This window comes from Tarenaya hassleriana, unplaced genomic scaffold (genome assembly GCF_000463585.1).
Source record: "Tarenaya hassleriana unplaced genomic scaffold, ASM46358v1 Cleome8, whole genome shotgun sequence".
NCBI classification, from domain to species: Eukaryota; Viridiplantae; Streptophyta; class Magnoliopsida; order Brassicales; family Cleomaceae; genus Tarenaya; species Tarenaya hassleriana.
In genome coordinates, this window is record NW_010970490.1 from 2,200,842 (window position 1) to 2,266,078 (window position 65,237).

The window sequence follows — 65,237 nt, forward strand, 5'->3', positions numbered from 1 at the left end:
CATGGGCACGTGGCTTCTTGTGTCCTTTGAGGATCTTGCTGAACCACTTGGCCGATTTCTTGGGGTACCTCTTCTGCCCGTCTTTGTAGTCCACGTAGACCAGCCCGAACCGGACAGTGTACCCATCTCCCCATTCGAAGTTGTCTAGCAACGACCACGCGAAGAATCCCTTCACATTTGCCCCCACCCTATACGGTTTTTTTTTTCCCGACAACGTTACAAAATACGTATATGTATTATGTTATATATAATATTTCGTTGTTATACGTTGAAAAGATAACAACTTACTTGATAGCTTCATGGACCATCTTAAGGTGGTGAGCGTAGTAATCGATCCTCTCGTTATCCTTGAGGAACACTTTTCCAGTGCTAGCCTCATCGACTCCTGCATCGCCAAAGCGTGGATTTATCGTATCTATATATATACACGTTCTAATACTCGAATATTAAGCTGTAAAAAGCGTGGAGTTACCGTTTTCGGTAATGTAAATGACGGGGTCCTTGAACTTGTACTTGGTGTAGAGGAGGAGATCACGAAGGCCCTTGGGGTAAATCAAGAGCCAGTCCGATGCAGCCTGTGATGAAAACCACTCAAAATATTAATGATTAGGAGTTTGGACCATTACCCAATTCATTTGGACAGAATTTGATTTACCTTTGGGCCAATCGGCACTCCGTTTCGTTCACCTACACGCAGACCAAAACACAGTTGAATCCATGGACTAGAAATGTCTTTATATACATATATATATATATATATCAAGAAGATTGTCATGAAAGGGACCTGTGACTTGGACACAAGGATCAGTGAACAAGGTGACGTTTTGGGTGGTGCAAGGAACGTCTTTGGCGTAGGAGGACGAGTAGTAGTTGATACCGATGAAATCGAACGATCCTTTGAGCGTTTTGGACTGCTCGGCCGTGAACACGGGAAGGCGGCCTCCTTTGACGTGGCTCACCATCTCCTCCGGATATTTCCCCGAGACGAGTGGCTCCAAGAAATAGTCCAATGTGAAGGCCATTGCCCTTCCTGCCGCCACCCTATCCGCGTGTGAGTTCGTGTAAGGTATGTTAAAACCCGCGTTCAAGGCTATCCCGACCTGACCCTTTTGGCTCGCCTGTCCGAACAAAGTTCACATCGTTATCAGAACTCACATCGGATCAAATCGAATTCTATTAGATATATTGCTAGAGCTAATACTTTATATAGATATATACACACACACGGAAGTATGGTACATCCTCATAACCCACAACTCCTAGATTATCAGATTCTGATATCATGACTCTAATATTGTCTATATATGTCTTTAATAAATTCATGTTTCTTGGGTGACAAGTTACCTGGTATTTCTCTCTGTAGACCTTGACGGCTGCTGCGTGGGCGAGGAGGAGGTTGTGGCCGACGATGTAAGGCTCGGTGGCTCCATCGCCTCCGAGGCATTTAGGGTTTGTGAACTTGGAACATCTTCCGGGTGCCATAACACCTGTCACATAACCTTGCTGCACGACCGTCAGTGGCTCCCTCACACGGCTCCAGTGCTTCACTCTGTCTCCGAACGTCTTGAACAGCAGCTCGGCATAGTCCTTGTAATCGTTCCTGTTTCATTACAAAACACGTTTTATCTCATTTTGTCTTGTTGTCCCGTTTCTTCTATACGATTTCATGAATATAGTGTGGTATTATATATGGTTTTCCAGGACTTACACAATTTGGGCACTGCGGAAACCGCCGTAAGCGTCTTCGAGGGCTTGTGGAGTGTCCCAGTGGAAGATCGTTACGAAAGGCTTAATTCCTAATTACATAGCACAAGAATAGTTCAATCCAAACTAATTGATTCATCTTGAAACTATAGTGAAAATATTGAGAATATGTATATAATGGTTGGCCAATTGGAACCGTCGTCTAATTCTCTAAATAACGACTAACCTTTTGACAAAAGTGCATTGATCAAGTTGTTGTAGTAGTCTAAACCAGCCTGGTTGATCCCTCCCTTCAGAGTCCCACCTATGTGAAAAAGGAGAAATGTATACAATCGATTTTCGGCCAAATACCGTATCCATATATGAATGGTTCAAGGAGGAAATTGTCCTTACGAGGCAAGATTCTGGACCACGAGATGGAGAATCTGTAGGCGCCGAAGCCGATGTTGTGCAACAAGGCAACATCTTGCTGTAACAAACGATGGAGATTGATTTAGCATTGGAACACCTAATATAACCTTGTTAGAGAATGTGTTGAATTACCTTGTAGAAGTGGTAAGAGTTGTCTGCCACAGACCCATTGCCGCGGTCCTTTATCTTTTCTGTAACAATGAATAAAAACATTTTGTAATGAACATTGAATAACAATAATAATATCCTATATATATATATATATATGAAGTAAAGTGTGTTAATACATGTTGTTCAAAGTGGTTGGGATTTTACGCTTATGACACTACCAATCCAAATCTAAACCATAACTCTATAAAACCCTTGAATTTGTTCATCTACCTCTCTTTATGAACAAAAGTAGCAGCAAGTAACACTTTGGATCTAAACCCACTTACTTAGAGATCCTGCCTTAATCGGCACAGAGAGAGAGAGAGAGAGTATGAACAAAGCTCTTTGTATCGATTAGCATAAGCTTCTGATAAGTTGGAATAGAGATTAAGACAAACCAGGATGTTTCTCAGAGAAGGTGTCCCAAATACTTGGTCCTCTACCATCTTCATGAGCAGCACCTTCACACTGCAAAACCAAAATCCCATCTTGAGAAGTGGATGCTCAAGATACACATACATATACACATACATACATATACATCATGAAACTGCAGAAGAAAACAGGAAGAAGTAGGAATTCGTTACTAGGTATATATTGATGGAGAACCCAGAAAGAAAGGATTGAAGAAAGGGACCTGGTAAGCAGCAGTTGCAGCCCCGAAGATGAAATCTTTAGGGAATTGAGCTCTCCTCACGGTAGGCCTCGACGACTTCTTGGCAAAAGCTCCATTGCAAACCAACGCGATCGCAAGCAATACGACGAGCCCTACCCTTTTCATTCTCTCTCTCTCTCTAGAAAAAAAAACAAAACTTTGGGATTTGACGTTGATTGATGAAACGGGAGGGGGGGTCGGCTCGATTTATAGCGAAACCGAGATGTCTGAATTTGGTAAATATCTTTAAATAGATATCGAAAGGTGGGAGCTCAATCCGAGGAATAGAGAAAAACTGCTGCGAGTTTTCGAATTGTCTTAAAATTAGTCAAAGAGACGATTCGAAATCCTATCTTTTGATTTTTTTTTTAAAAGAGGCGAATTTCTACCTAACGTTAACGTAATATTCTTTTTTATTTTTCAAAAATAAGATTTTGAACTAAAGCTGAGATTCGCCTCGTCTTTTGCGGGCTTGGACGTTGTAACGTTCAAAAGCGAGAGAGATCCTTTCTCCTCCATGCACGATTCAGCTTCTCCTTTTGAATTTGAATCAGTACTACCTTTTTTTTTTGAATTCGAACGTATATTTAAAGAAAATTTAAACGAATTAAAGCAAACCCAAATTATAAAATTCAATATATAACATAAAAAAATCCATGGATATAATTTTTTCAAATAAAAAAAATCGGGAATTCGTATACTAGTAAAGTATGGGTTTTTACTGTACTATTCCATGTTTGGAAAATATGCTGTTCAAATACCCAATATTTCTAACCTAACGCTGGAAATGAAGAAACTAAGTCCATGTTTGGTTTGAGGTTATCTTTTGGGTTTTCGAATCCCTTTTTGGAATTAGGTTAATGAATTGAGATTCTTTTTTGGAATTTTTATGACTGTTGTTATCCCCTTTTACGACGACTCAAAAGTACGTGGGCCGTAACTGAATATGGGCCTATTAGTATTTCTCAAGGCCCATAATGGCCCTTCCCACATGGGAGGGGACTCAGGCCCATCAATTTTTAAATAAGCAAACACTTAAAACATGAAATTAAATTAAAAATGTTATATACCATAATTATATATATGAACCCGTAAGCCGATTTGAATAAACCCAAAACTTCGCCGTAAAACTGCGTTTTGAGTCGCATCGCTGTTTGCGCCTCTGTTCTTCTACTCATGGCGTTGTGCTTCGGAAAATTTGCAATTAGGTGAAATCACTCCCCTGGTGAAGATTCAATATCTTCGACGGAGGAAGGAGCTGAAACGCCGTCGTATCGGATCGCTGAATTCGAAACTCGGAGACAAGGCTCAACGGAACCGAGTGTTCCGGTCAAATCAAATCCACGTCGAATTGTGCCTGATGATCCCTTCTCTTTCTATCTTTCGAGCTCGTCTCCAGCGTAGTTATCGGAAGGCTCGTAAGCGGTGGGATGTACTACGAATCGTATGACAGCAGCGGCGAGTTCCTCGAGCAGTTCTCTGCTCTCTCTCTCGCTCGCAGAAATTAGGGTTTTTCTCTGTCGTAGTTTTTGTGGGTCGATGTGAAGTCTCATTTTTTTTTAATTCACATTTTGGGCGATTTGTAAACTGATGGATTTAGGGTCTTCGAGTTGTGGATTTTATTGCAAGCAAAGCATCACGTTTCCTCTCTAATATAATTTTGCAATGTCATAAAAATATTTTGTATATGCATAAAGTATAATGCCAATATGGAAGATCAAATTCACCAAATGGGCACTTAGTGGATTTGGTTCGTCCTTAATTCTGCTTCGTAACAGGTAACTGACTTCTTCTATGCTTATGTTCTCTTCAGGAGAGAGGAAGTCTAATGACAGAAATCGTCCAAAACCATCCGAGCCAAACGAACCGAACCTCAAACGATCCGAGCCGACTCGTTTGACACCCTATTTTTAAGGGAATCGAGACATGGGAATGGGCAAAGAACCCGACCGGAGGAAAAACAGGCCAGATGAGGTCATTAAACCCCTGAACTATGATTGTGACACCTAATTCAGTAATTTCTTAAAATCAAGAAAGAATACTGATTCGGAAAGCCAACACTCCTACAAATTCTATCACTCCTCCAAAAGCAGACCACATGAACTGATACTGTTACATAAAATATACAACACAATCCCTAAACCATTTCCAAAAGTCACCTTCTTTTTCTTTTTTTGGGCTGTTTGCCTGAAGATTCCGCGACCTCTGCCGCCTTCTTCTGTTGTCTCCCTCTGCTTCGTTTCAATGGAGTGTTATCTTCTTCGACCTTCTTTTTACCGGCATTGTTGCTCCTCAGTTCTCTCTGTCGCGTTTTGGTATCTTTATCTTTCTTACCGTTATCACTGCTCTTTTTCTGACCTTTCGACCTGTTTCCTCCTTTCTTTGGAGAGTTCGCTGGAGAGTTCTTTATTCTCTTCAAGAAATCTGCTACACTCTTCTTCTTATCGGCTTTAGCAGTCTCCTGCTTTTTATCGGTTGGTGAGTTCGTTTTGGAACCCATCTGCTTCTTGTTGGTCTTGGTACTCGTAGCGAGAGCAGGAACCCCTTTGTTGGTTCTCCTCCTCGAGCTTCTTACACTGGCGACAATCTTGTCGTCTGCCGAAGCCTGGTCTGATGTCTTCTCCTCTTTTAGGATAAAACTGGAAGAAGGGGAAGAAGGCTTAGCTGAAAGCAATCTCCTTTTCTTGCAGGGGACCAGAGGGTCTGAAGGTTTCTGCCTCGTGAGCGACGAGTCTGATGTTTCAGGGTCTTGTTTGGCAGTCAGTTTTCCGAATTCCTGGTTGATTTTGGTGGAGACGAGGGTTCTGAGTTGGTGGGCGGCGATGGATTCGGGGGAAGAGTTAGGGAAGAAGATGATGGCGTTGGTGAAGAGAAGATGGAGGTCTCTGTAGAAGGAGATGATGGAGGAAGCGTAGTATCCTTTTTCCAGCTTTTCCTGTATTGTCTCCATGTCCAAATGCTCTCTAACCAGCCTCTTGTATTCCTCCGTCCCCTGAAAGATGGCAAAAAAAAAAAAAAAAAATAAAACTCGGCCCAAATAAGCCTAGATGTAGCCGGCCCAATGACTCGATTAAAAAAAGTCAAAAGGTGGCAGAAAAATTCAAAATCAAAAAGCTAATCACCGCCACGTGTCACTGATATGTGCCCATCAGCGACCATGATAGAAATGGGAGGTTTGGGGCAATTGCCCAATTATTATTATTATTATTATTACCCAGTATCAGAAGCAATAAATTTCTCTGCATGTGTGCGTGTGGACAAGAACCCACGTTAGGTCCATCCATAAAACTATATCTACCCGCGACAACGTTTCAGTGACCAACACCAATATTTCTACGTAACGATCCAAAATTTTTTATAATTCGGGACATTACTAAATTCAGTATAATTTTTTAGATATAAATTTAAATTTATTAGGAGGTATGTAGTAATTTTATCTAGAATTTTATGATTAAATTTGATATATTTTATTTTAGAAACGGGAGTACGTGACCCATTGTTAGCATGCTGGGTCATGCATATTTACAATATTGTATTAAAATACATAATTTAGGGAAGAAAAATTGGGAGTGGCACCGACTAACTCCACCATAAATGGATCATTTCATTGGTCGTTCTTGATTTTCTTTAATGGATTACCAAGAACCAAGAGCAACGTATGTCTACCCTTTCCATTCACAATCATATACTTATTCTTATTTATGATTTGTTGTTTAATGCTGTAAATTAAGGATTGTTATCGATATAGTATAGACATCGAATATATATATATATATTTGCATGTTTTATCGTTGTGAATTTTAAGAGTGATGAACTCGTTAAAAGTTTTCATAAGATGCGTATATTAAAATTCAAGGAAAATATTGCGTACCTGGATTCGAAGCCGGCGCTCGAACAAGGATCCACGTGGATGGGCACGAATCATTTCAAGGAATAAAATCAACGGCTCTGATTCACCCGCGACCGTTCTCATCTCTCCGCCGCCGCCCTGACCTTCCTTGCCGCTCCTCTTCCACGTTCTCCCGAATCCTGCCGACGTCCCCGACTCGCCCGAGTGGCTTACTTCCGATCCGTCCTCCGCCGCCGCCTTACAAACCTGATCGGGATCCGGATTCCCCGAGTCTTCGCGTGCACGACTCGTTTCGTCTCCGTCTCCGGCGAGTTTCCCGCCGGAAGCTGTCGAGTTGGACTCGTTGATGGACCCGTTCTCCCGGTCAGACTCCTTCTCCTCCGCCATAACCGTGTTCGGTCTAGCCGGTTCAGTTACATCGTTCTCTGATCTCTCCCCCTTCGAGTCGTCGTCCAGATCTGGTTTCTGGCATCCGACGCTCCTGTCTCTCTCCTCCTCTAATTTCTTAACTTTCGACTCAAGTGACCTAAAAAAACAACCACGAACGAATTAAAAAAAAAACTCAGATCCATCCAAAAACGACGGATAAAGAGAGAGAATCCGTACAGTATCGAGACATCATATCGCTGAAGATCTCGCCGTAGCTCCGCCACGCGAAGGCCCCGGAGCTGATTGAGCCAGGGGATGTTATCGGCTTTGTCATCTCCGTCCTCCGTCTCGTTGTCCCCTACCCCGTCGTCCTCGAACCGGCGCTTGAGATCTCGGTACTTGTGCTTGCAATTCTGGGCGGTGGTGAGAAAACGGGGGAGAGAGCTCCGGGACTGGACTTCCATGGCGACGGAGTCCCAGTCATGGAAGCCGTGCCGCTTCACGGCGCATGCCAGCAACAGCTCCTCCCACGTGCTCCATGATTGGCTATGCTTCCTCTGATCAATGTTATCGTCTCCGGTATGATTATCCCTGCAACTGTAATTGATGATGTTATTATCGTCCTCGTCGTTCATGCCGTTGGGTGTTGCCTCTGCTGCGTTCATCATCCCTCCATACTCTCTTGTTCAAATGGAGAGCCCTCGCATAACCCAAACAAAACGCTCGCGGTTTAGTGATTGCCTTTTCTTCCTTTGTAAAAAAAAAGAGAATAATAATTATCGTCTTCCTCCGCTCTCGTCTGTGTTTTGGCCATTTTATATTATACGAATTGGTTACTCGCATCTTTTAATTAAAAATAATTTTATATTCATAGATTCACGTATATGATTTCTGGATGCGCCAAAAAAAAAAAAAAATGGATGTAATGATACTCGGAAGGAAACGAGCCCAACCCAAGACGCTTCGTCCAACCGTCTGCGTGTGAGGCGGTGTGGGTGATATTTACAGAAATACCCCTATACCAGATCCCTACAGGTCCATGGGCCTTTTAATTAATAATACATAGGCCCATTATGAGCGTGGCCCGTTTCGGACAATGGTCAATCGAACCGGTGACTAATACATTACACCCATACCGAGTTTCGGTTTATACCGGTTTGGATGCAGATTCAAACCGTATTCACTCGTAAAATATGTCTAATGTTCCGCAGATATATAGGAACAATGGAATACGGCAACAACACAAGACATCTGTGACAGTAAAATGAAGTAACCTAGAACATGAAGTTCTTCTCTGTAGCAATAGCATGTCAGTAAAGATGTACATTACACCAACTTGGACATACTATGGTCGACAATTAATCAGCAGGCGACAGATTTTAGCAACTTTGTTCACAATCATCTCAACCTTCTCCTTCTGGACCTTGTCCGAGGTCCATCGTCAACCTCTGGAGTTTCTGTTCTCCTCCTCGAAGATGGAACTGAAGCATCTGCGTGTGCAGTCTGGTTTCGCATCTCCCTCAGGGCATCAGATACTACAAACTCTGCGGGTAATGCGACGGGAAACGAGACCAGAGATATTGCCCGAGAAGTCGTATCAAAGATACGGATGTTTGGTTCGGCAGAACCCGCGATCCGGGCTGAGTTTCTATCAGCAATGCGAGAAGATCTCCGACGGTTTCTTCTCATGTTACTTGTGTCCATATAACTACCAAGAGTACCGATTGGCTGCTCCAGGTAATCAACTGAAAAATCCAAGAAAGAAGAAAACTGTGGCGTCGAAGGAGGCAACAACCTCAAAGGTCCGAGGGGTTGGTTTTGCCAATTCCCATTTACTATCGTATTGTTCATTCCGATATCATAACCTCGAGGCAGTGTTTGCTGTTCTATTGCATCAATAGCCCTTCTCATTTGTTGGATCGTTTCATGTGTGGGAAGAAACGGGATTGCCCGATTACTGACATTCTGGCGGACACTTTCAACCCTCTTGGCAGATGGCCTTGGAGGGACCAATATACCACAGTCCTCTGGCTCTGACTTGGGCTTATTACCATCACAGTCATCTCCATTGCCATATATCGGAGTAACCTCATCGTCGGTCACTTCTCCATCACAGACGGGACATTCCTTTACATTCAAATACGAGCAAGGCAACTGATAGAAGCATGACCAGCAAAACAAGTGCCCACAACAAGTCAATATCGGATCCGCAGCTCTCTCTAGACATATGTTGCAGTCGAAGTACGTACCAGCGACAGCAGTTGTTTTCTCCATGCCTAATGCCTTGGCTATCAAATAAGTATGATAGGTCTTGCTAACCATTCTGTTTTCGATCCTTGAACGCTCATTTATATATCCAGTAGTGGCCTCCGGATGTTCATCAGTGACCAATCCTGGAGTTTCTCTTACTAATGGTCTCGACAGTTCCCGTTCCCTGATTCTTGAAACTATGGACTCAAGCTGCCTCAGACGCTCTATCGGGATCCGGATTCCCCGAGTCTTCGCGTGCACGACTCGTTTCGTCTCCGTCTCCGGCGAGTTTCCCGCCGGAAGCTGTCGAGTTGGACTCGTTGATGGACCCGTTCTCCCGGTCAGACTCCTTCTCCTCCGCCATAACCGTGTTCGGTCTAGCCGGTTCAGTTACATCGTTCTCTGATCTCTCCCCCTTCGAGTCGTCGTCCAGATCTGGTTTCTGGCATCCGACGCTCCTGTCTCTCTCCTCCTCTAATTTCTTAACTTTCGACTCAAGTGACCTAAAAAAACAACCACGAACGAATTAAAAAAAAAACTCAGATCCATCCAAAAACGACGGATAAAGAGAGAGAATCCGTACAGTATCGAGACATCATATCGCTGAAGATCTCGCCGTAGCTCCGCCACGCGAAGGCCCCGGAGCTGATTGAGCCAGGGGATGTTATCGGCTTTGTCATCTCCGTCCTCCGTCTCGTTGTCCCCTACCCCGTCGTCCTCGAACCGGCGCTTGAGATCTCGGTACTTGTGCTTGCAATTCTGGGCGGTGGTGAGAAAACGGGGGAGAGAGCTCCGGGACTGGACTTCCATGGCGACGGAGTCCCAGTCATGGAAGCCGTGCCGCTTCACGGCGCATGCCAGCAACAGCTCCTCCCACGTGCTCCATGATTGGCTATGCTTCCTCTGATCAATGTTATCGTCTCCGGTATGATTATCCCTGCAACTGTAATTGATGATATCGTATTTGACACTTGTCGATTTGGTGCTGCGTCAGCACAACACCATTAATGATTATATAAAATATATCTATTTTTTTTTTTGCGTAAATACCATAAACTCTTATTGGTGCCCAAAAACAAGTAATATTTTTTTTGCCGTATAACAACTTTCAGCGGATGCTAACGTGACATTTATTGAAGGATCTGAATATAGAAACTGTATATTTGATATCTGCAAATCTGTAATTGATTTATTTTGTTTCCTTAGATTACGCTAGGTCTGTTTTGATGCTTTTGTATAAAGCTCTGTACGAACCATTGAGTAAAGCAGCAGAAATTCATTCCCAGACCTTTGAATTCTTTTGTTTATATCATGGTATCAGAGCCCTGAACAAATAAAAGAACAGAAATCCATTTTTTTCATGACGAACAACGTCTCTCCATCGAACCCCGACATGACTGCTCCCTCGACAACAACCCCGACAATGGCCCAGCAAACCCCAGCCACCGAAACTCTGTTTCCTCCGAGGCGAACGATTTCGCCTTATGATCTGACTCCGAGCGATAACCCAGGTTTGGTGCTCTCTCAACCTCTACTTCGAGGAGAAAACTATGACGAATGGTCTGTGAATATCAGACAAGCGTTGAAATCCAGAAAGAAATTTGGATTCGTCGATGGGACGATTCCAAAACCGATCGACACATCCCCTGATTTTGATGACTGGGACACAAACAACGCACTGATTGCATCCTGGATCAAGAACACGCTGGAGCCGCATCTGAGATCCGATGTTGTCCATCGCGAACTTGCTCAGGATCTGTGGGATTACCTGAAACGAAGGTTTGGCTGGTCCAACGCTCCTCGTCTCCTCAAGATCAGAGGTGACATCGCAAACTGTCGCCAGCAAGGGATGATATGACCCATTGAAAACGCTCGCGGGTTGGCTCACCAACTAATCTATATTTTTTTCTAGTCGGATTCACAATATTTGAAAAAAAAAATCAGATCAAACGAATCGATCCGTCACGAGATAGACTCGTGGTAAGCCAATTCGTCACGAGTCGGCTAGATCGCGTTATTTTTTAACTTTTAATATTTTTATATATTTTAAAATATTTTTATATACAAATTATATTTTTATTATATATTTAGTTTGTTTTTGTTTAAAATTTTAATTTTTTATTATATTTTAAATATTTTTAAATATTAAAATTATTTTTAAATATTTTTTAATATTAAAATTTATATATTTAACTCGCGGACCGACTTGTTTGATTCGCGGGTTAAGACGATATGAATATTTTTGACTCGCTAAAAAACGAGTTGGGTTGGATTTTTCAGATCGGAACGAGTCGGACTGGACTGGGCCGGGTCAGTCCATTTTACAACCCTAATCATATAAAAAATACCTTCTATTTACTATTTTGACTTCAACACAAATCCTCTTCTAATTGATGATCATGCATGTGACCCGAAATATAGTGTGGTCGCATCTTGTGTTTATTGATCATAACGTTAAATTTATGGTGATCACACTAATTTATTATGTTCATATCTTATATATCTCACTAATCGTTTGATTAAAACATTTGGGGGTGGCCATAGCCGTTGCGTCCTGGAGAGAGAGAGAGAGAGAGAGAGAGAGAGAGAGAGCGTCGAGGTGCCGTTAAAGACAGCAGAATTTCCATCTGTAAATAAATCGTAATACATATGAAAAAAATGCTAAAAATTCGACGAAATATTTTTTTAATTTTTTTTATTAAAAGCTAGAATTTCATTGGTGAAACATAATAAAATATTAAAACTCTTAAATTCAAACGATAGAAAAGAAAACTCTTCTCGTATTTGACACTTGTCGATTTGGTGCTGCGTCAGCACAACACCATTAATGATTATATAAAATATATCTATTTTTTTTTGCGTAAATACCATAAACTCTTATTGGTGCCCAAAAACAAGTAATATTTTTTTTTTTGCCGTATAACAACTTTCAGCGGATGCTAACGTGACATTATATCATATCTAGGGTGTAAAACGCTCGCGGGTTGGCTCACCAACTAATCTATATTTTTTTCCAGTCGGATTCAAAATATTTGAAAAAAAAAATCAGATCAAACGAATCGATCCGTCACGAGATAGACTCGTGATAAGCCAATTCGTCACGAGTCGGGCTAGATCGCGTTATTTTTTAACTTTTAATATTTTTATATATTTTAAAATATTTTTATATACAAATTATATTTTTATTATATATTTAGTTTGTTTTTGTTTAAAATTTTAATTTTTTATTATATTTTAAATATTTTTAAATATTAAAATTATTTTTAAATATTTTTTAATATTAAAATTTATATATTTAACTCGCGGACCGACTTGTTTGATTCGCGGGTTAAGACGATATGAATATTTTTGACTCGCTAAAAAACGAGTTGGGTTGGATTTTTCAGATCGGAACGAGTCGGACTGGACTGGGCCGGGTCAGTCCATTTTACAACCCTAATCATATAAAAAATACCTTCTATTTACTATTTTGACTTCAACACAAATCCTCTTCTAATTGATGATCATGCATGTGACCCGAAATATAGTGTGGTCGCATCTTGTGTTTATTGATCATAACGTTAAATTTATGGTGATCACACTAATTTATTATGTTCATATCTTATATATCTCACTAATCGTTTGATTAAAACATTATAAATTTAACGTTAAGATCAATGAGATCAACATTTGACCATATTATATTTCGGATCATATGGGTTATAAGGTTACATGTGAAAAAAATGTATGTGTTGAAGTTAAAATAAAAAAGGGAGTATATTTTTTTATAATGCACCTGCTACCGTACACCACTTTTAATACATTCTTCAAATTTGGCACATTTCAAATAATACAAAACTATGACATTATTTTTTATCCTTTCCAGATTTCAATGGGTCATATCATTTTGTTGTTATTTTTTTTAAAAAAAAGCATAGTCATTGATCCATTCCACTCGCGTAGTAATCGATTATGAAATATCTGTAATCATACTTTTTCAAAATAATTTTATTATTATTATTATTATTATTATATTATTTGGAGTTGCTCTTGTTTTTCTTTCGGATAAGGAAATGATTTACGTTTGCATCCCTACAATGTGTTCAAGTGTATAATAATGATTAATATAATAAGATGAAATGATTCGATAGAGTAAATTATATTCGTTAAAAAGAATAACATAAAAATCTTATTAATTTCGGCAACCTTGTTCGTTGGTAACAGTTAGAGTCTACATTTTGCATGCAATCCGTAGGCTAACTTTAACAAAAGGTTTCCCGGGGAAGAAAGCGTCCAAGCACTCGTCAGCGTTACCAAGAACGGCTCGGCAACACTCTCTCGACATGTCCTTGAGTTTGAAAGATCTGACGGCTTGTTCGCACCCCGGAATCGGCCTAATTTCATCCCAACATTTCAGCTGGTTCGGTAATACCCTATTGTCCGAGGCCGCAGATTTCGCCTCGACATTGTTCGCTAATACACATTCCAACACTAGCAAAACTGTAACAACTGTGAATACCGTGATCGCCTTGTTCATCATCATTTAATATTTTTTTTCGTTTCTTTTATTTTTTTTTTTGTAAATATATTGTTTCTAAACTTTAAAACTTATATAAATATATATAGACATGCATGTACAATTGTACCAATTTTTAATTGCTCCAAAATCTTACCTTTCGTATGTTTTGAGTAAGAAATATACATAGTATCAAGATATATGAATAATAATATAGAAGATCGTCATAGGAGATTTGAGAAGATTATAATAATATTACGTAATAGTTAGATTTGAGAAATATACATAGTATCAAATCTAACTATTTACGTAATATTATTATAATTTTTCAAATCTTCTTTGACGATCTTTTTCTTTTGATACATTGCTCTTTTAAGGTATGTTAATGTCATTATTGGAAAGATTCTATAATTTTATATATTTAATCTTAATTTGTTGACAATCTTAACTAGGTGCATATCCTCACCCAATATTACGAGAGATATATCGTATGGTAGTCTTATAAAGGAAAATTGTTAGAGTCCAACTTGTAGGTAGGGGTGGGCACGGATACTTGACATTCGTGGGTCTTCGGGTACCCAATTTTACGGATAGTCGAAACACAGGTATACTCGTTAAGTAGCGAAGACGAAGACGGGTGTGATGAAGCCGAAAATGAGAATCGCGGGTTCGGATTTAGATTTTTTGAATGGTGACGAGTTATTGTACCAAGAAATTACCACAAAGCTCAGTAACATACACAAGAGAATATTCACGCATCAACGCCACACATACTTGCAAGTTGCAATATACGACTTGTTTTGGATAGGTGAACAGAGTACCTGTTTAGCCAAACCATGGAGTGGCCCAGCTAAACCATTTAATGCAGCTGCAAATGAAAGATATAAACATACATATATATATTTTTTATCAAATATATATATACAAATATAATATATATATATATTAAGTTTGTATTTTAAAATTTTAAATATACAAATATATATACATATACCTATATACCTATATACATACATACATATATATATTTTTTATCAAATATATATATATATATATATTTGTATATATATTAAGAAGATTTGAGAAGATTATAATAATATTACGTAATAGTTAGATTTGATAATATAGAAGATCGTCATAGGAGATTTGAGAAGATTATAATAATATTACGTAATAGTTAGATTTGAGAAATATACATATATATATAGTATCAAATCTAACTATTTACGTAATATTATTATAATTTTTCAAATCTTCTTTGACGATCTTTTGAAATGTTTTCATATCTCTTTTGATACATTGCTCTTTTAAGGTATGTTAATGTCATTATTGGAAAGATTCTATAATTTTATATATTTAATCTTAATTTGTTGACAATCTTAGCTAGGTGCATATCCTCACCCAATAGAGATATATCGTATGTAGTCTTATAAAGGAAAATTGTTAGAGTCCAACTTGTAGGTAGGGGTGGGCACGGGTACTTGACATTCGCGGGTCTTCGGATACCCAGTTTTACGGATAGTCGAAACACGGGTATACTCGTTAAGTAACGAAGACGAAGACGGGTGTGATGAAGCCGAAAATGAGAATCCCGGGTTCGGATTTGGGTTTTTTGAATGGTGACAGGTTATCTGCGGGTACCCGGAGATTAATACAATGACATTTATATCCTTTGTCATTTTAATGTATTTACAATAATACTTAAATATAATATCAACTAAAATTACCTAAATACCATTAAAGTCAACAAAAATCAATGAGTTTTTTAAAGAGTTTGGCAGGTTTGGGTACCCTTGGGTTTAGAGTTTCGCGACGGGTATCCGAATCGCGGGTACCCGGACTTCACGAAAACGAAAACGAGATAATTATTTTCTAAAAACCGTGAAGACGAAAACGAGGTCGGGTACCTCTAAAAATCAGGGTATCCGATCCATATTCATCCCTATTTGTAGGGATAGGCACATGCGGATATCCACGATTTTTAGAGTATTCGATCTCGATCTCGATCTCGTTCTTTGGATGAAATTTTGTTGCAACAAAGAATGTTTATGTTTGTGTTTATGTATATGTGTAGTGTATGTGTATGTAAATGTGTATGTGTGATTATGTGATGTGTGTGAATGTGTGAATATGTGTATGAATATGTTGTGTGTGTAATGTATGTGTATGTGTGTGTTTATGTATGTGTATATATATGTATATATGTGTGTAAATTTATGTGTATAATAAATATATGTATATATGTTTATGTATAATATATATATTAAAGACGGAAATATTATATGAGAACAATCTTATTGGCACCGAATATTAAATAAAAAGAGGAGTGAAGTAGTTGATTCTACAACATTTTGCATGTAACCTGTAGGGTAAGCTTGATGAGAGGCTTTCCGGGGAAGAAAGCACCGAAGCACTCCGAGTGCTGCACTCGTCACCAAGACCAAGAACGGCTCGGCAACACTCTTCCGACATGTCCCTGAGTTTAAAAAAAAAATAGGATGACATTAAAAAATAAGAACATTTTTAAAATGCAAATATAGGCATGTGTAAGTAAATGGAAAAACTGAATATATATATATATATATATATATAGAGAGAGAGAGAGAGAGAGAGATGCGGGTGCGTGTATATAAACAAATAAATGAAAACCAATAAAATTTAACTTAAGATAACTAATAAACAGTTAAATTGGAAAAGAGAAAAAAAAAACGTCTATTTGTGAATCAATATATTAAAGAAGAGTAATATATATGTTTGTGTGTGAGATTCTTGTTATTAGGCGACAAATGTCATCGTTTTGATGACATGATAATTAAATGGAAATATTTTTTTTTAAAAAGAAAATATAGGTAGATTTAAATGGAAAAGAATAACTATATATAAACAAATAAAGGAACCCCAATAATTTTTTTTTTTATTTAAAATAACTATTGTACAGGTAAATTGGGAAAGAGAAGAATGTTTATCTATTTGTAAATCAACATATTATTATTAAAGAAGAGTAATATATACATACGTATATTATAAAGTCTAGTGTTGGCATTTTTCATACGTTTGATAAAATAAAGTAAATCTCTACAATGCTCTCAACTGATCAATATAATTTTTTTTTTTAGAAATTTGTGTTGTATTTAATTTAAAAATGTAAAATTTAGAGAATATCACAGAAAAACTAAATTGCATTTTGGAATTGAAAAGATATATATATGTAGAAAAAAAGGATGAAGTAATTAAAGAGTTCAAAACCAATAGCCATTGTCACAAGAAAAAACACTGAACATGTTTTATTACTGTGTGTTGCAATTTATTCAGAGCAGAAAACTGACGCTCCAATACGAATTCACAAATAGTTTACATGAAAAAAAAAAGAAAAAAGATAGATCGACCTTTCTGTCGAAGTGTTAAACGCTATCCGAAGGACGGGGAAGAAGAAGAAACTCGAGCCAGCCAGGGCTTTAACCTGAACCAATCACGCAGTGTATTAAGCAGATGCAGCTTTCTTGCAGTACTTTTCAAGCCAATCCATCGTCACGCTCTTCGGCCTCTCGAGTGCCAACCCTAGAGCCCGGTCCCATATCAACTGAACCAAAGTTTTTACATGGCAGATGCTTGTGAGTCAGTTCTAAATTAAACATGGATGAACATGGTAAGAATGCGTATATATATATATATGTGTGTGTGTGTATATATATACCTGTGAGCAGATCCCAAGGCTTCTCGAGACACCAAACAGCACAGTGTAATACCTGTCATCCGAGTTTATGCGAAGAGATAGAATACAAATGCACAAATATCTGACTCTGATAATGCACAAATGAGAAGCAGCTTCGTTCTTTACCTTGCTTCAGTTAGGCCATCCAGGGTAATCTTATAAAGAAAAATTGTTAATATGCAACTTGTAGATTCTTGTTATTAGGCGACAAATGTCATCGTTTTGATGACATGATAATTAAATGGAAATATTTTTTTAAAAAGAAAATATAGGTAGATTTAAATGGAAAAGAATAACTATATATAAACAAATAAAAGGAACCCCAATAAATTTTTTTTATTTAAAATAACTATTGTACAGGTAAATTGGGAAAGAGAAGAATGTTTATCTATTTGTAAATCAACATATTATTATTAAAGAAGAGTAATATATACATACGTATATTATAAAGTTTATTGTTGGCATTTTTCACACGTTTGATAAAATAAAGTAAATCTCTACAATGCTCTCAACTGATCAATATAATTTTTTTTAAAAAATTTGTGTTGTATTTAATTTAAAAATGTAAAATTTAGAGAATATCACAGAAAAACTAAATTGCATTTTGGAATTGAAAAGATATATATATGTAGAAAAAAAGGATGAAGTAATTAAAGAGTTCAAAACCAAGATAGGAGGCGCTTCATGTGTTTACCTTGCCACTGTTCAATGTTTTCCAGACATAGTCTTTCAACTGTTCTTTGGTAATATTTTCTCCACATTCCTCGACAACTGACTTGATCCAAAGCAAAACTTCCTGCAATCGAACCAGAGGGTAGAAGAATATTCATGCACAAAAAACAATGACTCACTTGTACCAAGTAATTACCTCAAAGCTCACTAACATACACAAGAGAATATTCACGCATCATCGCCACACATACTTGCAAGTTGCAATATACGATTTGTTTTGGATAGGTGAACAGAGTACCTGATTAGCCAAACCATGGAGTGGCCCAGCTAAACCATTTAATGCAGCTGCAAATGAAAGATACGGATCTGAAAGTGCGCTCCCGACCTGGAGACATACGTATTATTAGCAAGAAAATTGGACAATCAGAAAGGTCAAAGCACAGGGACCAAAAAGTTGCATGAAATATGAATGCACAAAGAACTGCAGATGGAAGCGTCACATCAAGAAAACCATAAATTCACAGTTGGTAGGTAACAAGAACATGTAGACATACCAGGTGACCAGTGTGTGCACTAACATATATATATATACCTGTGAGCAGATTCCAAAGCTTCTCGAGACACCAAACAGCACAGTGTAGTACCTGTCATCCGAGTTTATGCGAAGAGATGTAGCAGCAGAAGAATACAAATACACAAATACCTGACTCTGATAATGCACAAATGAGAAGCAGCTTCGTTCTTTACCTTGCTTCAGTTAGGCCATAATAGTTCAGCAGTACACCACTGTGTGCATCAACGTTTGGCCACGGGTTCTTGACCTATATCAGGATAGGGGGAGAAGTTCTATATAAGCCAGCATCCTTCCATAGTTCCATATATACAATCAAAGACCGTGCTGAATGAGAAGAGACCCAAAAAAATACCTTGCCAAGCTCGGTTAGGACAGGAGGCACCACCTCATACAACTTTGAAACCTATTGATTCGTAAGCTTTATTATTAACCCATTTCAGAACATTAAGAACATAGCAGAAGAGGATGACTAGGAGTACCAGCTGGAAGAGCGGGTCATCGGGTAAATTGACACATATATCTTGGGTCAGTCTTACGAAGAACACCATGGCCAAATCCCGGAACAACCTGCAGAACAAGAAGACCCCCACCATTAACAGCTTGGTAAACTATTATTGTAAGAGTCACAAGATGAACCAGGAATCATGGATGGCAAAAGCTAAAAGATGATCCAAAACCGGCTACAAAGCTGTCAGATGAAGCTAGGAGGTGCTTCATGTGTTTACCTTGCCACCGTTCAATGTTTTCCAGACATAGTCTTTCAACTGTTCTTTGGTAATATTTTCTCCACATTCCTCGACAACTGACTTGATCCAAAGCAAAACTTCCTGCAATCGAACCAGAGGGTAGAAGAATATTCATGCACAAAAAACAATGACTCACTTGTACCAAGAAATTACCCCAAAGCTCACTAACATACACAAGAGAATATTCACGCATCGTCGCCACACATACTTGCAAGTTGCAATATACGATTTGTTTTGGATAGGTGAACAGAGTACCTGATTAGCCAAACCATGGAGTGGCCCAGCTAAACCATTTAATGCAGCTGCAAATGAAAGATACGGATCTGAAAGTGCGCTCCCGACCTGGAGACATACGTATTATTAGCAAGAAAATTGGACAATCAGAAAGGTCAAAGCACAGGGACCAAAAAGTTGCATGAAATATGAATGCACAAAGAACTGCAGATGGAAGCGTCACATCAAGAAAACCATAAATTCACAGTTGGTAGGTAACAAGAACATGTAGACATACCAGGTGACCAGTGTGTGCACTAACATTTCCACCTTCATGATCACTAGAACAAAAACCAGTAGAAAAAACCATGATCATGTTACTGTCACAAAAGTTGCTAAAATTTTAAAAAAATAGAAAAAGAAAAACTACTCTATAGGTTTGACAAACATCTATGAAAACAAATAAAATCAACAGAAACCTGTGGATAGTGACATAAAGCCTCATAAGTTCTTTCATCTGGGGGTCATCAAATCCCAACATGTGCGAGAAATTTGCACCATAATCCAATGAATCATCTGAGGAAATGGTATTGCCCCCTTTATACATCCTGCCATAGTGGGTGAAAAGGTAAAGCAATGACATCGGAAGAAGTAAACTGAGCCATAAAGCAAATGTCCACAAGCTACAAGGCACATGAAGACAAAGTCACAAGGATTCACCCTTCACTAACCTCCGATAAACATAGGAAGCTACAACAGGAACACGGGCAATCAGATTGAGGCAGTCTTCGTAAGTTGGCTCCCAGTACCTGTAAGACAAACATGTTTGTTACACTGCCAGCTAACATAATACAACATAAAGAAAAAACTAGAAAATGTGACAGCAAAATTTACTTTGACTTGTGAATTCCCTTCTCATATGCCTTCTGAAACTCACTTTGAACCTGGATGAAAACCCAGGATAACCATCACGCCGCACAAAGATGGAGATTAACTACTTAAAATCACGGAAATAAATTGGACAAGAAAAACAAGCTGATAACAAATCAAGTTCGGAGGACCATCCACCTGGAGGGCCATGACACCACTAGCAAATTGAGTCATTGGATGAGCCGTGGAAGGCAGAGCATCAATCGCCTTGTAGACAAAATCTGCGATAGAAATCATATATTAAACCAGTTTTTCGTTTCAGTTTAACAACTTTCCCAGAAATAGCTATATACTGTTTTTTTTTTCAATTAGCCAAAAAAAAGACTTTGCATCGTCTACATTGAATTTAGCCAGACCAAAAAGGTGAACTATAGACCTGGGACAGTGGCTCGGTGAGCCAAATCTTTAGACACCGCATCAACTTGCTCTTTGCTAGGTACCTGTCTCAGGAGTAGGGAGAGAGGAGATTATAAGATAAATAAGGGAATTAACTCATATGGAAATCTCCGACATCTGCGTACAAATTGTAAAGACTGCCCACCTTTCCAGTTAAAAGAAGCCATAGAAGACCCTCAGGCAAAGGCTCTCCCCCAGGCTGTGCAGCAGGTAATACTTTCTGGCATTCAGGAATCGACAAGCCCCTAAAGCGTATTCCCTGAGATAAAAATGAGAAACTTTGTAATATTCTAAAGCTAAGATACGACCGGACACGACTAATATCTACAGCATAAATATGTACCTCTTCTGGATCAAGCAACGAGGTTTCCCAGAGTAATCCAGTCATCCCTCTCATCCCACCAATTACCTTAAAAAAGGTCAGACACCAAGACATGATATGATTTACTTATTCAAGTGAAAAAGCACTGATGACCAAAAAGAACAAAAAATTTCTCTCTGTACCATGTCGCATATCACATCAAAACATCATCATATTCATTCCCGATGGCTTCACGCCATAGTGTTAGCCGTGAACCCTGGTCACATCTCATGACCAGGAGCGCCTCACACGCTCGTCACATCGCTATAAGACAAATGCGACTATATTCATGTCAAGGTCACAAATATGATAACCAGAAAGATAACATCTTTGACTTAGATCCTGTCCGCATCACACATAGGCAAGACTATCACAGAGCGCAAACCAATCTAAAAGGGTTCCAACAGCTAGAAACGATGTCTGTAATAGCTTTCCATTAAGTCTTAGCTAACCTGCTGTTCCGGGATTAACTCTTGCAGCTGTGACTTGAGGTCCTGCAGTGCCACCATTTAAAGAAAATGAACAAATAAACCTGAGAGCATAGTCCCATAAGCAAAGCTAAAAGAACATGGACAAATTAAATGCTCTCTCAAGATTCAAGAAAGCTTCCATTTTGAAAAGATGGCTTTCGCTTATTAATATTTTTCCATTCGGTATCCGGCTCTAGCTCGAGAGAAAAGGCTGAAAACTTCATAGTCACACACATCTACGCACGCAAATCGAAAAGTTGTAGACATTGACCTAAAAAGATCATTACCATTTCGGAAGAGCTCTGCATTTGGAGCCATCTGACGGAATTGCTAAGCGAAGATTGCTGCCCCTGTTATGTAAGATCCGATCATCAGTCGATTAACGTCAAACAGAGTGACAAAAGCAAAGGAATAAAACCCGTTCGCGAAAATTTCGAATCAGGGGAAAGAATCACTCACGACACGAGACCGGAGCCTCGAGAGCGCCGATGCACTTCGAAAGAACACCATTCTCCAAATTCAAGCGGGTTACCTATCAGAATTCCACCCCAAAAAAAAAAACATTTCCTCTAAACAACGGCGATCCATGGAAAAGACGAACAATCGACCAACACCAAATCAGAGAAAGCAAAAGGACCGTGTATTCTATGCGAATAAAGTTCATCGCTAAACCGTATAACTCAGGTGAACACAAATTCGATCTCGGAACCCAATTCACGGAATATATTTTCAGATTTCAGCGGAAACGGAGAAACAAGAACTCCGAAATCCCAAAAGGGAAACAAAAACAAAAAAACAAGAAGAAAAAGATGGAACAAGAAGGTACCGAGAGATTGTGGACGTTGATGGAGAGAGGAAGAGTGACGTTGCGCGTGATAATATACAGTGATCTAATAAAGAACGGCGACGCGAACGAAATGGAGAAAACAAATGCAATTACTTGCAGCAGGAGGTGCTTCTGTCGTTTAAGTAAATTCCACTTATGTCCTCTACATTTAGCTTTATTTCGTAATTGCCCTTCCTGTGCCCTGGCAAGGCATCGGTTCTTTCTTCTTAACCAGACTAAACCGGAAATAATTATTTTCTTTTGGTATGGCTTGGTTTTGTACGTATTATATTATTTTCTTTTGTACGATTACAGAGGTTTGGTCCAACTTAAGCAGCCGCACCCTTTCAAAATCACAAAAAAGTCAAATAGATCGAACTTTTATAACATTTATTGAATAAAAGTGGCATAATATTAAAAGCAAACGGCTTTTTGGCCCTTGGGAACATTTTCACCCCATCGTACACGTTGCAGAGTAAATGAGGTTAAAAATATTTACTGCCGGAGTAGTAACGACATTAGTTTAGTTTTATTATGAATAGTAATATAAACCGGTCTGTATAATTACGTATACATTAGACCCATATTTCGTTATTGTTACCGAAGAAATACAATGCATAATATAAACCAATTTGTTTTTTTTTTTGCATCGTACACGTTGCAGAGTAAATGAGGCTAAAAAAATTACTGCCGGAGTAGTAACGACATTAGTTTAGTTTTATTATGAATAGTAATATAAACCTGTCTGTATAATTACGTATACATTAGACCCAGATTTCGTTATTGTTACCGAAGAAATACAATGCATAATATAAACCAATTTGTTTTTTTTTTTGTGAAATGTAAATATCATATTGCACTCTTTCTATTTGTTTTAAATGGAAATCTCATACGAAACAATTTGTTACTGCACTCTTTCTAGTATACAAACTTTCATGCCGGAAAAAAAAAATCAATCACAAAATACATTATGAACGGAAACATTCATTAGTACATGGTTTCAACCCAAATTCGAGTCACTATTTGGGGAGAGACATTCACATGAATTTTTCCGATCTTTTTATAGATAACTGGATCAAAGATTCGATAAATTTTCGAATTATATAAAAAAATTAGTATATCAAATTCAAGATTGGATACTTCAACTGATAAGAAAGGGAGAAAAGTTCATTCTCAATCTAGGTTCGAGTCTTTATTTGAGGAGATCCATTCACATGGATTTCTCCACTCCTCTGGAAGATGTGATCGGATCAAAGACATGGTGAACTTTTATATTATAAAAAAAAATAGTACACCAAGTTACATTTTATGTGCCCCAAGTAAGATTTTTTTTGGACAACGTGGGTGAGTGATATTTCTCCGACAAGGGCTGCACATAAGCTCTCTGCATTACACTCTGTCGGCAAAATCATTTAACCGGGTTAATTCCTCGTCGTGTACGTACCCATGCAAGAGCATCGAAATTGAGGCAATATATATATATATAGAGACACACAATGGAAAATTAGCACTAGATGTCGATTTGAGTTTTATACACCAATATATAGAATCCAAATATGTCAAGGCAAGTGATGACCTTTTGTCTGATCGGAGGCGTTGTTCAACATGAAACCATGATCCATGTGATGAGAGGGTTTCATGTGAAACGTGGAAAAACCATCTTCGAGATCGATCAAACCCTCCAAATCGAAGTCGACGTTTGGATCCGAAAACTCACCTAACGGCCGTTCTGTCTTCACAGAACTGCTGGCTAGCAAAGTACCGGAAAATCCTGCCAGCCTGTTGACCTGATCATGATCACCCGTCGAATCTTGGTTTGTGATAACCGGATTTTCCGGTTTGGTTCTCCTTCTACCGGATTTGGCCGCCTCAACGGCATGTTTTCCGGTTAGGCTCTGGACGAGGGCACGGAAGTTCTTGACGTCGGTCTTGATGATCTCCGGTGCAAATATATGGATTATACGAATCTTAGGCTTGGTCTTGGTCACGTGAGAGCTCTTGTTCATGGAAATCGGAACCCTAGAATTCTGAAGGCTTTTACGATGAGGAAGATGAAGATCATATTCGGACGCCATCGAATCCATTTGCACTTCAAGACAACACAAAAGGAAATGAATGAATGATGAAAAGGAGATCTGAACTTTTCTTGTATGGTATAAACAAATGTATTACACCATACGATTAGTTTATTACTGCGGCGGTTGATCTATATATTGATTGGAGGGGATTTGGTGGATATATTATGCATTAAAATATTAGATTGTTGGTCGGTCAACACATTAATTAATTACAAATACTGAATACGAAATTGCAAGAAGAAATAGCGGTGGACCTGCGCTCCATGTTGCATGCATATATATATATGTATATATAACAACTAGTTTTGAAACTATATATCAACTGTTGCATTTGCTTGGAGAAATTGGAAATTTAAGGAGCCTAAACAGACGGGCAAATTCCTCACAAAACTCCTATGAGGAAAAGAATTCATCACCATGTATGATAGTATATAATACAGTCATGACAATGATGACATGCCATATACTTATTTATACAAATAAAGCATCATATATATATAGGTGGAAAATTATATGTGGGTATCTAGATTACATCGACCGTCCAATTTATTGAAATTGAGAGGAAGGTATTATATCTATGTGCCCTCCGACAACCACCAAAGATACTCATCTCACGTACGTCATATGTGCGCTTTGTAAAATGGAGACGCAAATCGTATACCTCGTCCCGAATTCTAACTCTAATTTAGAGATAAGACATAAATTCTAATCATATTACTTATTCCATAAACTGAGATTAGCTTGGATCTCAATCAATTACATCCGGTTACAAAAAAAAACAAAACAAAATAAAACATGCTTTATAGTACCGTATGTAGGTTTAGATAAATCCTATATATATATGTTCAATACAACAAATCTATGGAGAAAAAATGTAACCATGATTATACAATCGAAACTTTTAATAGAAAAATTGTTTCTCGACGCTATATATTTTAAATGTATTTTTATATTGACTTGCTCTAAACTTAAAAGAATTGAAGTGTGAAACTGCTAGACATCACCGGGAAAGACTTTCGAGTTGCAAATGCTTTAAAAAAATCGTTGACTTTGATTTATACCAGCGAGGCAAACAGAGTGGACTTAACCATTTGATTGATACACGTTGGCTTTCCTAAATTTAATACTTGCAAAAAATACACCACGACAATATTATGCATGAATAATTCGAAATTAATTTGCTCAAAGTTATAGTTATTTTTTACTAATCAAGCGTCATCGATCACCCAATATATATATATATATATATATATATTGGGATTATGGGTCAAACTCAATTCATTGGCCTACATAACTTATTTAATATTTGCGTGTTGGATTATACAAATTGTGGCAGACTTAACATTTTTCTGCAGGTAAGTTTAAAATATATAAAAACTATATATATAGTGACATAATCTAAAAAAATATTATAGTAAGATACATAATCTCTCTGTTAGAGAATATAAAATCGCAATCATCGTTGATGGACTGTGCGAAAGATTGGTTTCTATAGTTCTGTAACATATGTGGCTCTGAAGCCCAAATCCGCTAACCATGACGGTCCATACAGAATCTAAATTTAAATAAGTACGGGTTGTATAACCCTCGATAATAATTCGAATATTTTTCATAAATCCGTTCCTCGAAAATTAAACATAGAAATTAAAGCGTTGCGTTTGATACTCAACAAGTGACTAATTTTAATTTCAATAGCAATGGAAGATTAAATCTCTTCCCTTATCCCTTAATTTCCCGTGCCGGAAACCGTCCACGAGAGCTCTCTCTCAGCCGCTTCCATCCCCAACCTCCGCCGCAGCTGCTGTTGCCGCCGCATGATTCGCCTCAGCGCGCCACCGATTCCCAACCAGTCGTCATCTCCGTCTTCGTCTTCGTCTTCCTCATCGTCGCCGTCTTCCATCTCCACCAGATCCGACCACCGGATCCTCGTCCCTGCCTCCCGACCGCCTCCGTTTCCTTTCTCCGCGGTGGGAAACTCGAATCGGCAAAGCGGACACGAATTGTGATCCGATAACCACGGGATGATGCAATCCGAGTGATATAGATGGGTGCAAGGTAACTTTCTAGCGGATTCTCCGATCTCGAACTCCTCCTTGCAAACGGCGCAGAGTATGCCGGAATCGGGATCGTCTACGGAGGAGAGCATGGCGGACGAGATCTGGACGGTGGGGATCGAATCGATATCTGGACACTTAGACGACGACGAAGAAGAAGAAGAAGACGATCCGGAACTCTCGGAGGCGAGACGGCGAAGGATGCGCTGACGGTAGGGGCTATCGACGAGGAAATTATCGTCGGAAACCGCAGGATCGACCAAACACCAATCATCGTCCTCATCTCCATCTTCTTCGTGTTCATCTAAATCGCCGAAGCTAACATCAAACAGACTACAACCATCCATACCGTGGAGAAATTCGAGCCGACACTGGGGACAGAGTAGAGGCGAAGGAACCGAAGAGGATAGAAGCTCGACGCTCATGTCGCATTCGTCGCACCAGTAAGTCTGCCGCTCCGGTAGGACGCCGGCAGCGGCGGAGGCGGAGGAGGACATTGGAGAAGTGGTGGTGATGGTTCTGGAAAGGGGAGCGAGGAGAGAGTAGAAAAAGGGGAGGAACCAAAGTTAGTGGTCGTGGTTATGATGGGTCCATGATTGGGTGAAGGCCTGTTATGCTATTTTGGAATTTTTGTTGCTTTCTCTGGGCCCACCAAATACTTGGCTTTGCTCAGAAGGTTCGGTAGTGCATCTCTCTCATAACACTAATTAGTAATTATCCCATTATACCTAAATTAATCATATGAAGCATACACTCTGTATAAATCATTTCCTTCTGATATTAATTTATTTTTAGAATAAAAAAATAATCGATAAACGTACAATCATGTCATAGCATATATATTTTCTTTATTGAAAGATACACATCATCACACACAGTCCAGACATTATGATTCTTACAAAATCACCACACGCGATAAGGTTTATACACATATATAGCTTATACAGCCTTTGTTAATACCATGGTCATATATGCGTATTTTTCATGGGCAGTTAGGGTTCAGACCAGAACCGCCATAGTAGAAGTAACTGTCCCATGATGTACCAGCAGTTCCCAACTGGACGTCGTAACAATTTGGCTGCTCGGCAATGGCTGCAAGTCCTGGAGTCGGCTGAAGAGTGTTGGATCCATCGACTATCTGAATGTTCCTGAAATAAGCCGCCTTTCCAAACCCTTCTTCCGCAAAACGCCCGCTTCCCATATCCGTGCTCGTGTGTTTCCCGTTCGTCCGTCGGTTCACAATCTCGCCTCCCCAATCCACTCGTGTCGCGCTGTCCGCGAGACCAGTGAACAGCGTCCCTGGCCAGTACCCGACGTTTATCCCTTGGACTTGGAGCCACCAGTTTCCGCTCGCCTTGTCCTGTATGATCAAGGATCGATGACTTTGGGTTAATTTGTTATTTATGGTCGCGTATACATGTATCGAATCTTGATGCTACGATTATTACCTTCCATATAAGTATAGTGTATTCGTACTGGGTACCTCCGTATATTGATGTTGGAGAGATGGATCCGCCCAGGGCGACACCGTTGTTGGTCTGAACAAAGCCCGGACACACATGATTGTAGCAGCCTGTTTTTTGGTATCCGTCACGCTGTTTTGAGTTCCAAAAAGATAGGGTAATTAATTATATTCATATCCAAGTCCACGAATCGATCAAGAAATAACCCAGAAAAATATGACTAGCTTCGATCAAACTTACGGTCCAGTAAACGAACAATCTCGTGTTAAAGTCTCTGTACAAGTCTGGATAGACCTATACATACATATATATATGAACAAGGGTAAAGGAAGAAAGAAGGTAAGTGCTTGAGAGACAACAAAATCGTGAGGAAAAAAAAAACATATACAGAGATAGTAAAGTTATGACAAGATCCGAAATGGAACAAACGAAGACCTGCCAACCAGCTTCAATGGTGTTAAGATCAGAACCATCACCGGCCCTAACCCATGTCTGAGCCAAACTGAACTCGGAAGACAACTGGACAAAGGGATTCCAGATGTTCACCATGGATTTCGAGCCGTAAAACTTGTCGTTCGCCACGAACGCTATAGAATGCTAAAGGATATGATTTGAGGATAACGTTAGAAAATGAGTACAAGAAGCTAATGAACTGCATATGGGTATATATATATATACCTCGTGACCTGTAAACGGATCATTTGATCCGGTTTGTGGGATGCTTTTCTGACTCTTTTTTCCGAAACTCTCGAAGGAAGTGGGTCCGAGGAGATCTTCTTTCTTTGTTCTTTTGATCGGAACCGTGTTTTTAGGGCACTTCCCCTTCACGTGCCAAAGCTGAATCAAAGGCTTTGTATTTTTCTTGGCGTTTCCTGCATGATCACCTTCCGGGTGGCAACTCGGCCTCATCTGCCCATGACAATTACCATCGATATATATATATATATATGTATATATATATATGTATATGACACGAGGGAGAAAATGAAAATCTGTGAAGAACCTGGATGGTGTGATTCTGTAGCAAAGGATGATCAAAAGCAATCTGTTTCTTGATAGGGACACAATCTATTATATCTCCATCCGGACTCTATTCAAAATATATACATTAAAGAAAAAAAATGTTTAATTAGTCTCAAACAATATATGTGAATGTTCATATAAAAAAAACAATATACGTGAATGAATTATTGGTTCAAGTTTTGTTGTGCTAGCGAATCACACAGTTATCCCAAAGTCTATACGTCCATAATTTAATGTTATAGTTGACATGCCTAGCAAGAAAAACAATAATATATGTATACATGTATATATATGATTGCATGTGTATATATCTTGATAGAACTTGTCGAACGTTACCTCGATAGATTTAACGGCCGGTTTGTTAAGTTGCTTCAAGAGTCTACGTACTTTACCCTCATGGATGTCGGAAAAGTTGTTTTCTCCGGCGGAAACTGTGATTACGGCGGGGGGCATTGCCACGACAAGCAAGCTGGCCGCGGTCAGATTAAAAAGGGGGAGACGAGAAGCCATAGCTAAACCCAATATATATCTTCCGACCAAACTAATTCCTTCAAGATCTTCCCTCACTAAATCTCATGCAAAACCATTGGAAATGTTGTGTCGTGTTTATATAAGCAAAGAGTGCTGAATTTTCTACAAGGACGTTTATGACATTCTCCGTTGAAACAATCAAAATGTCGACTTTTTTTTTTTTTTGTAGGTTACTATAATGTTTTTTTTCTTCTTCTTGCGGTGGAGTGTCGGAGTTTTTTTTTCCCCCATAGACTTGGTTACTATATTATGTTAGGCATTTGGAGTTTTGGTTTTACATTTCCTTTAGGTTCGATTTTTTAAAAAAGTTTTATTTGAGAAAAAATATATTTATATATTCATTTTTTTGTTTTTCCATTTTTTTTTTCCATCGGGGAAGAGAATGTTATTATGTTAGGCATTTGGAGTTTTGGTTTTACATTTCCTTTAGGTTCGATTTTTTAAAAAAGTTTTATTTGAGAAAAAATATATTTATATATTCATTTTTTTTTCAAATTTTTATTCGGTTTGTTTTTTTATAAAGAAACATTTATTTAAAAATATTTCTTTCAGTTTTTTGTATCAGATCCAAATCTTGTTAATCTGATTAAAAGAATCAGATCAATTCGATTTAATTATAATAATATACTATTCAGTTTAATTTTATAGGATGAAAAAAAAAATGGTGAAACTAAGTTGGAGTATATTAAAATAACTAAAGGAGCTATGATTTATAGGATGGAAAAAAATTGGTGGACACTATTACTATAAAAGTTCGAGTATATTAAAACAACTAAATGAACTATAACATTAGAGCATGGAAAAAGATGGCGAACTTAGGTCGAGTACAAAATTCTAGGATGGAAAATAAAATGGTGAAACTAAGTTCGATTATATTAAAATAATTAAAGGAGTTATAATTTTATAGGGTGGAAAAAATAGTAACAGTATATTAAAATAACTAAATGGGCTATAATTTTATAGAATGGAAAATAATGGTGACAATTAATACGAGTATATTATAAAAACCAAAGGTAAGACAACAAAATCCAACGAGAAACGGTGGTCCAATAATAATAATAATAATAATCGTTTTCTATATTACTATGATTTCGTTTGCATCATATTATATTACCAATTATATCTAATAAGGTTCGGTTCCTCCTCTCGGACACGCCATTCCACTGTGGCGTTCCAGGTGGAGTCAACTGTGAGACAATCCCACAATCTGCCAGTATTATATTACCAATTTATCTTGTTATAAATTTTCAAATGAGACTCGGTTATAGACTCAGTACATGGAATCATTGTTCCTTACTTTTCCTTAACCAAAGAAATTGGCCAATAAAAAAGGGTGGGATTCAAAACACAAAACGTGTGAGTTTATATTAATGACTCTCCACCATACGCTTTATACTTATTATTATTGTTCAATCTCGTTCGATTCATTTCGTGAAACTTGCCATTCGGCGTTCACTATCAAAGTTAATATATAGTTGATAGCTATCAAGTTCAATTAATTATTGGTTAAATATTCTATCTAATAAATTGATACGGATATGTTTGATAAGAAATGCTTATAAAGTCAATTATGAAATTCTCTGTCTTTCTCTATTATTATCTCCGGATTAATGCATTTGACGTTATTTATATATATATATATATACCGTTAAAATATAATGCAAGTCATATAATATATTTGATATATGAAATCTAGATAATTCATTATTATTCGTATCTTAATTGGAAACTTGATATGTGGTTAAGGGAATTATGTTGTAAGCTTGCCTCTTATGCCTTCAATTTATTTCAAGAATGTCTGTGCCTTCAATCCATGGAAGTACTCACAATCTGTAGAGAGACGGAGAAAACCGGGACACAAAATCTGAAGGTTCATTATCTTATACGACCTAAACACTGAATCGATATACATTTAAACCTACGGTATCTATATATATATATGTATATATGTATGAGACATTGCATATACACACACGTTCACGGGCAATCGGGGTTACGGCCAGGGCCGCCATAGTAGAAGAAACTTCCCCAAGAGCCGCCACTTCCACTTTTGACATTGTAGCAGCTTTCTTGTTCTGTGAAGACCTGAAGCCCATCTGGATCTCTCAGAGTGTTGGATCCATCCACTATCTGGACATTCTTGAAATAGCTCGCCTTCGCCCATCCTTCCTCGGCAAAGTGTCCGCTCCCCATCTGAGTCCTCGTGTGTCGCCCTTCATCCTCCGAATTCACCACTTCCCCTCCCCATTCTATCATCGATGCACTCTCCGACAGGTAAGAGAACAGCGAGCCCGGCCAGTACCCGATTACGTATTTCTCCCCGAACTGCAGCCACCAGTTTCCTTCTTTTTGGTCCTAAAGATCAAGATTTTCGAGGGTTAAGGCGTTGAGTTTCAGAGATTGGAGATTGAAGGGCGAACAGATTAGATTCATTACCTTCCAGATAAGAATGGTGATATCGTATTGGGAACCGCCGTAGTTTGATAAGGGGGCGATGGATCCACCCATAGCGATTTCGTTGTTGATTTGGACAAAGCCCGAGCAGAGAAGATTGTAGCATCCTGTTCCTTGGTATGCATCACTCTGTTTTCCAAAACGAATTCAAGAACGGTTTTAATAAGTTTGCCCGCCTATCTTGATAAAGAATAACCAGAACAAAACCGAATCGAATTCGCCGAATCTTACAGTCCAGTAAGTGAAGAGTCTTGTGTTATTATCGCCATACAGTTGAGGGCTCACCTGTTACCAACACAAGACAAGAGTTTATGGATCAGAAACATAGAAAAGACAGACGTATAAGAATCAAGAACAGGAAACAAGGGTGGAGAACAAGAAGACCTGCCAACCGGCTTCGATGCTGTTGAGATCGGAATTAAAATTACCACCCAATACCCAAATCTGTCCCAAGCTGAACTCGTTTGGCATTTCGACATCGGGTTTCCAGACATTCATCTTGGCTTTGGCGCCGTAAAACTTGCCATCTTCCACGTACATTATGGCATGCTATATCAGCTCCAAAACGACATAAAACAGAACATGTCAGTGTCTGTGACATACGAGAATTGGAAAAGACAGCGAAACAAGCCGATTCAAAGGCATATGGATGTATACCTGATGGCCATTCTGGGTGAGGACGCTTGCAGGATCATAGGACTTGGGTTTAGGGATGCTTTTCTGATTCTTTTTCCCGTAATTCTCGATGGAATTCGCTCGGATGAAATCTTCTCTCCGTGTTCTTCGAATCGGAACTGTGTTTTCCGGGCATTTTCCGTTGACGTGCCAAAGCTGAGATAGAATAACCTTTGACTGTTTCGTGGTGTTCGACGAAACCTTGCTCCCTGAGTAAACGTCTTCTGGGTGGAAACTCGGCTTCATCTACTCGCAGCAATCCCCAAACACGATGGCATTGCAACAATGTCAGAACACATACAGAGGGCGAGAGAGAGAGAGAGAGAGAGAGAGACCCTGAGTGAACCTGAATGGTGTGGCTCTTGAGAAGAGGATGTTCAAAAGCCGGCTGCTGAGATATAGGTACGCAATCTATGACATCTCCATCTGGGCTCTGTTCAAATACCGAAATTCATCCAAAATTAAGCAGAAAAATTTCCGAGAACACCCAGAAGATGATCATTTCGACGGAATTGGGGAGAAAAAATGTCGGCGAGCGCCGCCATTTCCCTCGAGGATCCACGACCCAGCGGAGAAACGAAAATCAAACGACGTCAATTCGCATTCCGTACATCGTACCTTAATGGATTTGAGGGCGGGCCTGTTGAGTTTCTTCAAGTGGCCGCGGACCTTAACCTCGTGGAGATCGGAAAAGTCGCCTCCGGCGGCAGAAGCTGTGATTATGGCCGGCGTCAAAGCTCAGCGTCGTGGGATTAATCACGGCGACGCGAGAAGGCATGATAGAATCCAGAAAGAAAAAAGCTCGGGGATTTGGCAGCGGAAAGTTTGAAAACGGGGAGAGGTGCTTCTTCCGTATAATTCTGGGCACTAACTTTCTCGCGCGTCCTTTTAGAAAGAAAGAGAGAAATGGGAGAAGACAAATGAGTGTTTTGGAGCTTTTCGTATAAATTTGTTTTACTTTATTACTTAAAATATGGCCGAGAATCTTCATGGAAAACGTCCAACGTAGATTTTGCTCATCTACCCTTTTCCAGTTTCAATACATATATACATATATACTGCATAAATTACTTAAGGTTATAAATTCGATGATGGTGATGATGGTGATGATGATGATGATGATGATGGAAGGTCGTGATTGGGTGAGTGAAACAGTGAGCAGGGAGATGTTGTCGGTACCCTTTCGTGATGGGACGACGCTGCCACTCTTATGGTACGTATTTCTTTCTGTTATTTTCCCTATAACCTCTTTAATCAAATCCGTCTTTCAAATCTTACAAATCACGGATCAAAACCAATGCCATTCCACTTTATATATATATATATATGTATTCTAAATAAAATTTGAAACAAATATAAAATTGGAACGAATTCACAGATTACTTCACACGTGAACCCTCGAATGTTTCTATCATTACCCAAATAGATTTTTTATTTGTGTTAATCAAATTCGTGGGGCCATGCAACATGTGGACTTTGATTTAAATCATATAATATAAAATAACATGGGGTTTTCCAATTAGGTTATGTCCGCTAACAACCAAATTGGTAGGCCAAATTGCATTTATTCTCCCTCGTCCTAATGTTCCACGGACAAAAACTTCAGCTACTGATATACTCCAACCAATGAATTCCATTGTGAAAAAAAAATGAGTAAAGTCTCCAGATTCCGTTCCAACTCACTCTTTTTCCTATATATATATATATATACATATTATGACTGGTTTTCATCCACTAATGCCCATTTCCGTTATATATACAAATATTCATCAAAACATAGTTACAAGTTGATAAACACTATACCAAAAAAAAAAAAAATCAAATCTAATGGACAGATGCATCTTGTCCATATACGGACCAAATCGCATGGTATATGTACGTATGCATTTTTTGTCGGTGCAAAAATACGTGCTATGGAAAGGAGTAGTGGAATTATCTTTGGGGGCTACGATACCATCCACTCGTGTGGAGGAAATAAAAATCAGATAAAATAAAACTCAATTCTTACGAGACGACGGCCACCGGTACTATTTGAGAGGAAATTTGATTGGAAAGTTTTGGGAGCATACGATACGTACGCCGCCAAACATTATCGCTTCGAACGACAAAAATAAACAAAAACGTGACGAAGGGAGTCCCGTGGCCGAAGGGGAATCTGGCGAATTATACTTTGAAAAGAGACTCTTGTCACGGGGGCTTCGACTTGTGAGTGATGCCGACCTCTCCTTTTGAGTTTTGGCCCGTCGCCTCTCTATTTTGGCTGATTCCCTCTCTCCCTTTGGGTGGAATGTTTTGATTCAATTACGCCAAATTCCACATTGTGAGGTTGGACCCTAAAAGGGGACGAGGGCCCAAATGAAAACGCGTCGATACGTTTACAGGCCCATGCCCTAAAAGGGACGCGCATCAGAGCTCCATGAAAATGGTGAAATATATCATAGCAAAGGCAAAGCAGAGTGCCTGAATTTTCAACAGGGATGAAGAATACAAAGCCCGCGAGGTAACGATCTACGGAGGTAACAATTTAGATTATAGAAACAGACTTTACCCACAATTGGGATGCTCGCGTTTCGATGATTAACCGTTCTCACTCATGTCCTGTAAATTCAATCAAGCACGGGGTAAGCAAAAAGTTACAATTTTTTTATGACCCATTTGCCATTTCATGAGATTAGTCTCTGGACATGTGAAGCCACTAACCTGGTGGTGTTGTTTGTATAAATGGACTGCATACCCACGCGGTGTGTATTTGCATCAACGGCGGAAGGCATTGCCTTCAGCCTCGGACCCACGCTGCGAATAGTAAGCTCTGCGACGAACACTTTCTTCGATAGTCGAGCTTCCGCCTTTCTCAGTTCCATTTAGGTCGTATAAGATAATGAACCTTCAGATTTTGTGTCCCGGTTTTCTCCGTCTCTCTACAGATTGTGAGTACTTCCATGGATTGAAGGCACAGACATTCTTGAAATAAATTGAAGGCATAAGAGGTAAGCTTACAACATAATTCCCTTAACCACATATCAAGTTTCCAATTAAGATACGCAGCGTCGTCCCATCACGAAAGGGTACCGACAACATCTCCCTGCTCACTGTTTCACTCACCCAATCACGACCTTCCATCATCATCATCATCATCACCATCATCACCATCATCGAATTTATAACCTTAAGTAATTTATGCAGTATATATGTATATATGTATTGAAACTGGAAAAGGGTAGATGAGCAAAATCTTATTACCAATTTATCTTGTTATAAATTTTCAAATGAGACTCGGTTATAGACTCAGTACATGGAATCATTGTTCCTACTTTTCCTTAACCAAAGAAATTGGCCAATAAAAAAGGGTGGGATTCAAAACACAAAACGTGTGAGTTTATATTAATGACTCTCCACCATACGCTTTATACTTATTATTATTGTTCAATCTCGTTCGATTCATTTCGTGAAACTTGCCATTCGGCGTTCACTATCAAAGTTAATATATAGTTGATAGCTATCAAGTTCAATTAATTATTGGTTAAATATTCTATCTAATAAATTGATACGGATATGTTTGATAAGAAATGCTTATAAAGTCAATTATGAAATTCTCTGTCTTTCTCTATTATTATCTCCGGATTAATGCATTTGACGTTATATATATATATATATATATATACCGTTAAAATATAATGCAAGTCATATAATATATTTGATATATGAAATCTAGATAATTCATTATTATTCGTATCTTAATTGGAAACTTGATATGTGGTTAAGGGAATTATGTTGTAAGCTTGCCTCTTATGCCTTCAATTTATTTCAAGAATGTCTGTGCCTTCAATCCATGGAAGTACTCACAATCTGTAGAGAGACGGAGAAAACCGGGACACAAAATCTGAAGGTTCATTATCTTATACGACCTAAACACTGAATCGATATACATTTAAACCTACGGTATCTATATATATATATGTATATATGTATGAGACATTGCATATACACACACGTTCACGGGCAATCGGGGTTACGGCCAGGGCCGCCATAGTAGAAGAAACTTCCCCAAGAGCCGCCACTTCCACTTTTGACATTGTAGCAGCTTTCTTGTTCTGTGAAGACCTGAAGCCCATCTGGATCTCTCAGAGTGTTGGATCCATCCACTATCTGGACATTCTTGAAATAGCTCGCCTTCGCCCATCCTTCCTCGGCAAAGTGTCCGCTCCCCATCTGAGTCCTCGTGTGTCGCCCTTCATCCTCCGAATTCACCACTTCCCCTCCCCATTCTATCATCGATGCACTCTCCGACAGGTAAGAGAACAGCGAGCCCGGCCAGTACCCGATTACGTATTTCTCCCCGAACTGCAGCCACCAGTTTCCTTCTTTTTGGTCCTAAAGATCAAGATTTTCGAGGGTTAAGGCGTTGAGTTTCAGAGATTGGAGATTGAAGGGCGAACAGATTAGATTCATTACCTTCCAGATAAGAATGGTGATATCGTATTGGGAACCGCCGTAGTTTGATAAGGGGGCGATGGATCCACCCATAGCGATTTCGTTGTTGATTTGGACAAAGCCCGAGCAGAGAAGATTGTAGCATCCTGTTCCTTGGTATGCATCACTCTGTTTTCCAAAACGAATTCAAGAACGGTTTTTATAGGTTTGCCCGCCTATCTTGATAAAGAATAACCAGAACAAAACCGAATCGAATTCGCCGAATCTTACAGTCCAGTAAGTGAAGAGTCTTGTGTTATTATCGCCATACAGTTGAGGGCTCACCTGTTACCAACACAAGACAAGAGTTTATGGATCAGAAACATAGAAAAGACAGACGTATAAGAATCAAGAACAGGAAACAAGGGTGGAGAACAAGAAGACCTGCCAACCGGCTTCGATGCTGTTGAGATCGGAATTAAAATTACCACCCAATACCCAAATCTGTCCCAAGCTGAACTCGTTTGGCATTTCGACATCGGGTTTCCAGACATTCATCTTGGCTTTGGCGCCGTAAAACTTGCCATCTTCCACGTACATTATGGCATGCTATATCAGCTCCAAAACGACATAAAACAGAACATGTCAGTGTCTGTGACATACGAGAATTGGAAAAGACAGCGAAACAAGCCGATTCAAAGGCATATGGATGTATACCTGATGGCCATTCTGGGTGAGGACGCTTGCAGGATCATAGGACTTGGGTTTAGGGATGCTTTTCTGATTCTTTTTCCCGTAATTCTCGATGGAATTCGCTCGGATGAAATCTTCTCTCCGTGTTCTTCGAATCGGAACTGTGTTTTCCGGGCATTTTCCGTTGACGTGCCAAAGCTGAGATAGAATAACCTTTGACTGTTTCGTGGTGTTCGACGAAACCTTGCTCCCTGAGTAAACGTCTTCTGGGTGGAAACTCGGCTTCATCTACTCGCAGCAATCCCCAAACACGATGGCATTGCAACAATGTCAGAACACATACAGAGGGCGAGAGAGAGAGAGAGACTCTGAGTGAACCTGAATGGTGTGGCTCTTGAGGAGAGGATGTTCAAAAGCCGGCTGCTGAGATATAGGGACGCAATCTATGACATCTCCATCTGGGCTCTGTTCAAATACCGAAATTCATCCAAAATTAAGCAGAAAAATTTCCGAGAACACCCAGAAGATGATCATTTCGACGGAATTGGGGAGAAAAAATGTCGGCGAGCGCCGCCATTTCCCTCGAGGATCCACGACCCAGCGGAGAAACGAAAATCAAACGACGTCAATTCGCATTCCGTACATCGTACCTTAATGGATTTGAGGGCGGGCCTGTTGAGTTTCTTCAAGTGGCCGCGGACCTTAACCTCGTGGAGATCGGAAAAGTCGCCTCCGGCGGCAGAAGCTGTGATTATGGCCGCCGTCATTACCAGAACCGCTGCAAAGCTCAGCGTCGTGGGATTAATCACGGCGACGCGAGAAGGCATGATAGAATCCAGAAAGAAAAAAGCTCGGGGATTTGGCAGCGGAAAGTTTGAAAACGGGGAGAGGTGCTTCTTCCGTATAATTCTGGGCACTAACTTTCTCGCGCGTCCTTTTAGAAAGAAAGAGAGAAATGGGAGAAGACAAATGAGTGTTTTGGAGCTTTTCGTATAAATTTGTTTTACTTTATTACTTAAAATATGGCCGAGAATCTTCATGGAAAACGTCCAACGTAGATTTTGCTCATCTACCCTTTTCCAGTTTCAATACATATATACATATATACTGCATAAATTACTTAAGGTTATAAATTCGATGATGGTGATGATGGTGATGATGATGATGATGATGGAAGGTCGTGATTGGGTGAGTGAAACAGTGAGCAGGGAGATGTTGTCGGTACCCTTTCGTGATGGGACGACGCTGCCACTCTTATGGTACGTATTTCTTTCTGTTATTTTCCCTATAACCTCTTTAATCAAATCCGTCTTTCAAATCTTACAAATCACGGATCAAAACCAATGCCATTCCACTTTATATATATATATATATGTATTCTAAATAAAATTTGAAACAAATATAAAATTGGAACGAATTCACAGATTACTTCACACGTGAACCCTCGAATGTTTCTATCATTACCCAAATAGATTTTTTATTTGTGTTAATCAAATTCGTGGGGCCATGCAACATGTGGACTTTGATTTAAATCATATAATATAAAATAACATGGGGTTTTCCAATTAGGTTATGTCCGCTAACAACCAAATTGGTAGGCCAAATTGCATTTATTCTCCCTCGTCCTAATGTTCCACGGACAAAAACTTCAGCTACTGATATACTCCAACCAATGAATTCCATTGTGAAAAAAAAATGAGTAAAGTCTCCAGATTCCGTTCCAACTCACTCTTTTTCCTATATATATATATATATACATATTATGACTGGTTTTCATCCACTAATGCCCATTTCCGTTATATATACAAATATTCATCAAAACATAGTTACAAGTTGATAAACACTATACCAAAAAAAAAAAAAATCAAATCTAATGGACAGATGCATCTTGTCCATATACGGACCAAATCGCATGGTATATGTACGTATGCATTTTTTGTCGGTGCAAAAATACGTGTTTAAGTCACGTTACGTCGTTTTCGGATTCCGTCAAATGTAACACAATTACCGTCTATGAGTTACTTTATACGTCATTATCAGTTTCTGTTAAATATAATGCATGAATGGTTGATCGATTATTTTCTCCTTAATTTTAGCCGAGGCTTCAACAAAGAAGAAGAAGAAGAAGAAAAGTAAAAGCAAGTGAGAAGAAGCTTTTTGGGTTTTTAATGTTATATTAAGGTTTTGTTGGTGTCCAGTTCAATGGTTTTTACTTGAAGAGAATCATTCAGTGATGATAGTTATTTAAGTTTACTTGCAGAAAAAAGAAGGGACCCCTGCAGCAGACGGATCCACCTTCGATTCCTGTTGTTGAACTTTTCCCTTCTGGAGAATTCCCTGAAGGTGAAATCCAACAGTATAAGGATGAGTGAGTTCACGCCTTTTTCTTCCCATCTTCCCATTTCAGTATGTAGTTTTCCATCTCAAGTTGACATTTTATGACATATGTATCTTTTATGATAGGGTTGCATTGAGAGTACCTCCTGTAGAGGAAATCTGCATTTCATGAATGTCTAATATGAGAAAATGATGTGTCTCGGAATAGGCAGAGACTATAGCTTTTGCCTTGTCTTTTGCTGGATTCTATAGTTTCGGTTGTCAATCACTTCGATGCTACGGCTTGTCATCGGTTATCCTGCTAGCTGAATATTTTTGTAGTGTCACTCTTGTTCAAATTTTGGTGCTTGACGTTTGCAATGTAGTAATCTGTGGAGAGTAACATCTGAAGAGAAAAGAGAAATGGATCGTCTTCAAAAGCCTATATATAACTCTGTTCGCCAGGCAGCAGAAGTCCATCGTCAGGTCAGGTTGCCATTTTGGCACATGTTTTTTATATAAGAAGTCTACAAATTTGTAATTAGCACATTATATTTATTTTAGTTGTTTTGGCATCATTTGTGTTTACATCTGTCTGAGAGATTTTTATCTACTGAATTTATTAGGTACGGAAATATATCAGAAGCATTTTGAAGCCGGGAATGTTGATGACTGATCTTTGTGAAACCCTTGAGAACACAGTTCGTAAATTGATATCGGAGAATGGTTTGCAAGCTGGTATTGCATTCCCTACTGGATGTTCCCTGAATTGGTTTGTTTTTGCTCTACGCGTGCCTTCTTCTTTCTCTTTGAGATCAGCTGTTTTTTTTCCTTGCTTTGTCCTTCGCTCAAATGGCTTTATCCTTCAGGGTTGCTGCTCATTGGACACCAAACTCCGGAGATAAGACCGTTCTTCAATACGATGATGTTATGAAATTGGATTTTGGAACACATATTGATGGTTGGTTTTTTTTGTGATTGTCAATTATGGTATCTGAAACATTTTAATCTTTTAAAACACTGAAAAGAAAATTGGTTTGCAGGACACATTGTTGACTGTGCATTTACAGTTGCATTCAATCCTATGTTTGATCCCCTTTTAGCAGCCTCACGTGAAGCAACATATACCGGTATCAAGGTGCTGATTCTGTTACCAATAACTAGTAGTTTCTGGATGTATGTTCCAAGTAGGATTTTATTATCTCTGCTATGGAAGTATGTTTGTAGAAGATTATGGGCCTAAGCACATACTGATATCAATCTTAACTGGTTTAGTTTGGTTTTTTCTCTCTTTTGATTCAGGAAGCAGGGATCGATGTCCGTCTTTGTGATGTTGGTGCTGCAATTCAGGAGGTCATGGAGTCATATGAGGTTGAAATCAATGGAAAGGTCTACCAAGGTACTGATTTCTGATTTTTCTTTATAGTTTTCCCCTAATTTGGGTTCAGAATCCTTTTTGTTGTAGTAGTTTTTTTTTTGTCGTGCTTGTATTCTCTTTGCCAGACTCGCTTTATTTCTGATGTGATGTCAGAGATTATAACTTGTGATCTCTTTTTCGGCAGTTAAAAGTATCCGAAACTTGAACGGGCACAGCATTGGACGCTATCAGATACATGCTGGAAAATCTGTTCCTATTGTTAAAGGAGGCGAGCAGACAAAGATGGAAGAGGGTGAATTTTATGCCATTGAAACTTTTGGTTCAACGGGTAAGAGCCTTTTATCCCATTTTGCAAAGTCGTAAGTTTTCTCATAATCGGGTCCCAAACCCGGTAATGACAATGACAGCATCATTGTATCTTCTTTGGATTTACCGGTGGAAAAAGATAAGTAACCAGCCATTTATAAACAGGGAAAGGATATGTGAGAGAAGACCTGGAATGCAGCCATTACATGAAGAATTTCGATGTTGGGCACATCGGTTTGAGACTGCCGAGAGCAAAGCAGCTCCTCGCCACCATCAACAAGAATTTCTCCACTCTTGCCTTCTGCAGACGTTACCTCGACCGCCTGGGTGAAACCAAATACTTGATGGCTTTGAAGAATCTCTGCGACTCTGGCATAGTTGAGGTAAACCAAGCACTGATATCAGCACTCGGTCCATGAACATTTTGCTAAGATCCGTCATCCATGTCAGAACTAATCAACAATGGAATCGCTCTTAAGGATTGAGTGATGGGTTTTTCTCTTTTCCTTCTGTTTCAGCCTTACCCTCCTCTGTGTGACGTGAAGGGAAGCTATGTCTCGCAGTTTGAGCACACGATTTTGCTTCGGCCGACATGCAAAGAGGTTGTTTCCAAGGGCGACGACTACTAAGCGTTTACTTTTGTACACTAGTTTTCTGTTGTGTTCCGACAACAAAGTTGAAGCCTTTTATAAGCTTCGACGATATAAAGGCCGCTCCTTTGTGCTGTTATTTTGTTACTGAACATGATCAAATCATACACACATGGATTCTGATGGTTCAATACAGATGATTCGTACCCCAAGTCGAAATCTTTCTGATTTGACCGTCCACGAAATGATAGTTCATAGGTCAAACAAGGGAAAAAAGTCAACAACACGAACATAGAGAGGGGACTCTGTGTGTGTATGATAAGAGAAGAAGCATAACTCGTAACTCGGAGAGGGCAACAACCACATAGTGGGTTCATCAACAATGGCGGCGGCAGCGGCGGCATTATCGGCGGGTCTCAGAGCCAAAGCTGGAATCTTCCCCGTGCAAATGCTAGTGACATCGCTTCCTCTCCGCCGTGAATTCGCTCGTTCCTTCTCCTCTTCGTTGAAGCCGACGGCGTCATCATACTCGAGAGCCGTCGTCCGCAATAACCACCGGCGATGGCCTCGGATCGCTCCGCTGTGCACGGTGGCTCCGGATGCCGGAGCGGCGGTTGCGGCGGAGGAATTGGAGAGTAAGGGCGAAGCGAAGGAGGAGGAGGAGGAGAAGGATGTGAAGGAGATAGCGAACCTGTTGGAGATAAGGGTGGGGAAGGTGGTGAAGGCATGGCGGCACGAGGAGGCGGATTCGCTCTACGTGGAAGAGGTTGACGTCGGAGAGGCTGAGCCCAGAATCATCTGCAGCGGTCTCGTCAAGTATATTCCTCTCGATCTCCTTCAGGTCAGCTTCTCACCATCATCTTTTCCTCTCTGAAGTTGGATTCTGAATTCGTAATCCGCATTTAGGATTGGGATTGTGTTGAAAGTTACATGGATTGAGATTCGAATTTCGAAATTGCTACTAAGATTCATTCCATAGATGAAATTGAAAATCTCTTATGGGTTTTCAATGTCAGTTCTTGCTTACTCAATGTCTCTGGTTGGGACTTCATATCTAGAGAGAATCATGGAATCAAATCTCATAGATATGAGAAGGGAGCTCAATGGAGTATGGATGTGTTGTTGAGTAGAATCTATGTATGGTAAGATTAGATGGGAGAGTGATGAGTGTATGTATGTATATATGTATATGTATGTGTGTATATGCAGGATGCAGCAGTAGTGGTGCTGGCTAATTTGAAGCCAAGGAACATGAGGGGAGTGAAGTCATTTGGGATGCTTTTGGCTGCCTCGGATGCAGCCCACGAGAACGTCGAGCTTCTCGTCCCACCTGAGGGTTCTTCTCCGGGAGATCGGATATGGTTTGGCATCGAAGACGACCTCCAACAGCTTCCCGAACCCGCAAAGCCAAACCAGGTTTCTGTCGGTTTCTTCTCCTGAAAACTTGGCATATCATATGCATGAATGGTTGATCGATTATTTTCTCCTTATTTTTAGCCGAGGCTTCAACAAAGAAGAAGAAGAAGAAGAAAAGTAAAAGCAAGTGAGAAGAAGCTTTTTGGGTTTTTAATGTTATAGAAAGGTTTTGTTGGTGTTCACTTCAATGGTTTTACTTGAACAGAATCATTCAGTGATGATAGTTATTTAACTTTACTTGCAGAAAAAAGAAGGGATCCCTGCAGCAGACGGATCCACCTTCGATTCCTGTTGTCGAACTTTTCCCTTCTGGAGAATTCCCTGAAGGTGAAATCCAACAGTATAAGGATGAGTGAGTTCACACCTTTTTCTTTCCATCTTCCCAGTTTAGTATGTAGTTTTCCGTCTCAAGTTGACATTTATGATAGGGTTGCATTGAGAGTACCTCCTGTAGAGGAAATCTGCATTTCTTGAATGTCTAATATGAGAAAATGATGTGTCTCGGAATAGGCAGAGACTATAGCTTTTGCCTTGTCTTGTCTGAATTGGACAACAGGTTCAGAAGAAGAAGATATGGGAACTGGTGCAACCACATCTGAAGACTGATGGGTCGGGCAATGCCATGCTGAAGGAGCACTTGATGAGAACATCTGCTGGTGTTGTAACTTCAAAGTCCCTCAAGAATGCCAATATCTCTTGATACCACAGCTCAATCAATAACAATAAAGATTTGATTTTTGAGTCATACATACTACTACCATCTTCTCTGTTGTATTTTGGATTTTAATTTGGTCTACAAATTTGTAATTAGCACATTATATTTATTTTAGTTGTTTTGGCATCATTTGTGTTTACATCTGTCTGAGAAATTTTTATCTACTGAATTTATTAGGTACGGAAATATATCAGAAGCATTTTAAAGCCGGGAATGTTGATGACTGATCTTTGTGAAGCCCTTGAGAACACAGTTCGTAAATTGATATCGGAGAATGGTTTGCAAGCTGGTATTGCATTCCCTACTGGATGTTCCCTGAATTGGTTTGTTTTTGCTCTACGTGTGCCTTCTTCTTTCTCGTTGAGATCAGCCATTTTTTTTCCTTGCTTTATCCTTCGCTCAAATGGCTTTATCCTTCAGGGTTGCTGCTCATTGGACTCCAAACTCCGGAGATAAGACCGTTCTTCAATACGATGATGTTATGAAACTGGATTTTGGAACACATATTGATGGTTGGTTTTTTTGTGTTTGTCAATTATGGTATCTGAAACATTTTAATCTTTTAAAACAACTGAAAAAAAAATTGGTTTGCAGGACACATTGTTGACTGCGCATTTACAGTTGCATTCAATCCTATGTTTGATCCCCTTTTAGCAGCCTCACGTGAAGCAACGTATACCGGTATCAAGGTGCTGATTCTGTTACCAATAACTAGTAGTTTCTGGATATATGTTCCTAGTAGGATTTTATTATCTCTTCTATGGAAGTATGTTGATTATGTCCCTAAGCACATACTGATATTTATCTTAACTGTTTTAGTTTTTTTTTTCTCTTTTTGATTCAGGAAGCAGGGATTGATGTCCGCCTTTGTGATGTTGGTGCTGCAATTCAGGAGGTCATGGAGTCATATGAGGTTGAAATCAATGTTGTTCACCGCCATGTAGGTTATAGACGGGCATGCCTTGCATTTCTCGACCAGTGTGTCTAAATTATCCTTTGAGCAGAAGAATTCCAAGTAAGCCTTCTGGTAGACGTATCCACCAGGACCACCCCATCCTGCAGAGTTTCATTCATTCGGTTAATGGGTTGTAAGCCATAACTAGGACAGAAAACTCAACAAACAAAGCTTAATTGAATTTCCCTTTTTACAATAACAGCATTGGAAACTTCAATTATTGGGTTAAAAATGAGCAAAACACCAAGTACTTGTAGAGAGACATATCTAGAAATACTATTTATGAGAACGAGGTACCGATTTCTTACCAACAGCCGGGGAATCAGATTTCTCTCCATTGACAGAGGGTTGGCTGTTGATCGTCAGGAAGCCCTTGGAGTTGATTTTGCTTAGTTTTCCCCTAATTTGGGTTCAGAATCCTTTTTGTTGTAGTTTTTTTTTGTCGTGCTTGTATTCTCTTTGCCAGATTCGCTTTATTTCTGATGTGATGTCAGAGATTATAACTTGTGATCTCTTTTTCGGCAGTTAAAAGTATCCGAAACTTGAACGGGCACAGCATTGGACGCTATCAGATACATGCTGGAAAATCTGTTCCTATTGTTAAAGGAGGCGAGCAGACAAAGATGGAAGAGGGTGAATTTTATGCCATTGAAACTTTTGGTTCAACGGGTAAGAGCCTTTTATCCCATTTTGCAAAGTCGTAAGTTTTCTCATAATCGGGTCCCAAACCCGGTAATGACAATGACAGCATCATTGTATCTTCTTTGGATTTACCAGTGGAAAAAAGATAAGTAACCAGCCATTAGTACTCCTTGAATTTCTGATGTTTTACAGGTTTTAGAAGTATTTGTGAGCGTTCCCGAGTTAAATTAGGCTTCCATTGCGAGTGAGGAAAACAATGTTTAGTTGAGTTGATGAAGGAAAACATACTTCCTGAACATCTTCGATGCTTTTCAACGGGACAACCCATTCCTGGTGAAGCCTCTTGTCACGAGCTCTTGGGCGCAAGAACTGCCAAATAAAAAAAAAAATTTAAGGTCAGGGCTATCATTAGCCATGATGAACACATAAGGAGAGTAGATTTGATAAAAAGCAGAAAGATTCGATGTCCAGCAAAGAAAGCAGCTTCCATTAATGGTAGGCTGAAACCAACACAGAACTTGGGCTAATGAAATTCCACAGTAGAACATACACAATTTTTACTGAATATGCAAGTACCTGATAATCTGAGAGTGCCCCATATGATGCATTGCTTACCTCGACCGCCTGGGTGAAACCAAATACTTGATGGCTTTGAAGAATCTCTGCGACTCTGGCATAGTTGAGGTAAACCAAGCACTGACATCAGCACTCGGTCCATGAACATTTTGCTAAGATCCATGTCAGAACTAATCAACAATGGAATCGCTCTTAAGGATTGAGTGATGGGTTTTTCTCTTTTCCTTCTGTTTCAGCCTTACCCTCCTCTGTGTGACGTGAAGGGAAGCTATGTCTCGCAGTTTGAGCACACGATTTTGCTTCGGCCGACATGCAAAGAGGTTGTTTCCAAGGGCGACGACTACTAAGCGTTTACTTTGGTTCCAAGGATTGGATTTGTTTGTACATTAGTTTTCTGTCTTGTTCCGACAACAAAGTTGAAGCATTTTATAAGCTTCAACGATATAAAGGCCGCTCCTTTGTGCTGTTATTTTGTTACAGAACATGATCAAATCATACGCACATGGATTCTGATGGTTCAATACAGATGATTCGTACCCCAAGTCGAAATCTTTCTGATTTGACCGTCCACGAAATGATAGTTCGTAGGTCAAACAAGAGAAAAAAGTCAACAACACGAACATAGAGAGGGGACTCTCTGTGTGTGTGTATGATAAGAGAAGAAGCATAACTCGTAACTCGGAGAGGGCAACAACCACATAGTGGGTTCATCAACAATGGCGGGGGCAGCGGCGGCGTTATCGGCGGGTTTCAGAGCCAAAGCTGGAATCTTCCCCGTGCAAATGCTAGTGACATCGCTTCCTCTCCGCCGTGAATTCGCTCGTCCCTTCTCCTCTTCGTTGAAGCCGACGGCGTCATCATACTCGAGAGCCGTCGTCCGCAATAACCACCGACGATGGCCTCGGATCGCTCCGCTGTGCACGGTGGCTCCGGATGCCGGAGCGGCGGTTGCGGTGGAGGAATCGGAGAGTAAGGGCGAAGCGAAGGAGGAGGAGGAGGAGAAGGATGTGAAGGAGATAGCGAACCTGTTGGAGATAAGGGTGGGTAAGGTGGTAAAGGCATGGCGGCACGAGGAGGCGGATTCGCTCTACGTGGAAGAGGTTGACGTCGGCGAGGCTGAGCCCAGAATCATCTGCAGCGGTCTCGTCAAGTATGTTCCTCTCGATCTCCTTCAGGTCAGCTTCTCACCATCATCTTTTCCTCTCTGAAGTTGGACTCTGAATTCGAAATCCGTATTTAGGATTGGGATTGTGTTGAAAGTTACATGGATTGGGATTGTGTTGAAAGTTACATGGATTGAGATTGGAATTTCGAAATTGCTACTAAGATTCATTCCATAGATGAAATTGAAAATCTCTTATGGGTTTTCAATGTCAGTTCTTGCTTACTCAATGCCTCTGGTTGGGACTTCATATCTAGAGAGAATCATGGAATCAAATCTCATGGATATGAGAAGGGAGCTCTATGGAGTATGGATGTGTTGTTGAGTAGAAGCTATGTATAGTAAGATTAGATGGGAGAGTGATGAGTGTATGTATATATGTATATGTATGTGTGTATATGCAGGATGCAGCAGTAGTGGTGCTGGCTAATCTGAAGCCAAGGAACATGAGAGGAGTGAAGTCATTTGGGATGCTTTTGGCTGCCTCAGATGCAGCCCACGAGAACGTCGAGCTTCTCGTTCCACCTGAGGGTTCTTCTCCGGGAGATCGGATATGGTTTGGCATCGAAGATGACCTCCGACAGCTTCCCGAACCCGCAAAGCCAAACCAGGTTTCTGTCGGTTTCTTCTCCTGAAAACTTGGGTCTCTCTGGATAGACTGTCTGAATTGTTACTGTCTGAATTGGACAACAGGTTCAGAAGAAGAAGATATGGGAACTGGTGCAACCACATCTGAAGACTGATGTGTCGGGCATTGCCATGCTGAAGGAGCACTTGATGAGAACATCTGCTGGTGTTGTAACTTCAAAGTCCCTCAAGAATGCCAATATCTCTTGATACCACAGCTCAATCAATAACAATAAAGATTTGATTTTTGAGTCATACATACTACTACCATCTTCTCTGTTGTATTTTGGATTTTAATTTGGAGAGCTTGAAAGAAACGTGTAAAAATCTTTATTATGAACCTTTTAGGGTACAACAGCAGAGGAGATTCTTTCAGTGAGCAGCAACAACAATGATGAGCCAATGCTTATATATATATAAATGAAAGATGTTTTTGCAAATCAAGTAACAAGAAGTAGACACAAAATCCCAAATCGTGAAAGCAAGAGTGTTGCAAAGAAACTGTCCCACTACTCAGAGATGGGCGAAGACAGAAAATATGTCACCATGGATGTAGTCGTTGTCCACCAAACTTACCAAATAGTAGCTGCTCTTCACCTGCACACCATTATTCATCAAGAAACTGGAATCAGTCTAAGTGGGGGGACAACGGGAGAAATTGAAAAGGCGGGTTTAAGCCTAAGACTCACCTCTTCCAGCAACTTTCTGGAAGGATCATCTTCTGGGTACAAGCTTGCCCAGCTTCTTGACCAGGTCTCGAAAGCTTCATCCTTCCAGATTTTGAAGCTGGCAGGGTCAACGATTGTTGGCTGGATGATCTCCTTACCTGGGAAGGCTCCCCAAGTGACGGCGTTCACATCAGATTGGCCTATGTTCGAGACCCAGTTCCCGTCTTTGTTCACTGCCATGTAGGTTATAGACGGGCATGCCTTGCATTTCTCGACCAGTGTGTCTAAATTATCCTTTGAGCAGAAGAATTCTAAGTAAGCCTTCTGGTAGACGTATCCACCAGGACCACCCCATCCTGCGAGTTTCATTCATTCGGTTAATGGGTTGTAGGCCATAACTAGGACAGAAAACTCAACAAACAAAGCTTAATTGGATTTCCCTTTTTACAAGAACAGCATTGGAAACTTCAATTGTTGGGTTAAAAATGAGCAAAAGACTGAGTACTCGTAGAGAGACATATCTAGAAATACTATTTACGAGAACGAGGTACCGATTTCTTACCAACAGCCGGGGAATCAGTTTTCTCTCCATTGACAGAGGGTTGGCTGTTGATCGTCAGGAAGCCCTTGGAGTTGATTTTGCCCAGCTCCTCGTTTATGATATTTGTCTCGGGCTGGAGTCCATCCAATTCAGACCATGGATTGCTTCTTAAGTTTCCAAGGCAGTACTCCTTGAATTTCTGATGTTTTACAGGTTTTAGAAGTATTTGTGAGCGTTCCCGAGTTGAATTAAGCTTCGATTGCGAGTGAGGAAAACAATGTTTAGTTGAGTTGATGAAGGAAAACATACCTCCTGAACATCTTCGATACTTTTCAACGGGACAACCCATTCCTGGTGAAGCCTCTTGTCACGAGCTCTTGGACGCAAGAACTGCCAAATAAAAAAAATTTAAGGTCAGGGCTATCATTAGCCATGATGAACACACAAGGAGAGTAGATTTGATAAAAAGCAGAAAGATTCGATGTCCAGCAAAGAAAGCAGCTTCCACTAATGATAGGCTGAAACCAACACAGAACTTGGGCTAATGAAATTCCACAGTAGAACATACACAATTTTTACTGAATATGCAAGTACCTGATAATCTGAGAGTGCCCCATATGATGCATTGCGTGAGTCACCCCACCGACCATGTGGGAAGTCATCCCAGCCCATGGTTCTTGATATGTAGCTCTTGGGACGGTTTGCCCTGCACAGATTAGAATGCAAAAGAAGTCTTAAACACTCTTTAAAGAAAGATTATAGATCCTTGGAGAGGCAAAGTCAGACGGCAAGGAACCAAATGCAATTTACCAGAAAATTGGACGGACATCTTCCTTAGTACGGAAAATATTTGCAGGGCGCCTCCAAGGCAAGGGGCGAGAAATCTTGGATTCCTCGATCAAACCGAGATTCTGCAACATCAACACGATAAGTTAGGCAATCCTGTATCAAGAAAGCTCTATGTAGACTTTACAACGACAAAGGGTTACAAGACATGATGAGGAGCAACCATTAATATTCCAAGAGCTGACTTATCCATGTTCAATGTGTAGAGATGAAGAGTCTTGATCCCATGAGCCAAAATCTTCTTACACATTTCTGTCCCGAGGTGAATACCGTATGATCTCACAGCTTCCTCATTATCCTTGATAGGCTCCAAGGCAGCAGTGATCTCAGCTGGAATCTGTGGCATTCAATGAAGTGTTAGAATTAACATTGAACTGCAAGCACAATATGTATTATATCAAACTAGGATTCCCCCACAAAGGCACGGCAAAAGCATTGCCCTTCAACAATCCAAATTTCATAATTGAGGCTGAAGGTCTCGAGATTCAGCTTAATATTAGCTGAAAAACAAGGAAACAAGCTCCTTGCCACTCAACTCAACCCTCAAGCCTTAAGCTTTTCCAACATAAACATTTCCAGAGGCATTAACTTAACCAGCAGAGGCAGTATCATTAGCATTAACAAGTCCAAGAAAGGTTATTCATTTGCCAAGACCAAGACACGGCATCACACAAACAAACATACCTTGGTCTTGCAGAAACCAGTCATCCTTAAGCTTTTCCAACATAAACATTTCCAGAGGCATTAACTTAACCAGCAGAGGCAGTATCATTAGCATTAACAAGTCCAAGAAAGGTTATTCATTTGCCAAGACCAAGACACGGCATCACACAAACAAACATACCTTGGTCTTGCAGAAACCAGTCATTCGCACAAAGCCCTTGTAGTTGTTAATGGGCATGATCCCAGGAACAATGGGGCAGTTTATCCCAATTTGCCGACAGTCATTCACAAACTTGAGGAAGGTATCAGTATCATAGAAAAGCTGAGTAACAATCAGATCAGCTCCAGCATCAACCTGTTCCACGAGCAAAGCAATCATCCAATCAGCTCGGGACAAACAAATTCAAACAGAAAACACCAAAAACGTGGCACAGAATCTGACCTTTCTCTTCAGGTAAGCAAGATCGCTCTGATAAGCCTCCGCCGACGCAAGGCCATCAGGTTCGATAACATCCGGATGCGCCTCTGATACAGACACAACCCGTCATTACAACCACACAACAACACCGACATCAACAGGCAAAAACAACGAAGTGAGAATTCCGGCACGTACCAGGATACCCAGCAACCGTAATGCCGAAGTAATCGCCATACTTGTTGCGAATGTGCTTCACCAGATCCAGAGCGCAAGCAAACCCGCCTTCCACCTGGACGAACTTGTCCTGCCCATGGGGAGGATCTCCCCTGAGAGCCAACACGTTCTGGATACCATTGGATCTGATGGTCTCTAAGGCGTGATCGATCTTCTCGACGGGCATGTTGGTGCAGGTGAGATGCATCATGGTCTCGACGCAGACAACGTTCTGCATCTTGTTGGAGATGTCGAGGGTGAGATCGGCGGTGGATCCACCGGCTCCCCAGGTGATGTCGCAGAAGGTTGGTCCGTAGGCTACCATACGATCCATCCTCTCGAAGAGGTTGTCGACTCCATCCTCCGTCTTGGGAGGGAAGAACTCGAAGGAGAAGACCGTCTTCCCTTGCTCCGTCAGCGACTGAATCTTCTCAATCACCTTCATTTTCCTTCGAACCGAGCTCGGAATCTCGATCCCTGTCCAGATTCAGGATGGGTATGGAGGAAGAGGTTAGCGGAGGCAAGTTGCTACTCCTTCTGCTCACACAGCTTTATACTGACCTTTGAAACTCTGAGGAGAGAGAGAGAGAGAGATCCAAAAAGTTAGGTGGTTCCGCGACCATTGAAGATTTTACATCCCATTTTAACCCATTTTTTTCATTTCTTAATAAATTATTTTCATATTTGTAACCGTATTTTTAATTTTTCTATTTAATTATAAAATCACTTCTCCAATTTATAAATGCACACACCTTTGTGGCAGTGGTTCAAATTTGTATTATTGACACTTAGTCTGGATATAAAAAATGTGTTAAGAGGTATTATTTGGTGTATTTTAATTACGCATGTTTTAAGTAAGCACATGATTATGAAGAATCTCACCAGACACAAGAGGCATGGTTTAGTTAGTGGTCACTGTCCTTCTCCAACCCCCAAATGGCTTGATTTTGGTAGGTGAGCTATGGGGCCCACTCCACCTACCCCCACGGCGACTCTCTTTAGCCGGTCACCGGCGCGTGGATGTCACTCGCTGCCACAAGCCGGCAAGGTTAACCGGACATCAGTCTCTTTGGCCACGTCATCACCGACATACATCCATAGATTCGTCCTCAACCATGGGAAAAAAAAACACGTGCTCATTCAAAGGAGTTGTGCAATGGCATTTTCAGATATTAAACCGAGTTTGTTTGAGCTTTGTTGGCACTTTCAGAACCTAAACCGGTCTCCCCTTATGGTTCACTTTAGCATATTGAAATTTTAGTGTGCCCCATGTGAATAATGATGTTCTTTTTTATTTTTTTTAATTGAAACTCCTTTTAAATTGGGTATAATGTTGGATTCCTAAATAACTATTAATTTATGAAATCAAAGTTTGAGATTGGTATAATCTCTTAACAATTTTATTGTTAAACGTATGCACATAATTTTGAGATTGGTCTCTACGTTACTAGTGGCATGCATGCATAGAAACATCACATGTCATTTTTCTTTCTTTCTTTTTTTTTTTCACTGCAATTATGATACTTTGAGGTTGTGGCATTCAAGTGGCACCAAAAAGCATATGAGCTTAATAGTAAATACTTTGGACAGACGATTATTACTGTGACAATGTAAGATATATAATCCAAACGAATATCATCTTTTATATATACCTCCAAAAAATATAAAATTTTAATCAACATATCCGTTGCAAATCCAATTTAAAATATATTCGTGTAATGGATACATGTTCCAAAAAGATTTGAAACTCTAGAACATTTATTTTTTATTCAAAAATAATATAACGATTTTTTTTTTACCCTTGCAGCTTAGGTTTTCCTATTGAGATTCATAGTTAAGGAAGAAACGAAAAGAATCTTTTAAAGATTTATAATTGAAAGTAATGTCTGAGAACCCACTTTTCTTCACGTTTTTCCTAAATAACTATTAATTTATGAAATCAAAGTTTGAGATTGGTATAATCTCTTAACAATTTTATTGTTAAACGTATGCACATAATTTTGAGATTGGTCTCTACGTTACTAGTGGCATGCATGCATAGAAACATCACATGTCATTTTTCTTTCTTTCTTTTTTTTTTCACTGCAATTATGATACTTTGAGGTTGTGGCATTCAAGTGGCACCAAAAAGGCACCGAGCTTAGCATCAAATGATTCTCCTTGTATTCTTCACATGTAGTTGACCGTTTTTTAATTTAATTTTTTTGTTTAATTTTATAATAATATCTTCATAAATATCTAGATAAAATTAATCTAATTATATATATATATATATATGTAATATACATTTCATTACTGCATACTGCATATGATTAAAAATAAATAACTTTAAAATTAAAAATTAAATAAATAAATCTATACATAAATATTTACACAAATATATATACAAACATGTATGCATATATATATATATATACATACATACGTAATATATTTTATATAAAAGAAGTTGAATATGAGTATTTTTGTTGGTTTAAACTCATGTGTTTTCATGTTGTAGATCTTTCTATGTACCATATACTTTAAATAGAATTATTTTAATCAAAGTAATAAATAAATCTATATATATAGAAATAACCATCTCGATCTCACCTTTTCATACAATTTTCGAAAATTTCATACTATTCTTGTTCATGTCCTATCCAACGACACAAAAAAAATCAAATTGAATTATTTACGAAAAATAGATAATAATTACTAATTAATATTTTTGGCTTCTGTTTTTTTTCCTAGTGGGCTAATGAATAGTTGTCCAATCGTTTGTTTTGTTTTTTCTTAAAAGTTTCTTATTTAATTACCATATATCAATGTGATTGAAGAACACATTCGGATGATCCGGGAAAATAAAAAAATAAAAAACAAAATTGAATGAGAATAACAGAGATTCCAGAGAATGCATTTATATACTTTTTCATAGCATGAATATATTACATGATGAGGATATATATACTTTTTCACAGTGCAATCATTCATTTATTACAAATATGCAATCATGTAAATTAATATTGCACATTCTGCGAAAATAAAAAATAACATGGTACAACATAATTAGGAAATGATGAATGAGAATAAAAAAATAATACAACGATTAAGTATAGATATTGAATGAAGAAAAAGACAATTGAAGTTTCCAAATAATATAATATAACAAATAATTTATCTATTGCAATGTGCTCAATTCGAAAGCAATAGATTAGCATGTAGTCTGACAAAACCAAAATTCGAAAGCAATGACCATTTACCAGGGGAATTTTCCTTTCGGGTAATGGTAAAGATAAGCCATTTACCACAGAGACGGTGAAAGCGACGTAAAGCTTTTCCTCCTCCTTTTGTGTCACCATCAAAGGAAGCTCCAACTTCTCCAAGTCTTCGCCTTACAAATCCAGTCTCATACTTAATAATAAAATCCATCGCTTTAGATGTTACCAATGATGCGATACTGAATACTGAATTCCGACTAAATGAAAATCAATGAGTTAGCTTTGCTTAGTGGTACTCTGTCAATATTCTACACTTCTTTCTCATATTATTTTCAAAAATTAAAATCAATCAAACATTATAAAAAAACTTCATTTCTAAACTTCTTCTCTTGTGTCAGTGTGTAAAAAATAAATCTAAATTTTTTCATCGAGCGGAAAAAAGAAAAAGAAAATGAGATTCAAGTCCAAAAGGTTTGGCGATGTACCTTCAATCTTCTACAATATCTTCTTGACTTTATGCTCACTTTATAAAATCTGCATGCACAAACATAAACCCATAACACAAGAATGATGATTTAAATAAGAACACAGAAAAGAGAAATAAGAAAAAAATGGTTTTTCAACAAAAAAAAAAGAAAAAAATGGCTTTGAAGAGAGAAATTTAGCAAATCGTTGATCTTCTCTGCCACCATACTCACTCCAAAAGCTTCAATCTACACAACCAAAGACCAAAAAATGCATTCATCAAAACATTCAGAACCGCACACAAAAAAATAACTTTTTCCGCATATGCATGCATACATATATATACACACACAACAAATCTATAATGACTATGTTTATATACACATACAAATAATGGGATGTAAAGGTAATTGAAAATTATAATGACTATGTTTATGACATTAAAGTCTGCCATTTATTAAGATGCAATATATATATATATATATAGATATAAGAGTAGTGTAGGTATAATTCTATTTTTATTAAATTGTATTGATATAAAAACCACGTAACAGCATTTTAAAAACTTCCAATGAAGATTATAATAATATTCACACCCTAATTTTTCACTCTTCATTTCTCCATTTTATTTTGTAATAATCTATCGACATTTTTTATTTTTTTATATCATTAATCTTATACAATATTATATTTTGTTCATTTTACTTGAATAAAATCATCAAGATAACTAATACATTTTAAATGTAAGTGTAATCAAATAAAAGTTTAAATTACCTATAAAACTAAAGTTGCATTATTTTTTTAAATCTATATATATATTTTATATTATATGTCATAGAGCAATTAAAAAGTTTATTTAACCAATTAATATAAAAAAATTTGTCACATTAATTAATCAATTAATATAAAAACATTTACCACATGGATGATGATGTGGATGATGAGGTGTCTTCACCACAATCCTTTAAACATCTTTATTAATATATATAGATTTTTTTCTTTTTTTTTTGTTATTTTATTTTTTAAAATTTTCGACGAAGGGTACCATAAAATGAAAACTTTGACTAATGTAAATTTAGTGGTTTTATTATCATACGAAAGGTTTGCTGTCAGTTTCTTCTAAAGTGGATAGACATACAAAAAAAAAAACATTTTTAAAAAGCGGAAGCTGCAATTTTCAAATTGCAAAATGGTTAATTCAAAATAAAAAATCATATCATATGGGTTTTTTCATGTTTCAAACTATGCATATATACTAACGACAATGCTGATTATATATTTACATATATACATATATTTATGTAAATAATACCAAAGATACTAAATAGTAAATTCAGAGTTAGGCTACCAAAACGTGAAGAATCTCACCTATCTATTTATTTATTTTTGTTACACCTAGAAATGATAGATGCAGTAAAGTTTGACGTATAAATAAACTTTATATTATAGATATTTTTTTGTATGGTAATCGAAATTCCATTTTTCCTTCCCTTGAAAAAGATAATTCCACTTTTGTTGCTGCCGTAAAATAAATTGAAGAGAGTTATTTAATTTCAAAATATTTATTAGAAAGAGAGTTTACATATCACTCCCAATCTTTGAAGAAGTTGGATTTTTTTACAAAACATTTGTTATTGACTTTAGTTTTGCACTAAAAACGGCCCCTAACTTGTAAATTTTTATTACTTTTCCATAAAAAAAAAATCTTAAACTCACATTTTATTTCTAAATTAATATGTTGACTTTTCATTTTTCACTCCAATTTCCGACGACTCACGTGGTGCACAGGATTATTAATTTGGCCATGGCAATCACATTTACCTACGTCAATAAAACTAAAAAAAAATATATGTATATATACACGTGCACGTATTATACATACATACATATATATAGTTTAAATTGTTCATTTATAATAGGATTGATTTAATTATTAAAATTATTAAATATAAATTCATCTAAATTAAGAGAATTTGCATGATTTCGCATCCAAAATATTCGTCTCCAAGTGGGCTTTTTATTGGGCTTTTATAGAACCATTTTGGGCTCTAATATGCTTTTAGGCCCAATTCATAAATCTGTTGGAAAAAGAAAGGAATCGTCTTCTTCTTCTCCTTGAATCATTTTTCTTGTCGAAGAAGCTCCGAGGAAAATCTCAGTGGAAACCAGAGAAGAGAGAACCGAGGAAAGAAGTGGAGATTCTCTGCCCAGGTGACATTCTCGCTCTTCATTTTACGGTAGGATCCGTTCTTGTCTTATTCTTCTTAATTCTTTTTATTTTAAATTTGATTTGTTTTTTGCCGACGAAATCTGAGCTGATAGATTCCTTTGTTCGGGAATCGTTTTTGTGAAATCCGGGAAAATCGTTGGATCCTGTTCGTTTTTCGATATTTGGCAGAGAAATCGTTGGATCCATCTCCCCCCATTCTCCTCCTCGTGAGGTTTGAGTTATCATTTTCAAGCTCTGTTCGTACTAACTTCCTTAGCTGTGTCTGGTGGGTTTTTTTTCACTGGCCAATACTTGTTTTCGTTTGCTTTGAACTCGATTTTAGTATGGTTGAAGGCGTTGAGCAGAAAACGGACTGTGATTTTGCTGTATACTTGTATAGTTGTGAAAGGAATTCAAAATTCTGGGTTCAATGTTTTGAATTCAGGCTTTCTCTCGGTTAATTTTGGCACAACAATTATTATGATTCTGAAGTTCGGATTTTGAGGTTTGTGTTTATGAAAACTTTTCATCTCTTGCTTACACAATCTGGGCATTACTCTTTTTTCACAAATGCAGTTGCAGAAAATGTCTCGGAGATACGATAGCCGGACCACCATATTCTCACCGGAAGGTCGTCTCTACCAAGTAGAGTATGCAATGGAAGCCATCGGAAATGCGGGTTCCGCCATTGGAATCTTGACAAAAGACGGAGTTGTATTGGTCGGTGAGAAGAAAGTCACCTCCAAACTTCTCCAAACCTCGACCTCCACAGAGAAGATGTACAAGATCGATGACCATGTCGCATGTGCAGTGGCTGGAATCATGTCTGATGCCAACATTCTTATCAACACGGCTCGAGTCCAGGCCCAGCGTTACACCTACATGTACCAAGAGCCTATGCCGGTTGAGCAGCTGGTTCAATCTCTCTGCGACACCAAACAAGGGTACACCCAGTTCGGCGGTCTCCGCCCGTTTGGCGTTTCTTTCCTCTTTGCGGGTTGGGACAAGAACTACGGGTTCCAACTCTACATGAGTGACCCGAGTGGAAACTACGGTGGATGGAAGGCAGCAGCCATCGGGGCAAACAACCAAGCCGCTCAGTCTATTCTCAAACAAGACTACAAGGACGAGATAACGAGGGAAGAGGGTGTCCAGCTCGCGTTGAAGGTCCTGAGCAAGACAATGGACAGCACTAGTCTTACGTCTGAGAAGCTCGAACTGGCCGAGGTTTTTCTGACACCTTCGGGGAATGTCAAGTACCATGTCCACTCGCCTGAGTCACTTACTAAGTTGTTGGTTAAGCATGGCGTGACTCAACCCGCTCCCGAGACATCCTGAGGCGTAAACGTTGTCGTTTAGCTCTCCTGGTACGGTTTTCGACTTTTGTGTTTTTCTGAATTCATCATATTCTGGTTCTCTGATGATATTTACATGTGGTGAAAACCTTCTTCTGCTCTGTTAATTTTATTAAAGAACTCGGATAATATTCTATGTTTGAGTCCTATAAATCAAAAGCTGAATCTTTTCGCTAGAAAAAAAATCTACAGATATACTTCCCTTCTTGCTCTATGTACAAAAAAAAGAAAACAGACAAAGACAGTTCAGGAACATAGTTTTGGCAGCGATCTTGTGTTTCCTCTGCGTGTACTTTTTGATATCTTCTTCATAATCTCCATCTGATTCTGCATTTTCCGACAAGCTCTCTCCAGTTCCATTACTCTCCATTGAATCCCTTGTAGATGTTCCTTCAGCTTCTCGTTTTCGCCCGAAATCTCCATTTTTTCTAACCTGAGGTTGAGTGCTTCGCCCGGTGAATCATCTGTTGATGTTTTGAGCTTCAGTTTTTGAGATATGACCCTCTCGGCTGCAGGAAACTTCCTGTTGTGGGAAATATGAGCCCGGGATTCGCTCGAGAGCTTCTCGTAGCTTAACCTTCGGATAATCTTGAGCTTTTCGCTTTCAGTTAATCCGATGTGAGCCTGAGCAAGCGTGAAGTGATGGTTATAAGAGTCAGTCAGCTGCACGATAAAGATCAAAACTTTTTTCACTGTACCTCGAGATACATATCGATGGCACGGTAGATTTCGTCGTGAGATTCACGGGCGGAATCCGGTATGGCAGTGACGAGGGCAAGAAACTTTGAAGGTTTCAGACATGGATCAGGAGCTACTTCAGCTATGTACAGATCGATCAAGTTGGAGACTTTCTTTAACCGTTCGGTCTGTGGTTGAACGTGAAATCCTCCAGTGATGCTGTCGAGAAATGATTTTGTGAATCTAAGAATGAGATTCACATTATAAGATTGGTTTGATCTGTAAGGAGATGGGACAAGAAGATTGTCCAATGTGGCTTGATCCAACTGGTTACCGATCATATTCTCCAGCTTGCTCATCATGCTGCTGCTTTCGATATTGTTCTTCAATCCAAGAGCAATGCGTAGAATCCCGAAAAGGGTCTTGCAGGAAACGCAGCTTCGATCTAGAACGTAAAGGGTATCGAGGGTTGTTTCTAGAATCTTCCGTTTCTCGTCTAAATTAGCAGAACAGAACTTCGCCTTCTGGTAATAGAGCAGGAACCTGGTTATGATGAAGTGATCGAATTTATGGGATACCATAATCTTCACTAGGGTTTCGAACAGATCTGGACCCAAGACCAGAAGCTCGTCGAACCACCATGTTCCCCTGGCTGAACTGTTCTTGAAACTCTCGGTGCTTTTACTGTCACAGGAAAACCGGAACAGGCTGCTGTCTGGGGAAGAAGCAGAAGCACTAGAGGGACTTGCTTCAACTGTTAAGTTCAGTTTTCCGACCAGAGAATCCATGAACTTTGCGGCCAGAGGGTCGGATTCTGGTGATTTCTTTAGATCTTGACACTGTTTCAGAGCGGCGAGAAGGTCCGGCCAAGTCCAGAACCGAATCTCGTCCATCGATTTCTCCGTCTGTTCCAACAAATCAGGAACTTCCATGAACTTAGCAGCGCAATGCAAGAGAACAACGTTGGACGGTGTCACGCTGAACCTGCCGTTGTTGTAACAGAATCTCGAGACAAGCTCGAAACTTTCCGCTCCACCCGGAAAATCGTTGAATATCACCTTGAGATTTCTTTCGGAACAGTTAGATTTCCCCAGAAGTTTTTTGAACTTTCCAGAATATTCACAGATGATTTTCTGCAGATATTCAAGACAAGAGAGAAACTTTTAAGTAATGAGAATGCAAAACCCATAACCGAATCAGACAACAAGTGATCTGAGCACACAGATCTAGAGTTGAATCAGAACCACTTTCCAGACATTCTTGAGGAACCCTACGAGAAAGATTGAACCTTTTTTCGTTTTCTCAACTCCAGCATGTCACATCTGATTAGATATAATCAAATAGTTAACAATTTTTATGAGGGCATATGATAAAAGCACCGAAAGCTCAATCGAATCTATTACAAGGAAAAACGAACAGGACATAACAGGGGAAAAAGAAAAATAAAAGAAAGGGAAGAATGATGAACAATTATTACAGGACAGACGAACAAATCATTGATCACAAGGAAATGGTCTTCTTATCAACAGCTAATGAACAGTTTCAGAGGAAATTGCCATGAGAGCAACTCTATCAACCTTATTAGGTGTCATCACCATGATCCAAATCTTGTGTGTTTCTCTCTCTGAATAGGCGGAGTTTGTCGATTTCCAGGAAAAGGCGACAAAACGAAAGGTAAGAAAACCAGATTGCAATAAATGGTGATGGCAACATCTGGTATTCTTCTGCAACACACTTGTACTCTCATTTATTGGGATTTTCAACTCAGAGATCTCTCTCAACTTAAACTGTAATAAAAGCTGTAAGCTTCGATTTGTAGATAAACTTAATTACATAAATGAAACACCTTAGCGATGGGATTCAATTAAGAAGCAAAAGGAAAACTTTGTGTCCCCACAACATGGGAATTCGGTGTGAGCATTTAATGCTGAAGTTAGCGGAGTCACACACAATACGTGAAGAGAAATACACTGACGGTGTCATGAAACATATGGATATATACGCATACACACACACACACACAAAATGTATGTATATGTGCAGTGAGATGAAAACAACAAAAACCCAGAACAGGAAACTCGGAATTCACGCTGAGGAACGGTTTTAAAAACTCACCTTACTGAGAAAGATAGTTTCTTCTCCATTGACGTCGACCTGAAGATCGGAGCAAGCTTCCATGGCCAAAAGGAGAAAGAAGTAAAGCACCCCCACCCCCGCAAGAAAAATATCGAGAAAACCCACCTAGGAAACAAGATTCGTTCTCGAATTTACCGAAAAAAATCAAAGGGATTCGGAGAAAATAAATGTGCTGTAAAGAGGGCACTAACAGAGAGAGGGGGGGGGGGGGTTGATATATTCGTGCAAGAAGAAGAAGACAAACAGTAAAAGAGTGGCAAACTTTTGGTGGTTTGGACCAGATTTGGACTGTCAGATTTCTGTTTTTTCCCCCTTTTGTTCTTCTTTTAGTGTACGTGAAGTCAATTGATGAAGCACCAAGAAAATGGTGGGAATTTGCAGCTGGGGGTTTATAGGGACAACACAAGGAGGAAGGAGAACAGAAACGGAGGATTTACAGAGAAAATTGACGAAAGAAAGAGCAGCAACAACGGCCTGTGGAGAACTCTTGTGCCTTGGAATAAGAGAGAGAGAGAGAGAGAGAGAGAGAGAGAGAGAGAGAGAGAGAGATTTCTGCGTTGCGTTCTGACATTCCTGCTAAAAACTATAAAAAAAAAGAAGAAAAAAAGATTAAAAAAAGCTATTTTTTAATTTTACAATTCCGTACAATATAAAAAAAAACTCTCTAATGGTTTAGATTCTAAAATATTCTTTTGGGAGAATATTGTCTAATAAAATCTTTGCGCGGATAGCATATATATGAATCGAAATTGAGTTTGGACATCGCAAATTATCGTCATGTTTCTGGCATCGATAAAAATACGAGGACCATCTTGTAAAATACTGAAAACGTGGGCCCCAAAGCCTCGTATATGCATTTTTTTTTTACTTTTCAATCAGTGGGTTAAAAGGTAATTGATGATTCAGTTTACAGCTAATTATGATTAGTATACGTCCTAATGGTGAAAGCTTTTTTGGGTTGTATTTCTTTGTCGTTAAATTACTTTCGAGAAGACCTTGCCTCTGTGGGATCTGTCGTTCTATCCATCTTTCCTTTGTACTTTTATTTTCTCCTTTTGCGACTCTATTTATTAAAATCCCTAATTAAAAACTAATTTTATTAAAGATAGTGGTACTTATCAATAAACCAAAACATCAATATTTTATATATGAAAAAAAAAGGAGTTGTTTTCATGCACAGACAGAAGCTTAACGTGGTTGACAAAAGTTAAAGAAGAGCGCCGTGAAACGGGGGTCACGTGATCTGAAGCACACGAAATGTTGTTTTTACCCCCTTGCAGAAAAAGCTATTTACGAGTATGGGTCTGTCTCGACCATTCATAGGGCCCAAGCCCAAAATGGTAGGCCCCACATATATATATATATATATCACCGTTGGGAAGGGCGGTCCATCTATATTTTTTTTTTATAATCCAGAAATTTACCGGATCTTTGGCCCGACTACATCTCCCAGATGACCGAAAAAGCCCATGTGAATGCCCCTCCCCACGCGGTTCATGTATACTTCAATTTGTATTAGAATTTTTTCGGGGAAAAAAAAGATACATAAAAGAAGAAACAAAGTGTTAGGACCATGGGAACATGTCCTTTTGATTTCAAATAGGTTTTGGAGGGATATCTATTTTTGTTTATATTTGCCGGTAATTAATTGTTGTCTAAATTAATTTTTGTGGGGGCATGGCATGATATCATGACACGAACTATATATGATCATCTCCATGTTATTCGATTACAAACCGAAGCAAAAAAAAAGCCCATTATTAAAGGCCCGTATAATAACATTACACAATTTTCCAACTACACAAAATAAAATGTTTTTGTTTTTTTATAAATCGTTTAAATTTTACTAAAATTGTGACCTGTTGTATGCAGTGGAGGAAAGCACGTGCATGCCCACGGTCCCAATCCTTTTTGGCATCATCATCGTCGTCCTGCAAAAATCCGTTTTGCTTCCCGACAAAAGACCTTGTCTCCGTTGCCGGAACCGTCAGATCCCCGACCGATCCAACGGTCCAGATTCGTTCAGAATATCTCCGGCCACCTGAACCCGCCTCTGCCAGAGGGGACAAATAGTCGACAAACACATCAGACCCTGTAACGGATCCTCCTCGTTTTTCGTTTCGCCGCCTTTTCCCTCACCCACTCATCTACTGCCACGTGTTCTCGTGGTCTTTTTCACCCCTTCCCCTCCCTCATTCCTCCTCCCTCCCGAACTCGAATCCCTCTCTCTCCTCTCCCTCTCTCTCTCTCTTCTCTGAGCCATGAAAATCGAGGCAGGTTATGAGTTGGACTCAGTGTCCGGGTTCCCGCCGATTCCGTCGGAGTTTGATGCAGTGGAGGATCCCGGCAACTATCCCTTCACCTCCGCCATTAATCCTCTCGAGGCTTTGGTTCCTTTTCCTCATTCCGATTTCTCTCCCTCCGCCTTCGCTTTCTCCGACCTCGACATTCTCCGTCTCCAACCTTGTCTCCGCGATTCCATCCTCCTCGACTCTCCTCTGTCTCTGATCAACCGCCACCTCGCCGAGTCGATTCAGCTTGACCAGCTCTTCCATGGCGCCGGCCTCCCCGACCCGGCCACGTCGCCATTTCTCCACATGCCGAACCTCCACGCCGTCGATCAGACAACGCTGTTCTCATGCTTTCCTCCGGCTTTACCAGGAGTTCATGACGAGAAACGCCGTCGTTTCACCGTGGATGTACCTCCGCCGCCGCCGCCGCCGCCGGTTGGCTTCACGATCTCGCCGTCGTCAGCCTCCGGAACTCCAGCGTCGACGACTCAGAACAATACGGCTCGGGACAGGCGGAGGAAGATCGCGGAGAAGACTCGGTCGCTGGAGAAGCTGATGCCATGGGAGAAGAAGATGGACAGAGCTACGCTGCTGGAAGAAGCTCACAAGTACATAAAGTTTCTCCAAGCTCAGATCGCCGTTCTCCGGTGGATGCCTCTTGAGGCGGTCTTCTCCGGCGCCGGCGGATTGAACCGGCAGCAGGTTC

At 39.3% G+C, this 65,237-nt stretch overlaps 16 protein-coding genes, 3 long non-coding RNA genes and 1 pseudogene across 23 annotated transcripts in view; 5 read left to right on the forward strand and 15 right to left on the reverse strand.

Moving 5' to 3' along the window:
- Window positions 1-3,113, reverse strand: part of LOC104802515 (beta-glucosidase 13-like) — a 3,274-nt gene extending 161 nt beyond the window's left edge. The window contains exons 1-12 of the mRNA XM_010526161.1: window positions 2,903-3,113; window positions 2,664-2,733; window positions 2,248-2,306; window positions 2,098-2,173; window positions 1,931-2,008; window positions 1,709-1,796; window positions 1,345-1,600; window positions 785-1,118; window positions 656-687; window positions 473-575; window positions 289-385; window positions 1-188 (exon numbers count right to left, since the gene is read on the reverse strand). The exon at window positions 1-188 is cut by the window's left edge and continues 161 nt beyond it. Of these exons, the coding sequence (XP_010524463.1) occupies window positions 1-188; window positions 289-385; window positions 473-575; window positions 656-687; window positions 785-1,118; window positions 1,345-1,600; window positions 1,709-1,796; window positions 1,931-2,008; window positions 2,098-2,173; window positions 2,248-2,306; window positions 2,664-2,733; window positions 2,903-3,046 (1,525 nt within the window). The 5' untranslated portion in view covers window positions 3,047-3,113. The remainder of the gene's footprint in view (window positions 189-288; window positions 386-472; window positions 576-655; window positions 688-784; window positions 1,119-1,344; window positions 1,601-1,708; window positions 1,797-1,930; window positions 2,009-2,097; window positions 2,174-2,247; window positions 2,307-2,663; window positions 2,734-2,902) is intronic.
- A 1,475-nt stretch (window positions 3,114-4,588) lies between these two features.
- LOC104802516 lies at window positions 4,589-7,988 on the reverse strand. Its single transcript, XM_010526162.2, has 3 exons — window positions 7,377-7,988; window positions 6,792-7,296; window positions 4,589-5,912 (listed from the first exon to the last, which is right to left on the reverse strand). Exons 1-3 carry the CDS (start codon window positions 7,805-7,807, stop codon window positions 5,076-5,078), a joined length of 1,773 nt encoding a protein of 590 aa, XP_010524464.1. The 5' UTR covers window positions 7,808-7,988; the 3' UTR covers window positions 4,589-5,075.
- A 343-nt stretch (window positions 7,989-8,331) lies between these two features.
- LOC104803085 lies at window positions 8,332-9,617 on the reverse strand (the record flags this gene model as incomplete). The annotated part of the gene is made up of 1 exon (XM_010526962.1): window positions 8,332-9,617. A coding segment is annotated over one exon (1,080 nt), but the record flags the coding sequence as incomplete, so codon positions are not given.
- A 4-nt stretch (window positions 9,618-9,621) lies between these two features.
- LOC104803086 lies at window positions 9,622-10,784 on the reverse strand (the record flags this gene model as incomplete). The annotated part of the gene is made up of 3 exons (XM_010526963.1): window positions 10,759-10,784; window positions 9,973-10,374; window positions 9,622-9,892 (listed from the first exon to the last, which is right to left on the reverse strand). Coding segments are annotated over exons 1-3 (699 nt in total), but the record flags the coding sequence as incomplete, so codon positions are not given.
- A 6,349-nt stretch (window positions 10,785-17,133) lies between these two features.
- LOC104802518 lies at window positions 17,134-22,893 on the reverse strand (annotated as a pseudogene).
- On the reverse strand, window positions 18,351-18,851 carry LOC104802517. Its single transcript, XR_770053.1, has 3 exons — window positions 18,823-18,851; window positions 18,567-18,653; window positions 18,351-18,392 (listed from the first exon to the last, which is right to left on the reverse strand). It is a non-coding gene; the product is annotated as an uncharacterized LOC104802517 (long non-coding RNA).
- A 1,139-nt stretch (window positions 22,894-24,032) lies between the features above and the next one.
- On the reverse strand, window positions 24,033-24,943 carry LOC104802519 (VQ motif-containing protein 18-like). 2 transcript variants are annotated; one of them, XM_010526163.1, is made up of 2 exons: window positions 24,361-24,943; window positions 24,033-24,180 (listed from the first exon to the last, which is right to left on the reverse strand). In XM_010526163.1, exons 1-2 carry the CDS (start codon window positions 24,866-24,868, stop codon window positions 24,059-24,061), a joined length of 630 nt encoding a protein of 209 aa, XP_010524465.1. In that variant the 5' UTR covers window positions 24,869-24,943; the 3' UTR covers window positions 24,033-24,058. The 2 variants fall into 2 exon arrangements, with proteins under 2 accessions (XP_010524465.1, XP_010524466.1); XM_010526164.1 differs by having other exon boundaries at window positions 24,033-24,943.
- Window positions 24,944-26,443: 1,500 nt separating this feature from the next.
- LOC104802522 (E3 ubiquitin-protein ligase RDUF2-like) lies at window positions 26,444-27,590 on the reverse strand. The gene has a single exon (XM_010526166.1). It carries the CDS (start codon window positions 27,411-27,413, stop codon window positions 26,589-26,591), a length of 825 nt encoding a protein of 274 aa, XP_010524468.1. The 5' UTR covers window positions 27,414-27,590; the 3' UTR covers window positions 26,444-26,588.
- A 131-nt stretch (window positions 27,591-27,721) lies between these two features.
- Window positions 27,722-29,982, reverse strand: LOC104802521. The gene is made up of 7 exons (XM_010526165.2): window positions 29,739-29,982; window positions 29,383-29,469; window positions 29,058-29,288; window positions 28,815-28,976; window positions 28,620-28,673; window positions 28,365-28,511; window positions 27,722-28,276 (listed from the first exon to the last, which is right to left on the reverse strand). Exons 1-7 carry the CDS (start codon window positions 29,910-29,912, stop codon window positions 27,899-27,901), a joined length of 1,233 nt encoding a protein of 410 aa, XP_010524467.1. The 5' UTR covers window positions 29,913-29,982; the 3' UTR covers window positions 27,722-27,898.
- A 1,796-nt stretch (window positions 29,983-31,778) lies between these two features.
- Window positions 31,779-34,366, reverse strand: LOC104803087. Its single transcript, XM_010526964.1, has 8 exons — window positions 34,348-34,366; window positions 33,681-33,799; window positions 33,409-33,495; window positions 33,045-33,308; window positions 32,772-32,936; window positions 32,619-32,672; window positions 32,370-32,516; window positions 31,779-32,288 (listed from the first exon to the last, which is right to left on the reverse strand). Exons 1-8 carry the CDS (start codon window positions 34,364-34,366, stop codon window positions 31,911-31,913), a joined length of 1,233 nt encoding a protein of 410 aa, XP_010525266.1. The 3' UTR covers window positions 31,779-31,910.
- A 1,109-nt stretch (window positions 34,367-35,475) lies between these two features.
- Window positions 35,476-35,917, reverse strand: LOC104802523. Its single transcript, XR_770054.2, has 2 exons — window positions 35,763-35,917; window positions 35,476-35,660 (listed from the first exon to the last, which is right to left on the reverse strand). It is a non-coding gene; the product is annotated as an uncharacterized LOC104802523 (long non-coding RNA).
- Window positions 35,918-36,923: 1,006 nt separating this feature from the next.
- LOC104802524 lies at window positions 36,924-39,192 on the reverse strand. Its single transcript, XM_010526168.2, has 7 exons — window positions 38,816-39,192; window positions 38,544-38,630; window positions 38,190-38,453; window positions 37,917-38,081; window positions 37,764-37,817; window positions 37,515-37,661; window positions 36,924-37,433 (listed from the first exon to the last, which is right to left on the reverse strand). Exons 1-7 carry the CDS (start codon window positions 38,990-38,992, stop codon window positions 37,056-37,058), a joined length of 1,272 nt encoding a protein of 423 aa, XP_010524470.1. The 5' UTR covers window positions 38,993-39,192; the 3' UTR covers window positions 36,924-37,055.
- Window positions 39,193-40,425: 1,233 nt separating this feature from the next.
- On the forward strand, window positions 40,426-42,961 carry LOC104802530 (methionine aminopeptidase 2B). Its single transcript, XM_019201214.1, has 9 exons — window positions 40,426-40,533; window positions 40,868-40,967; window positions 41,108-41,253; window positions 41,351-41,442; window positions 41,525-41,619; window positions 41,784-41,880; window positions 42,044-42,187; window positions 42,331-42,548; window positions 42,684-42,961. The coding sequence occupies exons 2-9, from the start codon at window positions 40,905-40,907 to the stop codon at window positions 42,792-42,794; spliced, it is 966 nt and encodes a 321-aa protein (XP_019056759.1). The 5' UTR covers window positions 40,426-40,533; window positions 40,868-40,904; the 3' UTR covers window positions 42,795-42,961.
- A 140-nt stretch (window positions 42,962-43,101) lies between these two features.
- On the forward strand, window positions 43,102-44,931 carry LOC104802529 (tyrosine--tRNA ligase, cytoplasmic-like). Its single transcript, XM_019201213.1, has 3 exons — window positions 43,102-43,596; window positions 43,965-44,171; window positions 44,728-44,931. Exons 1-3 carry the CDS (start codon window positions 43,138-43,140, stop codon window positions 44,869-44,871), a joined length of 810 nt encoding a protein of 269 aa, XP_019056758.1. The 5' UTR covers window positions 43,102-43,137; the 3' UTR covers window positions 44,872-44,931.
- Window positions 44,932-46,645: 1,714 nt separating this feature from the next.
- On the reverse strand, window positions 46,646-47,101 carry LOC104802527. Its single transcript, XR_770055.1, has 3 exons — window positions 47,060-47,101; window positions 46,772-46,852; window positions 46,646-46,661 (listed from the first exon to the last, which is right to left on the reverse strand). It is a non-coding gene; the product is annotated as an uncharacterized LOC104802527 (long non-coding RNA).
- LOC104802526 (tyrosine--tRNA ligase, cytoplasmic-like) lies at window positions 47,095-49,181 on the forward strand. Its single transcript, XM_010526170.2, has 4 exons — window positions 47,095-47,167; window positions 47,296-48,234; window positions 48,626-48,832; window positions 48,915-49,181. The coding sequence occupies exons 2-4, from the start codon at window positions 47,776-47,778 to the stop codon at window positions 49,056-49,058; spliced, it is 810 nt and encodes a 269-aa protein (XP_010524472.1). The 5' UTR covers window positions 47,095-47,167; window positions 47,296-47,775; the 3' UTR covers window positions 49,059-49,181.
- LOC104802525 (methylenetetrahydrofolate reductase 1) lies at window positions 49,164-52,771 on the reverse strand. The gene is made up of 10 exons (XM_010526169.2): window positions 52,180-52,771; window positions 52,009-52,091; window positions 51,748-51,921; window positions 51,067-51,240; window positions 50,868-50,968; window positions 50,652-50,763; window positions 50,367-50,447; window positions 50,079-50,256; window positions 49,538-49,872; window positions 49,164-49,445 (listed from the first exon to the last, which is right to left on the reverse strand). Exons 1-10 carry the CDS (start codon window positions 52,640-52,642, stop codon window positions 49,362-49,364), a joined length of 1,785 nt encoding a protein of 594 aa, XP_010524471.1. The 5' UTR covers window positions 52,643-52,771; the 3' UTR covers window positions 49,164-49,361.
- A 5,199-nt stretch (window positions 52,772-57,970) lies between these two features.
- Window positions 57,971-59,461, forward strand: LOC104802531 (proteasome subunit alpha type-4-A-like). Of its 2 annotated transcripts, none has more exons than XM_010526174.2 (2): window positions 57,971-58,073; window positions 58,648-59,461. In XM_010526174.2, exon 2 carries the CDS (start codon window positions 58,657-58,659, stop codon window positions 59,407-59,409), a length of 753 nt encoding a protein of 250 aa, XP_010524476.1. In that variant the 5' UTR covers window positions 57,971-58,073; window positions 58,648-58,656; the 3' UTR covers window positions 59,410-59,461. The 2 variants fall into 2 exon arrangements, with proteins under 2 accessions (XP_010524476.1, XP_010524475.1); XM_010526173.2 differs by having other exon boundaries at window positions 57,985-58,099.
- Window positions 59,462-59,577: 116 nt separating this feature from the next.
- LOC104802533 (BTB/POZ domain-containing protein At3g22104-like) lies at window positions 59,578-62,769 on the reverse strand. 3 transcript variants are annotated; one of them, XM_019201225.1, is made up of 4 exons: window positions 62,220-62,769; window positions 61,682-61,891; window positions 60,125-61,237; window positions 59,578-60,050 (listed from the first exon to the last, which is right to left on the reverse strand). In XM_019201225.1, exons 1-4 carry the CDS (start codon window positions 62,280-62,282, stop codon window positions 59,673-59,675), a joined length of 1,764 nt encoding a protein of 587 aa, XP_019056770.1. In that variant the 5' UTR covers window positions 62,283-62,769; the 3' UTR covers window positions 59,578-59,672. The 3 variants fall into 3 exon arrangements, with proteins under 3 accessions (XP_019056770.1, XP_010524479.1, XP_010524477.1); XM_010526177.2 differs by having other exon boundaries at window positions 61,682-61,728; window positions 62,220-62,767; XM_010526175.2 differs by lacking the exon at window positions 61,682-61,891 and having other exon boundaries at window positions 62,220-62,767.
- A 1,716-nt stretch (window positions 62,770-64,485) lies between these two features.
- The window catches only part of LOC104802534 (transcription factor bHLH117), a 1,009-nt gene continuing 257 nt past the window's right edge, over window positions 64,486-65,237 (forward strand). The window contains exon 1 of the mRNA XM_010526180.1: window positions 64,486-65,237. This exon is cut by the window's right edge and continues 257 nt beyond it. Within this exon, the coding sequence (XP_010524482.1) occupies window positions 64,502-65,237 (736 nt within the window). The 5' untranslated portion in view covers window positions 64,486-64,501.

Coding starts and splice junctions, on each gene's coding strand:
- LOC104802516 (XM_010526162.2), bottom strand. CDS start 7,807: ATGATGAACGCAGCAGAGGCAACACCCAACGGCATGAACGACGAGGAC. Junction 7,297..7,376: donor CGATATGATGTCTCGATACT/GTACGGATTCTC, acceptor TTGTTTTTTTAG/GTCACTTGAGTCGAAAGTTA. Junction 5,913..6,791: donor AGCGCCGGCTTCGAATCCAG/GTACGCAATATT, acceptor GCCATCTTTCAG/GGGACGGAGGAATACAAGAG.
- LOC104802519 (XM_010526163.1), bottom strand. CDS start 24,868: ATGGATTCGATGGCGTCCGAATATGATCTTCATCTTCCTCATCGTAAA. Junction 24,181..24,360: donor CGCCTCCGATCAGACAAAAG/GTCATCACTTGC, acceptor TTTTGCCGACAG/AGTGTAATGCAGAGAGCTTA.
- LOC104802522 (XM_010526166.1), bottom strand. CDS start 27,413: ATGTCCTCCTCCGCCTCCGCCGCTGCCGGCGTCCTACCGGAGCGGCAG.
- LOC104802521 (XM_010526165.2), bottom strand. CDS start 29,912: ATGGCTTCTCGTCTCCCCCTTTTTAATCTGACCGCGGCCAGCTTGCTT. Junction 29,470..29,738: donor CGGCCGTTAAATCTATCGAG/GTAACGTTCGAC, acceptor TATTTTGAATAG/AGTCCGGATGGAGATATAAT. Junction 28,674..28,814: donor CCATTGAAGCTGGTTGGCAG/GTCTTCGTTTGT, acceptor ATGTATGTATAG/GTCTATCCAGACTTGTACAG.
- LOC104803087 (XM_010526964.1), bottom strand. Junction 32,937..33,044: donor TCACCCAGAATGGCCATCAG/GTATACATCCAT, acceptor GAGCTGATATAG/CATGCCATAATGTACGTGGA. Junction 32,289..32,369: donor TCACCATTCTTATCTGGAAG/GTAATGAATCTA, acceptor CTTGATCTTTAG/GACCAAAAAGAAGGAAACTG.
- LOC104802524 (XM_010526168.2), bottom strand. CDS start 38,992: ATGCCTTCTCGCGTCGCCGTGATTAATCCCACGACGCTGAGCTTTGCA. Junction 38,631..38,815: donor CCGCCCTCAAATCCATTAAG/GTACGATGTACG, acceptor GTATTTGAACAG/AGCCCAGATGGAGATGTCAT. Junction 38,454..38,543: donor TCAAGAGCCACACCATTCAG/GTTCACTCAGAG, acceptor TGCTGCGAGTAG/ATGAAGCCGAGTTTCCACCC.
- LOC104802530 (XM_019201214.1), top strand. CDS start 40,905: ATGGATCGTCTTCAAAAGCCTATATATAACTCTGTTCGCCAGGCAGCA. Junction 40,968..41,107: donor CAGCAGAAGTCCATCGTCAG/GTCAGGTTGCCA, acceptor TGAATTTATTAG/GTACGGAAATATATCAGAAG. Junction 41,881..42,043: donor CAATGGAAAGGTCTACCAAG/GTACTGATTTCT, acceptor CTTTTTCGGCAG/TTAAAAGTATCCGAAACTTG.
- LOC104802529 (XM_019201213.1), top strand. CDS start 43,138: ATGGCGGCGGCAGCGGCGGCATTATCGGCGGGTCTCAGAGCCAAAGCT. Junction 43,597..43,964: donor TTCCTCTCGATCTCCTTCAG/GTCAGCTTCTCA, acceptor GTGTATATGCAG/GATGCAGCAGTAGTGGTGCT. Junction 44,172..44,727: donor AACCCGCAAAGCCAAACCAG/GTTTCTGTCGGT, acceptor ATTGGACAACAG/GTTCAGAAGAAGAAGATATG.
- LOC104802526 (XM_010526170.2), top strand. CDS start 47,776: ATGGCGGGGGCAGCGGCGGCGTTATCGGCGGGTTTCAGAGCCAAAGCT. Junction 48,235..48,625: donor TTCCTCTCGATCTCCTTCAG/GTCAGCTTCTCA, acceptor GTGTATATGCAG/GATGCAGCAGTAGTGGTGCT. Junction 48,833..48,914: donor AACCCGCAAAGCCAAACCAG/GTTTCTGTCGGT, acceptor ATTGGACAACAG/GTTCAGAAGAAGAAGATATG.
- LOC104802525 (XM_010526169.2), bottom strand. CDS start 52,642: ATGAAGGTGATTGAGAAGATTCAGTCGCTGACGGAGCAAGGGAAGACG. Junction 50,448..50,651: donor GGGCACTCTCAGATTATCAG/GTACTTGCATAT, acceptor TTTATTTGGCAG/TTCTTGCGTCCAAGAGCTCG. Junction 50,257..50,366: donor GTATCGAAGATGTTCAGGAG/GTATGTTTTCCT, acceptor GTAAAACATCAG/AAATTCAAGGAGTACTGCCT.
- LOC104802531 (XM_010526174.2), top strand. CDS start 58,657: ATGTCTCGGAGATACGATAGCCGGACCACCATATTCTCACCGGAAGGT.
- LOC104802533 (XM_019201225.1), bottom strand. CDS start 62,282: ATGGAAGCTTGCTCCGATCTTCAGGTCGACGTCAATGGAGAAGAAACT. Junction 61,892..62,219: donor AAACTATCTTTCTCAGTAAG/GTGAGTTTTTAA, acceptor CTTTTATTACAG/TTTAAGTTGAGAGAGATCTC. Junction 61,238..61,681: donor TGGTGATGACACCTAATAAG/GTTGATAGAGTT, acceptor GAATATCTGCAG/AAAATCATCTGTGAATATTC.